This window comes from Phoca vitulina, unplaced genomic scaffold (genome assembly GCF_004348235.1).
Source record: "Phoca vitulina isolate PV1807 unplaced genomic scaffold, GSC_HSeal_1.0 scaffold81, whole genome shotgun sequence".
Lineage (NCBI taxonomy): Eukaryota > Metazoa > Chordata > Mammalia > Carnivora > Phocidae > Phoca > Phoca vitulina.
Window position 1 is genome coordinate 3,229,225 of NW_022589784.1, and position 69,065 is coordinate 3,298,289.

The 69,065-nt window shown below is 56.8% G+C and overlaps 2 protein-coding genes across 3 annotated transcripts; both read right to left on the reverse strand.

Moving 5' to 3' along the window:
* Positions 1-546: 546 nt before the first annotated feature.
* Positions 547-3,412, reverse strand: LRG1 (leucine rich alpha-2-glycoprotein 1). The gene is made up of 2 exons (XM_032394444.1): positions 3,310-3,412; positions 547-2,361 (listed from the first exon to the last, which is right to left on the reverse strand). Exons 1-2 carry the CDS (start codon positions 3,360-3,362, stop codon positions 1,350-1,352), a joined length of 1,065 nt encoding a protein of 354 aa, XP_032250335.1. The 5' UTR covers positions 3,363-3,412; the 3' UTR covers positions 547-1,349.
* Positions 3,413-6,408: 2,996 nt separating this feature from the next.
* On the reverse strand, positions 6,409-34,235 carry SEMA6B (semaphorin 6B). Of its 2 annotated transcripts, none has more exons than XM_032394434.1 (17): positions 34,157-34,235; positions 17,934-18,083; positions 17,679-17,802; positions 15,958-16,018; positions 15,763-15,825; positions 15,257-15,358; positions 14,772-14,862; positions 14,327-14,446; positions 13,776-13,864; positions 11,924-12,141; positions 10,954-11,085; positions 10,576-10,725; positions 10,032-10,214; positions 9,799-9,945; positions 8,997-9,074; positions 8,852-8,910; positions 6,409-8,430 (listed from the first exon to the last, which is right to left on the reverse strand). In XM_032394434.1, the coding sequence occupies exons 2-17, from the start codon at positions 18,052-18,054 to the stop codon at positions 7,466-7,468; spliced, it is 2,703 nt and encodes a 900-aa protein (XP_032250325.1). In that variant the 5' UTR covers positions 18,055-18,083; positions 34,157-34,235; the 3' UTR covers positions 6,409-7,465. The 2 variants fall into 2 exon arrangements, with proteins under 2 accessions (XP_032250325.1, XP_032250326.1); XM_032394435.1 differs by lacking the exon at positions 34,157-34,235 and adding an exon at positions 19,028-19,376.
* Positions 34,236-69,065: the final 34,830 nt, after the last annotated feature.

Consider the following 69,065-nt stretch of genomic DNA (forward strand, 5'->3'; position numbering starts at 1 on the left):
CTCAGATCGTGATCCTGGAGTCCCAGGATCGAGTCCCACATCGGGCTCCCTGCTCAGCCGAGCGTCTGCTTCTCCCTCTGACCCTCCCCCCTCTCATGCTCTCTTTCTCTATCTCATTCTCTCTCTCAAATAAATAAATAAAATCTTAAAAAATAAAATAAAATAAAATAATAAAAATTTAAAAATCTGCCATTAAACTGAGCCAGGATTCAGGCCGGCTCATTCCCTTGGATCCCCATTTTACAGATGAGCAAATTGAGGGATCCGATTCAAACTCTGCTCTGCCAGACTCCAGGCCCCTCCTTGGCTTTCGTCGTCATTCCTGGAATGACCACCAACGTGGGCATGACCATTCTTCCAGGGAGCCTTCCCCCAAACACCCAGGGGTCCCCCCAAATCTGACTCTGGCTCCCAGCATGCCCAGCACTGTGTCAGCAGGTGTCCCAAGGTTCTGAGTTGGAAGAACCCAGGCTCCTAAGCCTTCGGCTCCACCCAGCCTGCCCAGGCCTGCCCTGGGTGGCTATCCCCCTGGGTTGTCACGGGCCAGCATGACAAATTGTTTGGAGACCTGAAGCAATCCGGTTTAATTTAAACCTTCCCCAGGACACAAGCTCTGGCAGGTATCCACTGGTAAAATGACACTCCGGGCAATGGTCAGTGTTTTATTTCCAGTTAAGTCCTGGATGGGGGGAGAGGGAGGAGGAGCCGCGGGCCATCAGATCCCGACTGCCATCCCTTTGGAAGCTCATGTCCTGCACCCCAGGCCTTGGGTCAGGCCTCTTCTTTCCTTCTCCTTCCTCTGGGGAGGACTAGGAAGTCAACCTGGGAGATGCTCAGAACACAGTGAATTATTCTAGTATTCCAATTCCATTCCACAGTTATTTATTAACCCTTCGGGTCTGACCACAAACTGAACGATGCTGGCTACAAGGGAACCCAGCCCCAGGCCCTGCATTCGGAGAGCCCCCCGAAGTGGGGGAGGCAGAACCAGATAGAGACAGCCCTAGTGTAGCCAGGGCTGGGCCAGAGGGAGGCCGAGCAGGCTGAGGGAGCCTGGAGACCGAGAGATCTGGAAAACAGGGCAAGACATTCTCTTTTCTTTTTTCTTTTAAGTAGGCTCCATGCCTAATGTGGGGCTTGAGTCGTGTGCTCCACCAACTGAGCCAGCCAACTGCCCCCAGGGAAAGACATTCTTGGAAGAGGGTACAAGGAGGCTGGAGAGCCCAACGTGCATTTTGGGAAGCCTGGGCCAAGCGGATCCTGGCAGCTCTGGAAAGCCGAAGGTGAATTATTTGCTAAGTACCGAGCAGTGTACTGCCAGGCCTGTCTCCCCACCCTAGCCCCAGGCCTCAGTGGGACTCGGCTGCTTCCAGGAGCATCTGGCCCTTTGAGGCTTCGGGCCCAGCGCAGCGTGTGGCATTCTGGAAGAACATCTTGTCTTTATTGGCCACGAGCCACCCATAGAGGTCATCCAGGTTCCGATCACAGATCCAGGGGTTCCCAGAGATGTCAAAGCCATCCTTCATGTCCCGGGTGGGCTGCCCCAAGGATGTCCAGAGCCCCTTGGGCACGCTGGTGAGCAAGTTGTTGGAGAGATCGAGCATGTCCAGCTGCTGCAGGCCTCGGAAGGCGCCGGCTGCCACCGCGGCCAGCCTGTTGTCGTTCAGGAAAAGGTAGCGCAGGTCTGGCTGGGGTGCCAAGAGCCCCTCTCCAAGCACCCGCAATCTGTTGCCCTCCAGATGCAGCCTTTCCAACTGCAGGGGGCCCCTCAGAAGGTCAGAGGGCAAAGTCTTCAACTGGTTATTGCTGAGGTCAAGGATGCGCAGGGAGGTGAAGTTGGCCAACAGCCCAGGGGGCAGTGTCTGGAGGTGGTTCCCGGATAGGTCCAGATGCCCCAGGGCTTTGAGCCCCTGCAGCCACGAGGGCTCCAGGATTTCCAGCCGGTTCTCCTTCAGCACCAGGGTGTGGAGAGCGGCCGAGACCCGGAAGAGGCCTGGGGGCAGCTGGGTCAGGGCATTGCGGGTTAGGTCGAGCACCTTCAGCAGAGGCACCGGCCGCAGGAACTTGGGCGAGAGGCTCTCCAGCTGGTTGGTGGAGAGGTGCAGCTCCTGGAGGTTAGAGGTGCCCTGGAGGGTGTCGGCCCGCAGCTGGGTGAGGTTGAAGAACTCCACCACCAGGTAGACGGTGTCAGCTGGGAAGCGGTGAGGGAGTTTGGCAGGTGGGTGGCAGGAGACGGAGCTGCCGTTGCTCGACTGGAACACCAAGCAGGTGTCACGGTTTGGGGTGACATCCTGGGCTGAGGCCACAGACAGCAGCAGCAGGAACAGTGTTCTGGAAAGATGGGAGCTCAGGCCTCCTGGGCTGCAGACCATGACAGAAAATACACCTCGCTTGGTGAAAGTGTCCCCAGATTCTGCCAACTGTTTTTTGTCTCCATTTCCAGCACCCTGGACCATGCCAGCTCATGGCTCCCCCGGACTCCTGCAGTCATCCCCTGCTCCTCTCCTGGCTTCCACCCTCACTTTCCCACAGCTTCCCGAAGTAGCTGCTGTTACAGAAAGCTCTGAAAACTGAGTTTCTCAGTCTGATCCATAAATGCTACCCTTCTTCATGGCCAGCCCAACCCCAATGGACTGTTAATTATTTACAGTCAAATTTGCTAATTTCTTTCTAGTTTCTTCTGTTCTAGCTTGTTTTCTGGGTCATTTCTTATCTCCCTGGCTCCACATTTTGAAGGCAGGGCCAGTGAACTCCTACTTATCCTGCAAAGCCCCAGCCCCAATGCTCCCTTTCCCATGAAGCTCTCTCTGACTTCCCCAAGGTTTCCCCTCTGGCCTCCTCCTTTTTCCGTCCAAACAAGGTTACATTTCTTTCTCTGATGGAGCTGCAGCTCCATCTCGCTCCGAAGTGCTCGGGTGCAATCTAGGGCTCCAAAAGGAACTCTGAACGTGAAAACTGCATCCTGCTTTGTGCAGATCTGGGACAGGCATTTGGCCTTGGGATGGGGTGGTGTACGGTTGGCACCATACTCCTTGGAGGGCTGGGGCTTCTGCTCCTCCTGGTCCCTCCAGCAGGCCTCTGGTGGGGTGTTGGTCGGGAGGTGTTGGTGAGACTCCAACTCTCTGTCTGGCCCGGGGAGCACCTGGGACTTCTATAGTGAGTGTGTGTATGAGAGCATGTCTGTCTATAGTTACAGCCTGTCGGTCTATTCCAGCCTGCAGATCTACATCTAGCCCTTTGACTTCAGTGCATCAGACAGAAATGTCTAGCATCCAGTTCTGCCTACCAATGGGTGGGGTGGGGACTTACCTCTGGTTTCGCTCTGGGCTCCAAGAGGACATGATGGTCTCTCTCTTTTCCATCTGTGTTCCCTTAGCCTGGTGAGGTAGCCTTATACCTGCCTGGACTGGGAGCAGGGCCACCCACCCTAGGGAAGTCCTCACCCACATCCTGTTCCCGTTAATGGCTGGACCTGAGCCAGGCAGGGGAAAGGGAGTGGTCAGAATTGCAAAATTGCTTCCTGGCAGGGGAAGGGCAGGAGGGGGGGTTGCCTGCTCCCTTCTCTTCCTGCTTCTACCCAGTTTTTCATTCCCCTGATTCCTGCTTTTGGGGGGTGGGCACCCAAGAATCTCTGGGGCCGAATCCCTGCTTCCCCCAATCCGGGGATCAAGGGTCAGGTTTGCAAGGCACCATTCCTGGGGGATAGGGACAGCTCTTTAAGCAAGAGATACTCTTTGCAATAAATTTGAGCAACCAGGAAGCTCAATGAAGATAACAAAAAGCACTTGTCTTGAATTCATGATGTATTGTTGGCCTTTTTGAAAAATGAAATAATTTCTAGAAATTAGATTTCAAAAGTAAGTGATGCCAAAAGTCTCCATGGTCTTTGAACAATGGCCTGGGAGGGACAAAACCTGGCCCTGGCTCCCAGCTCTGCTAGGAATGGCTTTATTTTATGATCTTGGGCAAGTGGCTTAACTTTTCTTGGCCTCAGTTTCTATATCCATGAAGTTGAACTCAGTCTCCAAGGGCCCCTTCTGCTCTTTGTTTCTTCATCTGAAGCTAATGTGCTGTTTGTTTTGGATCTTTCTCATTCCCTAATAAATGCATTTGGAGGCTACAAATTTCCCTTTGAGAACTGCTTTGGCTGCATCTCACAGATTTGACTATTCAGTGCTTTCATTTTTGTTGCGTTCTAAAAATTCAGGTGTGATGTGTTATCTTTACCTGCACCCAGGACTTCCATCACGCCTGGCCATGGCCTCTTCTCCCTGGCCCAATCTCTGAAGAGTTTTGTCCCTATCAAGCTTTGAGAATGAATATGAGTTCTGTCTTGTGGACACATAGGTTCAGAGACACACATGCAGGCTGACCATGACAGGCATAAAGAAAGATAGATGGATATCCTCATGAATACACAGATAGATACAAAACAGAGACAGGTGAAAATACATAGAACCACACAGAGACACAGACAAAGCAGGACACGTCGACAGAATAACAGATCCATAGAGTGAGACACACAAAACAGATACCCACAAAATAGTCAAAGGACCTGAAGAGACAGTTTTCTGAAGAAGACATCTAGACGGCCAACAGGTACATGAAAGGTGCTCAACATCACTCATCATCAGGAAAATGCAAATCAAAACCCCAGTGAGATATTACCTCACACTTGTCAGAATAACTAGAATCGAAAAGATAAGAAATAACAAGTGTTGGTGAGGATGTGGAGAGAAAGGAACCCTTCTTCACTGTTGGTGTGAAAGTAAATTGGTGCAGCCGCTGTGGAAAACAGTATGGAGGTCCCTCAAGAAATTAAAAATAGGGATATATGATCTAGCAATCCCACTTCTGGGTATTTATCCAAAGAAAACAAAATAGTAACTAGAAAAAAAACATGTATTCCTTTGTTCCTTGCAGTATTATTCACAATAGCCAAGACATGGAAACATCCTAAGTGTTATTGACGGATGGATAAAGATGCGATAAAAAAAAAAAAAGAAAGAAAGAAAGAAGGGGCGCATGGGTGGCTCAGTCGGTTAAGTGTCTGCCTTCATCTGCCTTTGGCTCAGGTCATGATCCTGGAGTCCCAGGATCAAGCCCCGCATCAGGCTCCCTGCTCAGTAGGGAGTCTGCATCTCCCTCCGCCCCTCACCCTGCCCATGCTCTCTGTCTTGCTCGCTCACTCTCTCGCTCTCTTTCTCTCTCTCAGATAAATAAATAAAATCCTAGAAAGAAAGAATGCGATATACACACACACTGGAATATTATTCAAAGGTAAAAAAAGAAGAAAATGCTGCCATTTGCAACAATGTTATTGAATCTTGAAGGTATTACCCTAAGTGAAATTAAGTCAGGCAGAGAAAGATACTATATACTCTCACTTATTTTTTTTTTTAAAGATTTTATTTATTTACTAGACAAGGGGGAACCGGATCTGTTTTGTCCACTGCTCAGTCCCTAGAGCCCAGCACGCAGCAGGTGCCCCACGGACATGCGTGGGAAGGAGGGAGTGTGAACCGCAAAGGAGGCACAATGCTAAAGAGATCTCTTAAAGTGAAATCAGATCCCGCCCTCTGCTTAAAATCCTCGGAAGGGTCCCTGTCCCACTTAAAATAAAATCCATAAGGCTGGGAGGGGGGTAGGATGGGGAGTTAATGTTTAATGTGGACAGAGTTTTACTTTGGAAAGATGCAAAAGTTCTGGGGATGGATGGTGGGGGTGGGCGCCCGACAGCGGGAGCGTGCTTCATGCCGCTGACCTGTGCGCTTAAAAACGGTTCCAGTGGTGCGTTCGAATTTATGTGGATTTGTGTGGATTTGACCACAACAAAAAATTTTACACTCCGCACCTTTGAGGCTGTTCCTGCCTGAAGCCCCTGCCCTCCTCTCCCTCCTCATCTGCACCTGCTCCTGCCCGGCCCTCCCCATGCTGCTGGGGGCCGCTGCGGCCACCTTTCCCCTTCTCCAAGCCCGTCCCCACCGAGGGCCTTGCACTGGCTGTTCCTTCTGCCTGCGCACCTCCCCACAGCTGCTTTCTCACATGTCACCTCTCAGCTCAAGTGTCCCCTCCCCTATAGGCCCTCCTCGACCACCCCCTCCCCCACCCCACAGTCAGCCCTGACCTAGCACATTATCTGGCCTTTTCTTGACGTTGCATATCACTACTTCAAATCCCCTCCTAATTTGTGTGTATGGGGCCGGTCTCCCCCACTAGGCTGTGAACTCCATGAGGACGGGGACTCGTCCCTGACCACTGCCCGGCATGTAGCAGTTGCACAATAAATATCTGCTCAAGGATGAATCAGAAAACCGGCCCCATCCAGATGAAGATGCCCGCCATTTCCACACCTAGTTCCGCCAAATTCTGCTTGTCGCCATGAGTCTCACAGGGGGCGGGCGGGGGGTACTCCCGACTGCCCCAGGCAAGTGTGGTCCAGGTCCCACCCCTAGGAGACAGAGCAGACCCAGAGCCTTGGGGGCCGGTGGTTGTAAACAGTTTTATTGTTGGGGAGGGGGTTGGGGGAGGCAAACTCCAGAGAGGGTCCAGGACTCAGCTGGCCACTCAGCTGGCATGCACGGTCAGCTGGAGGTCAAGGGAGAGGTCACAAGGGGACGGGTGGCATGGGACCCTCTGACCACCCTGGGGCCGTATTTACAGTGGGGCCCGCCCGCCTTCCCCGCCCCCCAGACCACCAAGCCCTTTAGACAGCTGCTGCCAATATGACTTCTGGGCAGGCCCTCCCGGCCCCCCTGCCCGAAACCCCTTCTCGTCTCCCCCTCAAACTCCTAACCGGCACCTTGGAGGCCCCCGGGCCTTCTGGAAGCCCCGGCGCCGGCTCAGCCAACGCCCAGGCCGCTGGGGCCACCGCCTGGCACACAGACAGGTACACGGCACGCGTGGCCCGCCGCGACACACACGCCGGCAGCAGCCCTCGTGGGCACACACACACACCTCCCTCCCCTTCCTGGCCCCTTGCACACGAACACGGCATGCACACACACACACACACCCACACACGCCAGGAGCCTGGGTTGAGGAGGGGCCTGGAAAGGGGGGGGGCGGGAAGGTTGGGTCTGCGGCTGCGGCCCCTCCCCTGTCCCGCCGCCTCCAAGCCCCCCCCCCCCGGCTGACACCCCGAGAACGGAGTTGTGCAATTGGATAGAAATCTGCAAAAGAAACGCCAATTGGAAAACAAACCCAAATCCACGCGCAGAAGGTCAACCTCAAATCCATAGCACATTCCTCCCGCCCCCCCCACCCCCAAATCGCCTCAGTGTCCCGCGGCCCCGGGCGGGGCGGGGCGGGGCGGGGGGGGGCGCCGAGCTCGTTGTGCTTCCGTGTGGCCGAGGGCCCCCCAGCCCCGAGGGTGGGGTGGGGGTCTTGAGCACCCACTGGAGCTGGGCCGGCTCTCTCGCTCCTGGTTCCCGTGGCTGGCACCGCCGAGGCGTCGGGCCCCGGCCTAGGGCACGGGGGGCGCAGTCCTGTCCGTGCCCCCGTAGGAGAGGAGGTGGGCCAAGTCCGTGCCGGGCCGCGCGTGGCGGCCGCGGTGGCGGTCGCCGGGCCGGCCCTCGCCGCTGTTGAACGTGTGCGTGCGGCGCAGGGCTGCGGCCGGCGGGCCGTGCGGGCCGGGCCTCCGCAGGCTGCCGGTGGGCGGCGGGCTCCAGGGCCGCGGGAGGCCGTCGCCGGCGGGGGCTGGGTCCGAGGGGCCCGTGGGCGCCGACACGACGCGCCGGCGGTCGGGGCTGGCGTGCGGGGTGAGCGGGAAGTCGCCGTGCGAGGCGCGGCCGGGCCGGGCGTAGAGGCGCGCGTCGGGGGCCGGCTCGCCGGGCGCGGGGGGCGCGGGGGGCGCGGGGGGCGCGGGCGGCGGCTCGGGGGCGCGGGCGGGCGCCAGCAGCAGCAGGGACGAGGAGGCGGACGCCGAGAGCAGCGGGTGCCCGTGCTCCCAGGCGCGCGCGGCCAGCCCGTGGGGGTGCGGCGCGGGCAGACGCTTCTGCGGCAGCGGGGTCTGCTCGGGCGTGGGCAGCAGCCCCGAGTCCAGGTCGTGGGGGCCGCCCTGCAGCAGCGTGGCCTTGGCCCAGCCGTTCTGCATCAGGGGGGCCAGCAGGGCCTCGGGGGGGCCCCCGGCGCCGCCGCCGCCCCCCACGCCGCCCCCCACGCCGCCCCCGCCGCGGCCCCCGGGCCCTGCCGCCCGGCGCTCGCCCAGCCTGCTCACGCTCAGCACGGCCTCGCCGCCGCCGTGGGCCAGGATGGCCTCCTTGTCCTTGCGGCGCGCCAGCTCGCGCCGCTCGCGGAGGCCCACGTACCAGCCCACGCTGAAGCCGGACACCACGGCGCCCACCACGAAGGCCGCCACCGACGACGTCACCAGCAGGTTCACCGACACCAGCCCGGCGCGCTCGTCCGCCAGGCTGGCCCGCAGGAGTCCTGGCCGGGAGCGCGGGCCGCGTGAGAGGGGCGGCGGGGGACGGCCCGGTCCCCGCCTCCCGCCGCCTCGGCCCCTCTGGCTGCGGGCGGTCCTCTCCAAGGTCGGCCTGCCCGTCTGTCCGTCTGCTTCGTGGTGTCTCTGTGTCCCCTTCAGAGCCTCTGTCTGCCTGTCTCTCGGCGTCTCTCTGTCTGCTGGGGTCTGTGTGTCATCTCCCAGGTCTGTCTGTCGGCTTCGTGGCCTGTCTCTTGGTCTGTCTCTGTCCCTCCCCTGCCACCCCCCCCGGAAGTGGGACCCCTGCCCCTCCAATGCCCTGACCCGGGCCACCGCCCTCCCCCAGCCCGCTATCTGGGCCTGGGCAGCAAAGGGCACTAGGAGAACCCTGGTGGTCCCCAGTCCCCAGCCGTCCGGCACTGTCCTTACCTGTACAGTCCCCTAAGCCGGAGGTGCTGGCCCCGGACACGTCCTGCTCAAAGGTGCCTCTAACAGCGGTAAGAAAGGCAGTCAGCAGGAACCTCTCCCAGCCTGGTCATCAGGACACCCTCCCCTAGGCCCTCTCCCCCAGTACCTGGTGCCGGGGCTGAGGAAGATGCAGGAACCATCAGGGGCCCACCCGCAGTAGGGGTCCTGACTGCCGATGCAGTTCCTAGAGCAGACAGGTGACCCGGCGGGTCCATCAACCACAGTCCCCTACAAGGTACCTCTGACTGCCAGTTCCGGGACTCCTTGTGACAAATCTTTGCGCTAGGGGCTACTTATTCCCCACTTTCTAGATAAGGCGCAGGACAGTTCACTTTTGCCCAAGTGGGAGCCCAGGCGTCATTATTGCCATGATGGCGGGCTCAGGGAAGGATTTCTCCGTGTTGAGGGCTCACGCTGAGACTAGGGGCGCACCAGAACTTTACATCTGATCTTGCCACCCGTTTTAAAGGCAGGGAGACAGCTGTCTCCCTGGTCCCCAGCTTTTGCTCCTGCTGCTCTTAAAGATGTCAGTCAGATCTCATACAGCCCTCTGCCCACAGCCCTCCAGGGCTCCCACCTCTGAGAGCCCAAGTCTCCCCCATGGCCCAGAGGACCCCGCCCCTGCACAACTGCCCCACTCCCCTTGCTGTCCTCCCCTCTTCCCTCTCTCCCGCTCGCTCACTCTGCTCCAGCCAATCGGGCCTCCTTGCTGTTCTTCCAACATAAAAGGCCCGCTCCTGCCCCAGGGCCTTTGCACGAGCTGTGTCCTCTGCCTGGCTCATGGGCTCATCGTTCAATGAGTCAGGACGCTGTTGGGCCCTGGACTTGAACTCGGCTCTCCCGGCTTCCCATGCTCATTTCCCCTTGCCTCCCCCTCACCTCCGCAGCCTGCGCCAGGGGGCACTCACTTCATGCACCCTGAGTACTGCTGGCAGCGGGCCACGGGCACGCGGACCACACAGCGGGGGAAGGCTGCCAGCAGGCCACCTGAGGCTGTGTCCAGCTCCAGGCTCAAGAGCCGCCGCCCTGCCTCGCCGCCGCCCGACCGTCCACACCTGCGGGTGAGCAGATTGGCAGGACTCGAGGGCGAGCCCCATCTCCCCGCCCACCGGTCCCACCTCCCGACCTCTGCCCACTTCACCTGTCTGGCCGGTAGGTCTCAAACTCCTCCAGGAAGACACTGGGCCCGGTGGTGCCCGAGGTGCTGGCGTTGGGCCAGATGAGGAACTTGAGGACGGTGCCCACCTCGGAGCCCAGGAAGACAACGGTGTGGTTGCCCCAGGGGCCAGCGCCCACGTCCACAGCCACTCGCGTCAGCTGGTGCCTGGGGCCAGGGTGGGCAGGGGTTAGGCTGGTCCCATAGCCCCTGCGGTGCCCTGGGCATGTGTAGAGACACCACCCATGCCAGGCGGGGGCACATCACAGAGAGACAGACCCCCAAGCTGGACCCCAGCCTGGGCCTGTCCCCCCTTCACCTCTCTCCCCCCCACCACCCCGTCCCCACCACGCGGCCCTGGGTCGCTGCATACTCAGCTGTCTGGAGGGCCTGGCTGCAGCAGGACCGCTCTCCCCCTTGCCCTCATGCCCACAGGTGGCCCCCTTCTTCCTCCCCACCCACCACCCCGGCCTGGGCTCTCGTCACCACCCACTGGCCCACCGGACCCCAGCCATGCACGGGGACTGACCGCATTAGAGTCCGTACGATCCAGGGCGCGTGGCCCAGAGAGGGCACCGCTTCGTCCATCAGGGGGTGGGTTTTGACAAAGTTGAGGATCTCATCGGGGAAGGCGCTGGAGGCGTTGTACCGCATGCCAGGAGCTGCACAGCACCCGGGTCTAGGTGGGGAGGAAGCGGTGGTCAGGGCGGCCTCGCGCATCCCTACACAGGGGCTCTGATTTGCCGGGGGACCTGCTGCCCTGCAGAAAGGGCCTCAGTCTTCTGCATCTGTGTAATGGGTACAGCTGAACTCAGCCCCACAAAATCCACCTGGAAGTCCCAGCCCTTCATGCGAGGGTCAGGACACCCCACCTGGGTACCTGGTTCAGGATCAAGGGGGCTCTCACCGGGGCCGTGGCACCTGATCCTCTGGCACGGGTGTCCAGATGGACTCAGGGGACTTCTGCTCACGGAAGCGGCCTTCAAACACAGCGGCCACCTGAGTCATGTCAAAGGCGCAGACAGCCGAGCCGGGGATGCTGGGGGAGTTAGGGGAGAGGCAGTGGTGAGCCTGGTGCAGGGCACTGCCTTGGACAGGCGCACTGGAGAGCCTTTGTACTGGTGAAGCTGATAGATGTTCCGTACCCTGGGCCAGAGATGCCACCCATCCACTCCAGTCACTCTACTTCCTCAACAGGGCTCAGACTGGACCACAGGCTGGCTCCTCCATGGCCACCCGTGTCCCTCCATGGCCACCCACTGTCACTTGCCTGGACATCCAGTCTCCCAGATGTCACTCTTGCCCCCTTTCAACCCATGCCCCGGGGGCTTTCCAAAAATGCACATCTGACCTTGTCTCTCTTCTGCTCCTCACTCTCCCATGGCTCCCTAGAGCTCTCAGGATACAGTACAGGCTCCTCCCAGTGGCTTTTCACCTCTCTGCCCTCATATCCTCTACTCTCCCCCTTGCCTCCTCCTCTCCAGCCACGGGGGCCTCCTCCCTATTATTTAAACATACCAAACTCACTGCAGCCTCAGGGCCTTTGCACATGCTATTCCTTCAACTTGGAATGCTCTTCCCTCTCCTGCCATCTCACACCCATTGGTGGCTCGTTCCAATGTCCCCTCCTCCAGGAAGCCCTCTTTGACCCCCCTCTTCTAAAGGCAGAAGATGAGGACACCCCCCCATCTGGCCCCTTCTGACCAAAGGGCCATGGAGGGTCAGTAGCTGGCTTTGTCCCACCCCAGTCTGGGGCTGATGCCGCTCGGGAGTCCAATCTCGCCCAGCCCAGGACCCAGGGAATATATGATGAATGTGGGAGCTCTCTGCTTCTCTCCCCCCAGTGCCCCAGTTTGCTCCCCTCGGGGCCCTCTGACCTGTTGCTGGGGGTGGAGAAAACAGCCAGGACCACAGGCCGGCCCCCCAGGCTGACCACACCCGTGACGGCCTGCAGCACGTTGAAGTAGAAGTGGGAGTCCCCAGGCACAGAGCAGTTGAGCCGCGCCTTCAGGAAGGACGTCCACTGCTTCTCCAGCACCCGAGGGGAACCTCCCAGGTCATTCTTGCACACCCGGGCCACGCGGGACACCACCACCTGGTGCGACAGCAGATAAAATGGGGGCCTGAGCCCTGAGTCCGGGAAGGCTGCCCACAGGCCGCACTGGCCATCACCCAGGCCGGGATGGAGGAGTCTGTCACTGGCTCACCGTGCGACCCCAGTTAGTCACCACACTCCTCTGAGCACAGCATTCCCCAGCAGAAACACGGGGATGTCAGGGATGGTCATCACAACCATGGCTATCCCAATCGAAATCTCACGTGTTTACAGATTGCTCACTATGTACCAGGCACATAATCCTCATCATCTCCTACACTCCTCCCAAACTCTACAAAGGAGAGGACCAATATCCCCATTGTACAGATGGGGAAACTGAGGACCAGAGAAAGAGAAGTGACTGGCCCAACGTCACACTAGTAGTAAATGGGGAAGAATTCGCACTTAACTGTCCAGCTGCCTGGTGGAGTGAGGGACAGGATAGATGGGTAGATGGGTAGGTGGAGGGATGGCAGGATGAGTGGATAGATGGATGGATAGATGAACAAATGTGAAGGAGATAATGATGGATAGTTAGAAAAATAATGAAGGAGATGATGGATGGATGAATGGATGGATGGATAGATGGATGGGTAGAAGGATGTGTGTATGGATGAATGGATAGATGGGAGATAAATGGCTGGGTGGGTGGATGGATGGGTGGGTGCATGGATGGATGGATGGGTAAGTGGATAAATGGGTGGTTGCATGGAGGAGGAATAGATGGATGGGCAGATGAAGAAGAACATAAGGACAGATCAATGGATGAGTAGATCCATGAGTCGATGGATGAGTTGATGCATAAGTAGATGGATGAACGGATGCATGGGTAGATGGATGAGCGGATGCATGGGTAGATGGATGAGTGGATCCATGGGTAGATGGATGAGTGGATCCATGGGTAGATGGATGAGCAGATGTATGGATAGACAGAACATTGAATGGCATGGATGAATAAGTTATGGGGGGGTAGACAATTGGATATACCAAAGGGTGGACAGATATATGAAGAGATGAATGAGCTAATGAAGAGGATAGATAAGTGGATGGTTAAGTATATGAATGAATGCACAGGTAGCTGGATAAATGGGTGAATAAGGAAATGAGTGGGAGGTAAGGTAGATGAGCGGATGGATGGATGGATGGATGGATGATGGTTGAGTGGATGGGTGGGCAGATGGATAAATGGATAGATAGATACATGAGTTGATGGAATTATGGGTGGGCTGCAGAACACATAGATGGGTGAGTGAGAAGGTGGCTAAGTAGGAGGGTAAGTACGCAGATGGATGGACAGTGGATAAAGGATGGATAAATGGTTGAGAGATGGGTGGGTGGACAGGCGAATAGCAACAACACCAGGACTGGAACCCAGAGGTGTTACCTGCCTTCAAACCCATGAACCTCACCCAGGGCTGTGTGCACCAAGGCTGCTCCATAAATGTCTTCCAGCCTCAGAGGCCTGGTCCTGGCTGGAGTGGAGGGTCTTGAGGATCAGAGGTGGAGGGCAGAACCTCTTGCCCCAGGTGGAGATTCATGGATCCACCTCTACTCCCCACTTCCCATGACCAGAGCCTCTCAGCTCCATGCCCCACCACCAGTGCCTCTCAGGGGTGGGAGAGAGAGGACCTCACCTTCTCCAGGTAGTTAAACTCCATCGCGATCTCCCGGAAGAAGAAGTAGATGTGGCTGCCCCACTCCACCGCATGGACAAAGTAGGGCTCTGTAGGAGAGAAAGGGTCAGAACTCAGCCCCTAACATGAGAAATGGAGTTTCCAGGGCTGTGAACACATCAGCTCAGGTGAATGCTTTTACAGTGAAGGGGGGATATTGGCCAATTACCCAGGCAAAATAAAATAGACTCAAAGATTTTTTGGGGGGTGTTGGGTGTCCGAATCCTAAAATCACTGTGTCTACCCTCCACAAACAGCAACATCTACTATTTTTGTCACCTTCTTCCCTCATGTGCTGAAGAGCTAAGTTCCCGCTATATCCCTCTTGTTGTTCCATTTCAGGTTTCCAAACCACCCATTTCCAGCAAGTTCTACTTTAGATCCAACTGAAATCTTTCCTCTAGCTTTGTCTTCAAAGAGGTCAGTAGGTTCCAAAGATGAGATGGGAGTCCCTGTCTGTCTCCTCTGGGACTCTTATTCTGGTGGGGGTATTTGATGAATGCTTGCCCCACCTTTGAACCACTTGGAGTCATGTTTCACAGTTCGCAGAGTGGGCCGGTCCCCCAGGCTGCGGTAGATGACAGCATCGATGGCTAAGAAGTCAGTAACTGTGGCGGTGAAGAGCATTCCTTCTGGATGGGCGTGAGTTGAGGGGAAGCAGGTGAGAAGTTACATCACAGAGGCCAGGGGCAGGGTGGGCCAAAACCTGATCTTCCAAGACTGAGCCCAGAGCCCAAGGAAGCTCCTGTCCCTAGACCGAGCCCTGACCCCACCTAAGCCCGAGCCCAGGCTGATCTCCAGCTCCCCCAGCTGAGCCCTGACCTTGGCTGAGTGCTGACCGTGGCCGAGATTCTCTGTTTCACAGCCACCTTCATAATAACCCGCCTCCAAGAGTGGAAAATGCCACACGGGTCAGGGTTGGGGCCCCAGCAGATGGTCAGAGCTGGGGGCACTCACCAGAGAAGAGAGCAACGTTGGCATGTTTGGGGTCGTACGGGCAACGGGCCATGCCGCTAATGTTGTCCCCGAGGGGCTGCAGTGTGTCCATCTGCAGGGGGGATGGGGCCTGAGTGACAGCGCTCCTGGCCACACCTGGCAGCCCCCCCACCCCTGAGGAATCCCGCCTCCACCTTGGATGCTGTGTGATTTGGTCAGCCACTTAAACTCTCTAGAGCTTAGTGTACTGTTCTGCGAGCCGGTCTAAGAGTCAATTCTAGTTAATCCTATAACTGGCTTGTAGCTTAAGTGAGCTATGGCTTCCCGGATCTCCTTTGGAAGCCTCCTCTGGAGCTCCTGGTGAGGGGCCGAGGAGGGCATATCCAGGAAGGCTTCCCGTAGGAGGTGACGTGGTCTGGGGAAAGTGCCAGGCCAGCAGAGGGCAGGTGAGCCAAGACCAGGAGGTTGGACCTGGGGCATCAGGGCTTGGAAGGGCGGGGACTCACGCTGTAGTTGGCACACACGGGGTTGAAGGCATTGGAACCGCACACAAAGAGCGTGGATTCGTCCCGAAGAAGCAGCACCTTTACAAAATTTCGACACTCGCCCTGGGGTGGGGCGGGAAGACAGAAGCCATGGTGGGCGTGGTCACGGGTGTGGGCGTGCCTAGTATCGAGGGCTGGAGGGGCTGCGGGGCGGGGCCGGGGATGTGGGCGTGGCCAGGACTGGGACCACATCGGGGGTTGAAAGGGGACTGGATCTTCCAAGTGACTGAGGAACCCACCAAGGCGCAGAAATAATTTGCATCGGCGGCCACTGAAGGGATGGAGTTCCGGCAAGACCAAGGCTGGGGGCGTGGCCATGCCTGAGGACCACTTGGGGGCGTGGCCAGGCTCTCGGGGCGCAGCCATGGCAACAGGAGGGTGCAGGCCCCGGATGGAGACAGAGGCCCATATGCCCCGAGCTGGGCCGGGTTGGGGCGTGGCTGGAGGCGTGGCCAGGGTCCACTCACCTCCTGCTTGCCCTTCATCCGACACACGTTGATGTCACTGGGGTTGGAGGGCCAGGTCAGTTTCTGAGAGCAGAGGCAGCGGTGAGGGGAGAGGGATCCCTGCCGCCCAGTTCTTGCTCCCCAGCCCGTGTCAGGGCCCCCTGGCAGGAGCCGCAAGTGCTGCCCCCACCCCTCGCACCTGGGCCCCCTCCTCACCTGCTGGTACCGCAGCTCCGTGGCCGTGGGGGGCTCCAGCTCCACCCGGTACAGGTTGTCCCTAGGGGAGAGGTGCAGCTAGTGAGGATGGGAGCCTCAACCCCCCCACCCCCACTCTCCATTCTCCTGGCGGCAGAAGTGTGTCCCATACGTAACGTGCAGGGGTGCGCCAGGGCCTCAGCCACGAGCGACTGCAACACTGAACATGCCCCCGCGTGCTCGTGCGTGCCATCACACGCCTCCTCCGGTCCTGAAGTGACCCACAGGTTCTAGCACACCCCATACTCCTTGACATGCCACCTCACACTTACATGCCCCACGACCTTGGGGGCCTACTCCCAACATGATGAACTGTCCAGTGCCCTTCATCAGGTGCCATCGGGTGCCCCTCCCACCACCTCTCAGTCTCCCCCAGGCTCTTCCCCTCAGCCCCCACCGCAGAAACTGCCTTGGTCAAGGTGAAGTCCAGCAGTCACTTCCCTGTCCTCCTCCCCCTCATGCAGTGTCTCACCTCGTGCCCCCCTCCTTCTCCTGGGAACTCCTCAGGGACCCAGCTCCCCTCCCACCTCTCCAGGCCCTCAGTCTCTCACCGCTCCCCCGATGCCCAGGCTGGGTCCTCGGGCCTCTTCCCTCCCAGCCGCTCCCTTCCCGGGCAGCCTTGTGCACTCTCCCCACCCCTGTCTATGGCAGGATGACGCCCACAGTCCTGTCTCCAGACGGGCCCTCCCCTGAGCTCCAGACTTGGGGGTCCAGCTGATCCTGGAGGTCTCTTTGCGGGGGGGTCCCGGGCATCTCACACTCAGCTCGACCACGCTGCACCCGACTGTCCCCACACCTCCTGCCTTGTTGCTCATCTCGGCTGAGGCCACTCTGTCCTTCCAGGGGCAAAGGCCACAACTTGGGAGACACCCTCAACTTGTCACTTCTCTTCGCCTCCCACACATCAGCTAATAGTGCCAGCTCTGCCTTTAATGTCTACCAAGAATTTACCCACTTCTCATGCACTCCACGGCCACCAACCTAGTCCACCCTGAACCAGGGCAGTCACCTTCGCCTTGGTCCCCCTGGCTCCAGCCCTCGGTCCGTCCTTCCCGCAGCAATCAGAGGATACCCATGAGCACCTGAGTCAGGACCCCCTCCTCTGCCCACAGCCCTCCAGGGCTCCCCCCTCACTGGGGTAAAAGCCCATGTCTTCCCTGTGGTCCCCAAAACCCCACACGACCTGCCCAGTCCCCTCCCTGCCTTCCCTTCCTCCCCATCTCCCCAGCACCCACTCTGCTCCAGCCAATCGGGCCTCCTCAATGTTCTTCCAACACACCAGGCCGGATCCTGCCCCAGGGCCTTTGTATAGATTGTGCTCTCTGCCCAGATTTTCTCCCTCTCCCCCGAGATGTCCCCACGGCTGGCTCCTCATCACTCAGGTCTCAACTCAAATGTCACGTTCTCCGAGAAGCCCTGGAGCCCCACATCAGCAGCTTCTGTAGAAACCCAGGGAATCTGACCAAAGAACTGTCCCCACCTGTAGGTGGGGACACACCATAGCCGACTCCAGACTGTAACCACAAGTGGAGTTCAGTCAGCAGCCTTTATATAGTCCCACCCCAAAGATGCCAATTTGTACTCCAGCCAAACAATATGGTCCATCGTGCAAACCTCCCCAAAAGGCCACCACCTGCTCCCCACACCTCACCCTGCACTCTCTGCCGGACAATCCCTCATACCTGTCCCCGATGAACAGGGTCCTGTTGACCCGCAGGACTCGCTGGATGTTAAGGTCGTCAGCACCCTCTGCGGGGGTCAGGCGTCCTGGCCCGCTGCCCACGAACACGGGGTAGTGGTTCAGGTCTGGGGGAGGGGTGTGATCCAGGGCTGGGGTGAGCCTGGTCTGGTGAGCCCTGAGGGAAGTGGGCAGCCGACCCAGCTGGGAAGCAAGACCCTCCCTCCGGACTCCTGCTTCCCCCGGGACCCCCACTCACAGTCCCTGGGGGCCACGCTAAGTGGCGGCGGCTCCTCGGGGAAGAGGCAGTTGGCTCCCCCCAGTAGCAGCAGTAGGAGCAGTGGGGCCGGGCGAGGAGGGGGCGTTCGCGGGGTCCGCATGGCGAGGTCGGGGCGACGAGAAGTGAGACCTGCGGGCGAGAGGCTTGGCGGTGAGCTGCTCTGCCTGCAGTTCCGCCCTCCGCCGAGAGATGGCGCACGCGAGCCGCAGTGGCCTGGACCTTCAAGTACCCGAAAACCACTCCCCATGGGGTCATAATAAAACATAACACAAAGCTCGGCAATATTAGTAACGCCAGCACTTATTTAATTATCAGCAAGACTTTCTGACCACATCGTAGTGAGAGCTCCGGAAACGGTTTCGAACCAAAAACTAATAATGACAATATTTAAATGACTTTGAAATAAAATCATATTAAATAATTAAAAAAACAATCACGATAATGATAGACACAACACTTAACAGCATGTACTTAAATAATTCAATCTCAAAACATATATTCAAGAAATCTTACAATTAAAACAACAATCCTGGGGCGCCTGGGTGGTTCAGTCAGTTCAGCGACTGACTCTTGATTTCCGCTTAGGTCGTGATATCAGGGTCCTGAGATTGAGCCCCTCGTGGGCCTTCCTGCTCAGCGCGGAGCCTGCTTGTCCCTCTCCCTCTTCTCCTCCCCCCCCGCCCCACCGCTTGCTCGCTCTTTCTCTCAAATAAATTAATAAATATATAAAATCTTTAAAAAAATAAACCAACAATCTTAAAATGAAAGGCTTAAAAAAATTTTCAGTCTCTCAGAATTTTATAAACCACAATCTGAGAGTTGCCATACTTTAGAATTGTAGAATGTTCCAGCTAGCTGGGGACCTCAGAGGGGCCTCGGTGAGTCTGACTTCCTTCCCAAGTCCAGGCTTTCTGGCCTCTGCTGGAATACCTCTGTGACAGGCACCTCACTACCCCTCAAGGGAGCCTGCTTCCCGCTCCTGTTCAAGGTAATTTGGAGAACCTGCCCGGTTGTGCAGCGTGGAGACTCCCTCCGGGTGATGATCGGTTGGTGGAAGTGTGAGCAGAACTCACCCTCTGGAACCCAGCCCTCCACATCCCTACCAGCAGGGGTGCAGTCTGGAGGTCCCGAGTAAGAAGCCTGCAGCCTCGTCCTTCCGGGAAGCCACAGGCAAGCCCTGTGCCTCAGTTTCCCCGTCTGAGCAGCAGGGACATCGCCACGCCCTGTCCTGGCCTCAGAGCTCCAAGATTCTGAAGCCCTGGTGGTGAAGGTGGTCAAGACCTTTGGCCCTGGAGTGCCTGCCTCTGAGGACTCAGGGCCAAAAAACAGGAAGGCCTTGCGAGGACCAGCAGAGCTTCCTCTCCACGACCCTGGACTTCCAGTATTTGTGACTCAGCAGATGCCCGGATCCCATGTGTTCGGGGGACATGCTTCTGCTTCCTTAAGAGCTTCCTTCCCTGGCTCCTCCCTTGCTCTGCAGCCTCCCATGGCTCCCAGTAACCCCGATCTAGGTCCCAGCCACTGCATTGCAGTCAAGGCCCCCAGTGTGGCCTCCAGCCTGCTGCTGCCCACTCCACCCCCAGGCCGCTGCCCTCCCCCCCCCCTCCCCCCCCCCCCACCACCTCCCCCGGGCGTCCCCCCCTCTCCTGTGCGCTGTCTTTTTTTTTTTTTTTTTTTTTGATAAACATTTTTCTTTTTATATTGTGTTAAATATATATACCATAAATTTACCATCTTAACCATTTTTAAGTGCAACAGTTCAGCGGCATGAAGCACACTCACACTGTTGTGCAACAATCCCCACCCTCCGTCCCCAGAACTTCCCATCTCCCCACATGGAGACTCTGTCCCCATGAAGCATGGACTCCCCACCCCCTGCCCCAGCCCTGGCTCCCACCATCTCCTCTCTGTCTCTGTGGACGGGACTCCTCTGGGGACCTCCTGGGAGTGGGGTCTGTGGGATGTGTCCTTCTGGGTCTGGCTCCTCTCACTGAGCGCAGTGTACTCGGGCTCCCTCCATGTCGTGGCAGGTGTCAGGGTCCCTTCCTTTCTAAGGCTGGAGAGTGTTCCCTCATGGGGACTGACCGCACCGTGTTTATTCATTCACCTGCCGGACACTGAGGTTGTCTCCACCTCTTGGCTGTTGTGAATAAGGCTGCTATGAACTTGGGGTTGCAAACATCTCTTTGAGACCCTGCTTTCAATTCTTTTGTGTATAGACCTAGGATCACATGGTAATTCTATGTTTAACTTCTTAGGGGAACCGCCAGACCGTTTGCCATAGCGCGGCCCCCCACCTCACATTCCCACCAGCAGCCTGTGAGCGTTCCGATTTCTCCACATCCTTGCTAACATGTGTTACTTCCTGGGTTTGCCATCCCAGAATGGGTGTGAGGTGATGCCCTGTGCATTTTGGCCCACGTTTTATCAGAACAATATTTAACGTAAGAACCTTCCAAACAAAGCTTCCATTCACTGGCCACGCAGGGCTCCAGAGTCAGGCTGCAAGGGTTCAAATCCCAGCTCTGCCATTTACATGCTGTGTGGTCCTGGACAGGTTCTGCCTCTGGGCCTCGGTTTCCTCATCTGTAAAATGGGCTGGGAACAGTACTGATCTCAGAGGCCTGTGGCGGGTGTTAGCACAGCACCTGGCACAGCGCACGTGCTCAATAAGTGCTAATTATTATGATTCCTGTTGTTGCTGTTGCCATAGTAAGGACCAGAGGTTGGGGCTGGCTGGTTTCCAGGAATTACTTCACAGAGCCCCCCACTGGCTCTAGCGGGAGCGGTGTAACAGTCAGCCCATTCTGCAGATGTGAACACTGAGGGTCTGATTTGGGGGCTATGGTCCCACCAGAGAGGATGTGGCCGTTGGGTCGAACCCAGGGCTCTCTGGCTCCAGGATCTTGCTCCTAGGTGTTGAGCATCCTAATGACCATAACAAGATCAATAATCACCCAGCCCATTCCCTCAACCCTCAACCCAGACAGGCTAGCAGTAACTTAATACCCAAGTGCATGGACAGGCAGACTGAGGCCCCAGGTCAGGATGGGACCTCATGGCTAACGTTTTCTCCTGGTTTTCTTAACTTTGTGATGCAGCAACTGGAGGCTGGGAAGGGGTTCATTTGCCCCCTCTGTCCACCTGCCCCCAGCCCCACAGATCCATCCAAGGACCCCTGGGGACCCACACTGGGCTTTCCTTGCCCGAACCTGTTTCTCCTACCAGTTCTTCGACTTAAGAACAGCCCCGGCATCCCTTAGCCAAAGAATGGGGTGTTGACCTCTCTGTCCCCTCCCTGTCCCGAGTGCTCTGTAGCCCAGCCCCCACCTCCTCCTACCTGGTCTCCCGGCCTCCAATCCTGCCCCTTCAGTATCCTCCTCAAGGTAGCAAAGGAATCTTTCTAGAACTCAAATCTCACCTGTTTTTCCCCTGCTCTAAACCAGGGTCTCTTCCCCTTGGCACTGTTGACATTCAGGGCGACTCTTCTCTCTGGGGGGCTGTCCTGGGTACTGTGGGGGTGTTGAGCAGCATCCCTGGCGCCCCCACTTGATGCCAGGAGAAACCCCAGTGTGACAACCACAGATTTCCCCATTTATCCAGCACCCCCTGGGGGGCAAAACCAGCCCCAGCTGAGAACTTCTGCTCTGAACCCTTCTATGGCTCCCCAGTGTCCTCAAAATGAAGTCCCAGCTCCTCCCCTCCATTCCATCTCCACCTCTGGACATCTGCACATGCTGTTCCCTCTGCCTGGCACACATTCCTCCTGCTCCCAGTAACCTGGTAAACTTGTTCTTCTCAGACACCTCCTCCAGGAAGCCTTCCCAGATCAGCCCGGATGGGCTTTCTCCAGGCTCCCACATGCCTGTGTGTCCCCCATTAGCGCCCTGATCCCCCTACCTTCTAACTGGCTGTCTGTCTGTCTTCCCCACTGGACTGTAAGCCTCCTGGGAGGGCACGACAGGGTCTTGGCCACCACTGTGTCCCCAGGACCCAGCACAGGGCCCTGCATACAGTGGAAACTCAGTAAATAATAAAGGTAGCAAACACCAAGCACTTACTATGTGCCAAGCATTGTAAAAATCCACACAGCACACCCAAGAGGTGGGTGTTGTTAACATGCCCCTTATACAGATGGGGAAACTGAGGCACAGAGCGGCGACATCATGGACGAAATGGAGCTGAGGCTGAAACCCGCTCGGTCAACATTAGTTATTCTGATTATAATGCAGAACTGAACCCCACATGCTTTTTGGGGGGAGTCCAGTCCCACTCACTGCACCTGGCCTCAGTTTACCCCCTGCCCTGGGGTTACTGGAGGCCTCAGCACCTCCCCCCCCACAAGACCATCTGCTTCTCTCCATGAAACTCGCAGCGCCTCTGTCAGCAGCCACCCGGCACCCGCCCGCCCGGATGAAGCCCCACCCCCTGCCCGAGCACCTGGCCACCGGGAGCCCCCACCAGGGCCATATGGGGGGCGCTGCGTGGCCAGCCTGTGCACCCCGCGGCGTTGGGGGGGCATCCCTTCACCCACGTGTTTATCTGCCCGTGGAAGGGGCGTGCCTCCTGCCTGCAGCCCTGGGGACACACAGGAGAGACCGTCATAAGGCCACAGAGCGCCAGCCCCCATCCAGGAGGCCTCATGCTGTGGCAGGGATTCTCTGCTGGAACCCCGACCATCACTCCAACTCTTGGCACACGGTCCCACTGTACAGATGAGAAGACTGAGGCAGAGGTAGAAATCCCTCAAAGCCACCCTACTTTACTTCTCGGGTCCTCAGGTGGCCCCTGGACCGGACCGTCTTCCCGTCTTCCCTGCACCTCAGTTACTGTAACTTTGACATAGGCTCCAGTTTCCTTCTGGAAAACCTCCCACCTGGCCCTTCTTCAGGCCAAGGTGTCTGGGCTACCCTTGGCCATGGGACTTCAGTATAAATTTTAGGATCAGCTGGTAAGTTCCAAACGACAGATAAAACATAAAGCCTGTCGGGGTTTTCACCCGAGCGGTGCTGAACGGATGGATCAGGCTGACCTCCCGACTGGCAGCTGGTGCTCCCGGCTCCCAGCTGGAGCCTGCTCTGGCACTCCGACCTCAGCTGGCGGCTCAGGCCGCGCCTGGGAGTCCTCCCCCAGCTCCCCCCAACACCCGGCCCCCCAGCCTCATTCCCTCACCCTCACGCCCAATGCCAGCAAGTCCTGTGGGCTCTGCATTCAAGTTTATCCAGAATCCTCACTCCTTTCCTGTCCGTTCCTGGTCAGCCCCCATCGTCTCTCGCCCAGACCCGCGCAGTCCCCTCCACCCTGGTCCCAGGCTGCCGCCTTCATCCCCTCCACCGTCCATCCTCCCCGCAGCGGCCACCAGAGGGCGCCCGTGAGCAGTCGAGTCAGCTCGGCCCTTCTCTGCCCACAGCCCTCCAGGGCTCCCACCTCCCTGGGGGAAAGCCTCTTCCCTGCTGCCCCCAAGACCCGGCACAACTTGTCCCCAGCCCCCTCCCCGCCCTCACTTCCTCCCCATCTCCCCCTCGCCCACTCTGCTCCAGCCACACGGGCGCCCCCCAACAAGGCAGGTGCGGTAATGCCCCAGGGCCCCAGGGCAGGATAACCGCATCTGTCCTTACTTCAGGTCTCCGCTGCAATGCCACATCTTCAGAGACAGCCCTCCCAGCGCTACCCACCCCCATACTCCAGGAGCCTCTACCCTTTCCACACACCGCTATGCCCCTCCCTACCCGGTATCACACTCTCAAAGTGTCCAATTTAGACCCTTTCTCCTCCGAATGTGGTCCTCAGACCAGCAGCATCAGCCTCACTTGGAGCCCTTAGAAATGCAGAGCCCCCAAGGGGCACCTGCGTGGCTCAGGTGGTTGGGGGTCTGTCTGCCTTGGCTCAGGTCACGGTCTCCAGGTCCTGGGATCCAGCCCCAGGTCTAGCCCCACGTCGAGTCCCACGGCAGGCTCCCAGCTCAGCAGGGGGTCTGCTTCTCCCTCTCCCTCTGCCTCTCCCCCTGCTTGTGCTCTCTCAAATGAATAAATAAAATCTTAAAAAGAAAAAAAAGAAATGCAGAGGCCCAAGCCCCACCCCAGACCCACCAACCAGAGCCTGAACATAGTAAGAGCTCACAGGGATCAGCATGCACAACAATCTTTGTGCGTGGGTACCCCCAAATAAAATAATCATCCACATATCAGCCTGTTCAGAGCCTGTCTGCCCCCCTGGACAGGGAGCCCTGTGACGGCAGTCTGGGGTATGTCTTGGCCAATGACGTGTCCCCACAGCATCTGGCACAACACTGGTGCTCAATAATGTCTTGTTGTAAGTGAATGAACTAAGCGTCAGCATCAGGAGCGGACTCCAGATCTGCCCTCCTCCCTGGTTCCACTTGGCCCGTGTCCACAGGAATGTGGGTCCCCCCCGCATGTCCACAGGCCCCGATGTCCACAGCACGTAATAGCCTCTGTGTGTTCACACGTATCCATAGATGCAACCACAGCACATGCGTGTGCCCCAGCCATGGCGGGCCGTCTGCACGTGTGTGCACACGCCCACGTGTCAGACTTTATATACCCATCCCCCACATTAAGCTGCTGCCTGCCACCCCCTGGCCATCAAACAGTTTCCGAGGACCTCAATTCCCCTGTGGGCACCAGGCTGGCCAACCCCGGGTCTAACCTTGTCGGTGGATTGGGGAAACTGAGGCCCAGAATGCGGGCTGGACGGACAACACTGTTAGCTGAAGAGCTCCAGGTTAGCGGCTTGGTCTCCAGCATCGCGCGGCCCAGGTTCAAATCCCGGTTCTGCGATCCGACGGGTCCCCCCACCCCTTCCGTGTGGGCCTTGGTTACCCCACCTATATGCAGGTGACTACAAGTCCAAACCCACAGTGTTGCCGATGGGAGGACATCATGCAGACTAGCGCCATCCAACAGAAAACTGCGCCCACACGTGTCCTTTTCAATTTCCGGGCAGCCACATTCAAAAGGGGAAATTCATTTTAATAATGTGTTTTATTTAACCCAATAGATCCAAAATACTGTTATTTCCACCAGTAATCAATGTAAAAATGATCAACGAGACATTTCGACATGCCATTTTTCGCATTTAATCTTTGGAATCTTGTATGTGTTTTACTTTTAGAGCATATCTCGATTCGGGCCAGCCACATGTGATTCAACAGCCACATGTAGCCAGTGGCCGCTGCTGCCGACAGCTCAGCTCCAGAAATAAGCCCAGAGCTAGGAAGGATTCCCCCACCCCTCAGCCTTAGCAGGGAAGTTCTACCTTCGATCTGCCTTAAATCCCTCTTGCTTCCAGAGGCTCCCAGAAGCTAAAAGCCTGCGGGCTGGAGTTTTGGTCCCTCCTGGGGCCTGGGCATTTCCCGCTGGGGCTTTTGAGAATTTGGGCTTGAAGGGCAATGCCACTGTCCTCTCTGATCCCTCTCCCCCCAAGCAACTCTTGGCAAGCTCAGCCCACACCATGCTCAAAGGCCTGCAATGGCTCCCTACTACCCCATAGAAGAAAGAGCCGATTTCTGTGTGCTGACATTTAAGGATCCCTCCCACCCTGGGAATGACCTTAACCTTCACTTGCCTTCATCTCCTGCCAGGCATGCCCAGAATTCACCAGTCCCACATTCAGGTCTTTGCTCAAGCTGTCCCCTCTGCCAGGGGGACGTCTTCAGCCTTCTCAAGGCCCAGCTTCTCCCCAGGACCCCCTCAATCACCCAGACATAGTCACCTTGCTTTTGCCCCTTGAAACCCCCCAGCCAACTCCTGCTCACCATCTATATCAGCTACATGTGGATGTCCCCTTCTCCAGGAAGCCTTCCTTGATTGCCCTGGCTGAGCCTCAGTGTCCCTGGGCTTCCCCAGCCACTGTTCCTCTCTCACCTCCACCCAACCTCACCAACCTGGGAGCTTCTGTGTCCAGCTCTGGCTCCCTGTACCTTACACCGGGAGCTGTCCATTCACTCCTTAGATGAGCAATTATTGTGTGCCTACTGTGTGCTAGGCACAGTTCCAGGCACGGGGACACGGCAGTGACCAAGACAGTGGCAAAGCCCTGCCCTTGTGGGGCCCCCACTCCACAGGGGGGACGGGGGGTATGCATGTTACCAAATGACGGTAAGAATGGCAGGGGGTGGCAAAGGGGCTGCTCAGGTGTGGGGCTGGGGGGCCCCTGGGGGAGGGACATTCCAGCTGCAGCCTGGGGATTGAGGAGGGAACAGCAGTGAGGATGTGGGGAAGGGTGCTCCACAAGGGCAAAGGCCTGGGGGCTGGAACTGTTCCAGGAGCAGTGGGAAGGTCCCAGCGGGTGGAGGGAGGCTGCCCTATCTTGAGAGAGGACCCCTGGGATTCTCCCCCTTCTCCAGACCAGACACTGTGCCTCAATTTCCTCCTCTATAAATTAAGGCACCACACCAGGGCCCGGTACGCAGGTGTTTACTTGACGTGAAGTGGCCTCGCCGGGTGGCCTCGGGCCGGCAGCTCACCCTCTCTGGGTCCCTCTGGGCCACGGCAGGGGACTCAGTGACTCTGGGCCAGGCTCGGAGCCCCTGTTTCTCCATCTGCCATGGCCGGGATGGGGGCGGGATGCCCGTTTCCAGTTCCATAGAAGGAGCTGCTGTCAGCCTGACGGCCCCAGGATTCCAGCTCCGGGGCCCGGCGTCCCCGGGGGGACCGAGTAACCCAGCCCGGCGGCCGGGCCCCTGCGCCTTCCAGGTCTAGTTACCAGCTCTGCTTACAGCTGCCCCCTCCAGCTGCCTCAGTCGCCCCCCGTGGCAGCCCAGCCGGGCTTCGGGGCTGTCTAGGAACTTGGCAGAGCTGCCAGAGGGAGTCCCTGGGGCCCTGGCCATGGAGGGGCTGGGGAGAGAGAGGCCCCCTCGCCCTCCAAAGGCTGCTGGATGCCGGTTAACTCGTCCCTGGCCGGCCTGGGGGACAGCAGGGCCTCCTCCCGCTCCCTCCTCTGCAAATCGGGGCCCGCACGCCGGCTCCTTGGCACGCAGTAGGCGCTCCAGACCCCAGCCCGATGAGCGTCCTGCGAACAGTCCCTACTTGCAAAAGAGCCGCGAGGACGTGTTTATTCCGGACGTCCTGAGCTCCTACTGCAACAGCACGCCAGGAGGGTCAGCCGTGACCGGGGTCGTGCACGCCAAGGGCTTGGCGCACAGCTGGGCTGACGGCACACACTCAGTTCGTGCTGAGCGTCTCTTTTGAAGACGACGGGTGCTCAAGAGTTCCTGAGCCACCTTCCGCGTGCAGCCCACGGCGGCCCGGCGGAGCTGGGATCTAAGCTAAGATTTCACGAAGCCCCGTGCTGGGCCCAACCATTCACATGTATGAACTCATTTCCTGCCCACCCCAACCCAGTGAGGCAGAGACCAGCACCATCATCTCTGTTGCGTGGATGGAAAAACAGGCCCAGAGACGTGAAGCCACCTGGCCAAGGTCACACAGCACGGAAACGTGCGGCTGGAGTCCGAACCCAGGCCGCTGGGTTACGCTGCCTCTTGCCAAGTGCCCACGAGGCGCCATCTGTCTACGAGGCCGCACGGCCCAAAATGCACATTTGCGGATAAGCAAGCGGAGACCCAGAGAGAGGCTATCCTGTCCCCAGGCCACTCGGGGAGCCAGGGTGGGGAACAGGTGGGAGAGATAGGACCTCAAGCGGGGGGCCACGGACTGGCCCCCGGGGGCCCCAGGCCCAGATGGGGAGGGAGGGGGGCTCCTGGGTAATTAATTTTAATCACTGTTTGGAAATTGGGCCGCCAGGAGGCAAGTCAGAAGCAGCAACTTGTAATTAGGAACAGGGGAGGGGGGGCTGCTTTCTCCACGATGCAGCGACCATTCTGAGAAAATTAAAGTGTCATTTATACCCAGTGGGTAATTAGAGGGCCCTGGAGGGGGCCGCCCGAGGGGGCTGGGGGCTCCTGGGGAATCCAGAGTGGGGCTGGGGCTGGGGCTGGGGGGGCGAACACCCACAGATTCCCAAGGGGGGAATTCTGGGTAGGCCTGGGGGCAGACAGACCCTGTCCTCAGCCCCAAGTTGAAGGAAATGCAGGGGAGCTGGGCCCTGCTCTTGGGGCCAGTTCTGGGGGACAGAGGGGAGTAAGGCTTGGCTCTAGGGGCTCCACTTTAGGGAGGACAAAGAGATCTGGTTCTTGCCCTTGGGGTCCAAAAAGACAGCGAGCCCGGTCCTCCTTTCTTGGGATTCTGGGAGCCGTCCCTCCTCTCCCCCAGGTTGATCCCTCCAGATTCCTCCAGCCACTCTGCCCCTCCCCCAGAGGCCATGTGTGGGAGGCCACGGGGATCCCCAAGTGCGAGGGGACCAGAAGGGCAGGTCTGCAAGGGGACACCACTAAGAGATGCTGGGCGGGAAGCAGGCAGGGTTGTGCTAAGTGTTGCTGGGAACGGAAGACCTGGCAAACGAACTTAAAGAAGACAAAGGCGGGAGATAGGTCCTAGGGGACGGCCCTGGGGTCAGAGTGGACCACAAGTCCTGGTGAGTCAGGGCTCAGGAATGGCAGAGATGTTGGCAGAGTGACGTGGACTCTGGGGGATGGGGCATGAGAACTGTGCGACAGTGGAGAAAAAATAGTGAGGGCCAGAGGCCCCTGTTTTCTGGGTGACCTCAGGGAATTTGCCACCCCAATCTGTGCCTCATTTCTCCTCAGAGCCTGGGGCTCAGACCTTCAAAGGGGAATGGCAGCAAACACTCAGGGGCATCTATTGTTTTCCAAGCTCTGTGCTGTGGGCCTTACAGAAAGTATTAGTGGGGTAGGTGGGAAGCGTTCTTCTTATCATTTTATGGTTGAAGAAACAGGCCCAGAGTGGGTGAGTGACAGGCCCAAGTTTGCACAGCCAGGAAATGGCCAAGCTGGACTCAAACCCAGGCCATATGGTCTAGACACTACACTCTTAACCATAGTACTCCCTACGCCTTAGAGAAAGGGGCCTTGTTTCTCTCCACATCCTTCTGTAAGAAGTCCCAGATCTACCCCATCCACCAACTTCTTTCCCCCTCCCCTGCCTCAGCTAGGCTGGACCCCATCATTGCTCATCTGGACCAGCACGGAGGCCTCGGCCCTGGTCTCCCAGCTCTGGCCCTTGCTGCCCGCAGACTGTCCTCCCTACAGCAGCCAGAAGAGGGCTGTGAGCCCTGGGTCAGGTGCTGCCATCTTGGCCCACAGCCCTCTGGGGTTCAAGCCTCACTTGGGTAAAAGCCCAAGTCTTCCTCTGAGGCCCCCAAGGCCCTGCAAGACCTGCTCCTCCTTCCCTCTCTAACCCTCACTCACTCTGCTCCAGCCATGCAGGCCTCCAATGTATACAATGCACCTGGCAGGGTCCTGCCCCAGGGCCTTTGCACTGCCTCTACCCTCTTCCTGGAATGCTCTGCCTCCAGATCTCCACATGACTGGCTCCATCCCATTTTCCAGGTCTCAGCTCAGTTGCCACCTCCTCAGAGACACGCTCTTTGACACCATCAGCTAAAACAGCCCCGCCCTCCTCAGCTACACGATCCAGTATTACTGTCTTCAGGAAAACTTATTATACTTGATTTACTCTATTTCCCTAGTTGGTATCCACGTCCCCACCTGGATGTGAGGTCAACAAAGGCAGGGCCAGTCTGCCTTGGTCATTGCCGGGTACCCAGAACCTAGCACCTAGTAGATAGACACCTATTAAATATCTGTCACCTCATGAAGTGAGAGCAAAGACCACACAGCTCCAAATGAGATCAGAGCCAGAGGCCACAAAGTTTCTGCTTCTCAAAGTTGTTCTTTTTTCTGGAGTAAGAAAAACAACAGGACTATGCCTAGCATATTGCCTGTGTCCTCTTCTTTAAATGTTCAACCCTAAGGGAGAGAAAATAGCGTCTATGGGTAAATTGAGTCTCAAAGAGGGGGCATGAGTGCATGAGTGAATGAGCAAAGACACGGACTCAAACCCACGTAAGTCTGATCCAAGTGGGCAATCTCTAAGGGCAATAATTCAGTGAGGCTGTCTCAACTGCCCAGGGGCTCTGACCCCTTGGCCTCTGGGAAAAGTTCTAAAACTATCAAAATACGTAGCCAACCCCACTGTGAACTCCTACACATCCATCATTTCCCCAGCTTCAGTGCCCCGCCTTTGTTCATCTTCTCTGATCCACTGGGCAGAGACCAACTTTCCCCAGCCCCATTTGCTCCTTACACCTGGACTCTGACTCCATGTAGCAGAGAGGGCCAGGGTCCGCCTGTTTCCCCTTCTCCAGCCTGGAAGCCCCTTGAGGGCCAACTAAACACCTGAGCTAAAGCCTTTTTCTCTGGGATCCCAGTGTCACCCAGCGTGAGGCACGGCACACAGGGGCCAACAGGAGCTTTTGTTGAGTGACTGATCTCCCCAGCTGCCCTGGACCAGATCTCCCCCAGGGCCCCTCTTAGAACCCATGATCCTCTTCTGGGTTCCTGCAGTTAGGAAGTTCTCCCCTAGGTCTGCCCTTGGAAAGCAGGCTCAGCCAGGGCCAACGTGCATCCTGGGAAATGTAGTCCTCACTAGCCTGGGCCTCCTCCCAGCAGGCCCTGGGGCGGACACCAGTGAAGGGTCATGGAGAGGGGCTGGTGGGGCGCCGTATCCCTGCCCAGAGGAATGGAAGAGGGGTCTCCAGCCTCTTAAGTCACCTCTGTGGCACATTCTAATGCCTGTCACTTTACGTGGACATCCCCAAAGGCCAGGTGACAGACAACAGTGATAATGAGAGAGTACATGGCTCAGGTCCAGACCGATCAGGACACACACTGAACCCTGGCTCTGGTGGGCCAAACCTGCGCTGTGTCTAGGGTGGGGGGGTCGGTCTGCAGCCGCTCCTGGGTAATTCATCCACAGGATGGGGGGCAGATGGCTGGGGCCTGAGTCCGGGGCTGCTTGGAGCCTCAATTTCCCTACTTCTGCTCAATGGGGCCACACTCACAGTCAGCCCTCATCACTGCTGGGTCTTCCAGGAATCAGACTGAGTATCCCCAGCCCCTTAAATGGCTTAGAGTTTCAGAATCACAGTATCTTAAATATTATAGTTCAAAAAACCCCACAGTACCTGGAAATTTAGAAGAAATTTGGAGGATCGCCTGGGCCCTGACCAATATCAGAATTATTTTTCCAGGATTCTGGAAAGATGGCTATCAACCTCACTCGCCTGCCTCCCGGGACAGGCAACTCACTACCACTCCAAGCAGCTCACTGCGTTTCCAGGAGCCCGTCTCCCGGTAGCTACCCTTCCTTTCGGCTGCTCAAGGTCCAAAACGTTGCCCATTCCCTCCCCTGCTCTAAAACCTTCCGTGGCTCCTAACTGCCCTTGGGATAAAGCCCAAGCTCAACTTGGCATTCTTGGACCCTACCCAACTCTCAGGCCTAATTGCTCTTTATCTCCCACCCCTAAAATAGTCCAGCCACTCAGGGCTCCCCCAACACACCCTGCCGTGGCTATTCTTGCCGCTCACTCCCTCTACTTCGAATCCCTGTCCTCCTCTTCTCCTGGGATCATCCTTCCCATCCCTCCAGTCCCAATGCCAGCACCCCCTCCTCCAGGCAGTCCTCCCTGATTCCATCTGTCCTGACCCTGGCTGAGGCCTCTCTGGACACCCCAGCATCTTCTGACAAAGGGCCAGGCATGCAGGACGGGCCCCACCCCGGGGTCAGCCAGAGATACCACCTTCCCAGGAGACGGGAGCGACCGGCATGTCCTTCAGCCTCCAGGGACCCAGCTCACCTGTCCTGCGGGCTGACGTCAGGGTCACCTTTCCAAGGACAGTTTGATTTCTATCTTCCAGGTCCAGTGCCATGTAACCCCAGCAACTCCTGTCTCAAGCCCTGGGCAGCCACTGCAGATGACAAACCCTCCTTCGGCCTGTCTCCAGCACCTTCCTTGCCCAGTGGACAAAGGCGGACACAAAACCTAGAGGAGGAGGGGCCCCTGCCGGGTAAGCAATACCTCCGCACAGTGACACTGTCTCACCCCAAAGCAGAGGAGGCGACAGGACCCGGAGGAGCGGTGGGTGCCCAACCCCAGCAGAAGGTAGGCAGGAACTGGAGGGAGAGTGGAGAGGTACAAATCCAGGGCATTCTTATGTGACCTCTCTTTGCCTCATCTCCCTCCACTCAGGCCCTAAACCCAAAGATCGCCTCCTGGGGAGATGGCAACCCAGAGAGGACTAGACACCTGTCTGAGGTCACACAGCTGTGGCCCTCTTAGCCCCAGCTCTTTCCTCTACACCGAATTTTTTTCTTTTGAAGAGGGCTGGGGCACTGGAAGCTCCAGGCCCAAATTTCCACAAAGCCCAGAGTGGACAGGGTGGTGGTGGGTCCAGGGTAACCTCTGGGAGGGCTCCTGGGCTTCAGCTGATGTGGCAGCTCCTTTCCCCCTTAACCCTGTCTAGCAACCTCAGGAGAGGAGAGGACTGGCTTCCCTCTTTGCCCACTCTGCCAATTTCTTGGGCCTCAGTTTCCCCATCTACTCTTGGGAACAGGCCAGTTCACATGCCATTTGAATGAAGCTTTTGCCAGGCCACCACCTACCCAGTATTCAAGGGATCTCCTATGGGCCACAGTGACCTCCCAGCCAACTTCCCAGAGAGCTTAGGACCCCCTCCCAGGTGGGCCCTGGACCCACTGGTGAGCCCCAGCCATCTCCCCACATGCTGTACTCATTCTAAATAGAGTTTAGAGCAATTGCCCAGATACATCCCCAAATTCACCCCTGAATAGCGTCTACTAGGATTTGGGAAAGAGGCTGGGTGGGGGGAGCCCATGGAGGAGGGGATGCTCCAGCCAGTGGACTCCTTGAGAAGCTGAGGGAACCCAGAGAAACATGAAGAAATGCAGTTTTGTAAATGGGGTGGGGGGTCTCTTCTGTTGGCCCAGCCATTAGCCACCCTCCCGCTTTCCTCCTTAAGCCCAAACCCAGATCCCCAAAGCTTGAAGGTCCCTTCTTCTAACTCCAAGCCTCAGTTCCCCTCCAGTATGCGGGTCAAAGATGACAACCTCCGGGGTGGGGGGTGTGGGGGGAAGGGGCAGGGAGGGTAGGATGCCAAAGACCTCAGCCAGAGAGGGCCAAATAGGGGCTGAGGGTCTGTGAATCGCCTCCAGCCCCAGGACTCTTGCAAATACTCCCAGCTCCAGCATCTACCGGGGCAGGGGTGGGGGGTGGTTCCTACAGCAGCGCCCCCTCTGGGAGGTGCCCTAAACTCGGAGGGCGCCCGCAGGCGGAGAGCAGGGCGGAGAGGGGGGGCACGTGACCCCCGCCCGGGGGACCAATCAGCGTCCGCAGGAGGGGGGCCACACTCGGCGCCCCCCACCTCTCCCGGCGCGCTCGGAGAGAGACGCTTTCTTTGTCCCTTTGTCAGCTCTTGGGGGGCCCCGAACCCCCAGGCCCCCACTGCAACGGGGGGATCCGGACAGGCTGGCTCTCTCCCCCCACCGCGGCCCCTCCCCCGCGGCCCGGGCCCTGGACTCTTTCTGGGCCGGGCGTGCGGCAGGAGAGGGCTCAGCTGCGCCCAAGGTGCGGCGGCTGGACCGCCGAGGGGGGTGGAGGGGCCTCACCGGGCCAGGACCACCGCACCGGTCCCGGGTCCGCCTCGACTTAGCTCTCAGGGCTCCGCCCCCCAGCACCACCCCCCCACCCCCGGCCAGCAGGCCCCTGCCGGCCCCGAACCCCCCACCTGGGCCCGAATCCAGCTCCCCAGCGGCGCAGCCGCGAGCCCCGTTATTGTGCCTCCCACGGCCCCCCCGGACAAAGTCTCCACCCGCTGCGGTGCCGACAGAACCCCCATTATAGCCCCACATACAGGCCCCCAGGCAACAATCCAGGCCCCCCCAGCCGCGGTGCCATTAGACTCCCCCATTATGGTGCTTCATTCAGCGCCCCAGGCCCAAATCCAGCCCCTTCCAAGCGATGCTACTGGACCCCCACTACACCGTTCCATACAGTGGCCCCCCCTAAAATCCAGCCCCCTCCCCAGTTGCGTCGCTGACAGATCCTCCCGCGATAGCGCTCCACAAACCCCCTCGCCGGCCAAATCCATCCCCCTCCCGGCGGCGGGGCCCTCCGGCCCCCATCCTAGCGCCTGACCCGGCCGCCCCAGCCGACGATTCAGCCCCCCAGCTGCGTGCCGACAGACACCCCGGGACTGCGCCGCCCCCAGCCCCCTCTCGCAGACGCCCCGGGGCGCTTACCTCGGAGCCGCCGCGCCGCGAGTGCGCGGGAGGGAGCGCGAGGGCGGGAGGGCGCGGGCGGGGGGGGGTCCGTGCGCGCACCTGTCCCGGCCCGGCCGGCTCAGCCGGGCATCCCGCGCGGGGAGGGGGCTGGGGGCGCGCGCTCTCCCCGCCCCCGGCCCGCGGCGCCTCGCTGGGGGAGGGGGCTCAGCCCCGGCCCCCCGCGCGCTGGCGTCGGCTCCGGGGGGGGGCGCTGCGCGGCGGCCGGACCCGGGGCGCGCCGCGGCCGCATCTCCTCCGCCCGCCGCGGCCGCCGCTGCGACTCGCGGCTCCGCCACCTCCGCCCCCCCTCGGGCACCCCCCCTCCCTTAAAGCCGGGCCAGAGCCACGCAAAACCCGGCCCGGAGCTACGGCGGCGCGGAACGGGGGGAGGAGCCGGGTGGGCGGCAGGAGGCGCTGGAGGCGGAGGTGGGGGTGGGGGAGGGACCCAAGAGGAGGCACCCTGCTTTTGTCTAGGCGGGGGGCCTAATCGGGCCCCGCCCCGACTTCCTGGGCTCATCCACGCTGGCCAGACTCGCATCCCCAGGATCCATCCCCAAGCAGACCCAAGGGGATGATGGAGATGATGCGGCGTCATGAACCCCTTGGTCTACATGGCCCCTTTCATATATGAGGTCATTTATTCGATCCACGAGCATTATGTTTAACAACACTCGATGGACACGTGAGGAAATTGAGGCACAGGAAGGCGTCTTGTCCAAGGTCACTCAGAAATTGTCGGATTTGAAGCTAGGCAAGCGGGCTGCAGGGATCACCCCGACGCCCGTGCTGTCCTCTCCAGCGCCCATAGGGCCTGGTCCAGAGGGGGGCTCCCAGAGGGCTGCAGGCCTCTCTGAGCCAGTGGGGAGCCCTCCTGGCCCCTTCCTTTGGGACTCCAAGACAAACCGGTCTTCAGGTTTGGGAGAACTCCCTGTAACCCCCCTGACCCTCTGCGACCTTAGGAGAGCAAGAGAACCTCTCAGAGCCTCAGCGGTGTTCTGGGTCCAAAGCACCTCCCGACGTGAGTGTGACGTGTATGCAGACGTCTTCCCCACTGGGCTGTGGGCTGTCCTGGTCCCTCCGACATCTCCAGTACACAGTAGGTGCTCAACAAATGTTTTACTATTATGTATTTATCTAGTGACGCTTCTTGCACACACTGCATGCTGGGTGTCTTCTCAATAAATCATCTCATTCATTCCTCATGGAAGCCCCCCCGAGGCTGCCCTCGACGGGACGCTGAGGCGCGGAGAGGTCCAGGAGCTTGCCTGAGGTCACCGATGGATGGGAAGAAAGCATGAGCCCTCTTACCGCTGACTACTGAGCACCTTTTAGGTAGGCCTTACCCACTTTGTCCCATCCGTGGCTCCCAGCAGTCTGGCGGGCTCGGACAGGGCATGTGGCTTCCCATTGGCCATGAGCACAGCATGAAGTGGGGATCAGACTTTGAACCTTACTCCTCAGGATACACTGGATCCTGGGCAACCTTCAGCCTCCCTGGCTTCTGTGGAGATAATCCAGTTCTTCCAGGCCCCAGGCATCAGCCAGGGGCCGGCCGAGACCACAAACCTCCGAAGGCAGCTAGGCCTTCCTGCTAGTGGTTTTGCCCTGACGGGCTTCCCGGCTGAGCCACCGTCCCAGGCAAATCAGCTGGCACCTGCTCTCCCCCAGCCCCTACCCCTGGGTCCTGCCCACCTGGGAAGATGGAGGCCTGCCTGACCAGGGCGGGGCTAAGTCCAGCCCCTCAGCTTGGTGCCCAGGCTCTGAGCCCTCTTCTCCCCTCCACACCAGTACTCATGCTGTGCCCACCCCCCATCCCCCGGCATGCCCTCCCTTGCCCGTGGCCTTGGCCAGACTGGACTCCTTTGCAATCTATTCCTTCAACAAACATTTATTGGACGCCCACTGGATGCCAGGTCCTGGTCTGAGCAGTCAAAAAGACCAACGGACTCGCTACCTTCACACTAGCAGGGTCATAGAAGAACCAGGGCTGCAGAATGGAAGGTCCAGGTAGAGGCTGAAATTGCTGGGGGCACGGGGACTGAGGACCACGGGGAAGTGATTTGGGGGCCATAGAAGGACCATAGATAGATCTGGCAAAGCACATGGGGTGCGGGGCGGTGGGGTGGGAAGGTTATACTAGGCAGAGGGGCCTGCTTGGGACAAAGGCCCTGAGGGAGGCCCCACCCCCGCAGGCCGGCTCAGCTGCCACCCAGGCTTGGGAGGACATGAATGGGTCTTTCATGCCCTGGACCAGGGCAAGGTCAGGCCGGGCTGCTCCCTTCCCCCCAGCCCTGGGCTCCTGACTGTCTGAGCCCTGACCTGGAGGGGGTGGCAGGAAGTTCACAGTTTGCCCTCGGGGAGAGCTAGGGAGGCCCAGGGAGGGGAAGAGCCTCGCCCGAGGTCACCAGCGCCAGCAAAACCCTCCTAATTGTATTAGTCTGAGCAAAGCCTGCCCCTCTAGGCCTCAGTTTCCCCTCCAGAGCAGCCGGGTTGAGCGCGCTGCGCTCCCGTCCTGCTCCGACCCTGGCGGAATCCAGTGCGGGTTTTGCCGGCGCCCGCGTCCGCCGACACCTTCTTCCCAGCGCGGCCGGGCTGCGGCCCCGGGTCCGAGGGGGCCTGGGGAGATCCGGAGGGGCCCTGGCGGCCTTGGGGGCCGCGGGATGAGCTGAGGCTGAGCCTGGCCTGGTGCCTGGCGCCTGCGGGGAAGGGAAACCCCGCCCGGCTGCCTGCGCGCCCCCTCTGAGCGCTCCCCGCCTCGGCGCCCTGCTGTGTGACTCCCGCGGGTCTCTGCCCCTCTCTGGGCCGCGCTGGAGCCGGGCCGGAGGGCGGCGTCTCAGAGAGGTCGCCTGGGTCCCGTTCCCTCCCTGGCGGGCCCCAGCCTGGTTTTCCCTAACCAGGTGCGGGCCCTCTTTCAAGCCCAGGTTAGGGGGTCGTCGCTGCCGGGTCGCGCCCCTAGTAGCGGCTCGGGCCTGGGAATCCCCTGGGGGCTCGGAAAGGGCAGCTCCGATTGGCTGAGGCTGCGTGTGACGTCAGGGCCTCCCCGACGCCCCCTCCCCCAGAGGCACGTGGGGGTGGCCGCGGCAGGGGAGGGGCCCGGGGTCCGGGCGGATTCGGGGTGTCCCCCCAGCCTGAGGCGGCAGCTGGGCAGCGCAGACGCGATTCTCCTCGGACAGATTTTTCCCTAGTCCCATATCCCCCTCCAGCCCCCCCAGAACGGCAGCTGCTCAGGCGGCAGATGCGCCGGCTAAATCCGCCCAGCTGGTCCCTCCGCAGAGCTAACCGCCTAGAACCCATTGTGGGTGGGTAGGGTGTGTGTGTCTGTGTGTGTGTGTGTGTCTGTGTGTGCGTCTGCGCGCGCGTGTGTGTGCACGGGCGCGCGCCTGGGGGGGGGCATGGCCCTGCCCCTGCCTTGCCCCTTGCCCTTTGACCCCTGCCTCCTCGCAGGGCGGGGTGGGGTGGGGCTCTTCTTGTGGACCCTTCCCCAAGTTCAAATACCCTCCTGGAGCTCTTGAAGGATTTGGGAGACCTGGTGCCCAGAGAGGGTGTGGCCCTTTCCAAAGACTACACAACACCCCTGGGCCTGCGGTCCAGGAAATGCCCCATGCCGGGCATGCATTAATAATTATAACCGTTTATCCAGGAACTACTGCATGCCAGCTCCAGGATTCGAAAGCACAGATACTATTATCCCGTTTTCAGGTGTGGAAACAGGCCCGGAGAGAAATGTCTTGCTGGCTCACATAGCCAGGGAATGGAGCTGGAATTTGAACCCCATGCTTTTAATAATTTCCAGGGGCTCAGGGACCCCTTAGCTTGGTAGGCTCTTAAGGCAAGTGACTTGGGGTCATTCACTTGAGTGGATGGGGTGTTGATGGCCGCCCCCTGCCCTGTGTTCTGGGCCTCTCTGAGCCTGGCACAGACCCTTCCTCCTTCGCTTCTTCAGCCCCATTGGGTGCCACTCTCATCTGGAAGTACTGAGGATCCAGGGAGTCTTCCTGGAGGAAGAGGAGGTGGCTCCACTCTGAAATGTTGGGGGTGTAGCTGTCAAGGGCTTGAGGGTGCTTCGAATATGTAGTTTTATACCCAGCCTGTCCTGCCTCCGGGCCTTTGCACTTGCAGTTCTCTCCATCTGGAATGTTGTCCCCACTGATTTCCAGCATGACCTACCCTCCACCCTTCAGGTCTCATGCAAATGTCACCTCCACAGTGACAGCTGCGCCATCCCTGTCTGTCCTCTTACCCTGCTTTGGTTTTCTTCATTTTATTTGTCACAACCAAGTATTGTACACTGTTCCCCCCACAGCACTGTTTTGTTTCCTGCTGAATCCCCATTGCCTAGAACACTGCCTAGCACCCAGTAGGTACTCCATAAATGCTTGTTATCCGGAGATCTCAGAGATATGGGCACGAATAGAGGGCTGGAAGGCAGAGGGCAGCCATGGGGAAGGCGCATATGGTAGTTCAGTCTTGGTGTGTATATAGGAGCCTGGGCCATGACCCTGGTCTGTGCTCCCTGCATCCAAAAGTGCCCTCCCAGACCCCACCTCCTTCTGCCCTTCCCCCACACCAACCTCCTCCCTCCTCCCTATTCCTCCAAAAGTCCTTCCTGCCTCAGGACCTTTGCACAGGCTGTGCCTACTGCCTGGTGGAGGGAGATACTCTTCCCCTAGATCTATGAATGGATTTGTCCCTCACCTCGTCCCTCACCTACTCAGGTCTCAACTTAAATGTTCACCCCAACATGTCCCCATCTAAATAGTCACCACTCTTGGGGGACCTGGCTGGCTCAGCGGGTAGAGCATATGACTCTTGATCTGGGGGTTGTGAGTTCGAGCCCCATGTTAGGTGTAGACATTACTTAAAAATAAATCAATAAAATAAAATGGAAATCCCACTGAAGGGGGAACCATAAAAAATAATAATTAAAAAACCACCACCCTTTTCTCTGTTGTGATTGCTTTGCTGTACTTTTTACTGATGGCATTTCTTTTTATCATTTATTTTATTCTCTTCCAACCCCACCCCCATTCCCTGCCAGTTAACTGTGCCAAGGAAGGGCAGGAGTCTGCCTTGGTCTCCACTGGGTCCCTGGGGGCTAGAACAGGGCCTGCCACACAGTAGGCACTCAACAAGCGTGTTGAACAGATGAATGAATGAATGGGGGCACCGATGAGCTCTCTGGAGTCTGTCCTTGTCACATGGAGGGGGGAACCAAGGTTCAGTAGGGAACCCAGGGTCATGTGGTTCCCTCAGTAGCAAAATAGGGCAATAGGAGGTCACCCCTTCAGGCTGGGGAGGGGTGCCCAGTGAAATAATAACTCAAGGAGCATTTACTAAGCATTTACGGTGTACACTGTAGGCTCTTTGCACGTTTTCAGCCAGGATGGGGATTTGAACCCAGGGCACCTGGTCTCAGAGTTTGTCCAAATCCTCCTCCCCCACAGAGGTTGTGTGCAAGGCCCCCGCGCACAGTAGGCCTTCAGCCAGGCAGTCAGTGGGGAGTGGCTGAGGGCTGCCCAGCCTGACATCCCCTCTCCAGCCCCTTGCACCAGGGGCTGGGCTGACAGTGTCTAGCAGGAGCTAAAAGCGCCCTACACGGGCCCAGGAAACATTAGATAGAAGCAGCAGGATTCACTGCCTGATGTGCGAGGAAATTGGAGCAATTATAAGCACTTCCTCAGCTCAGAACCACTGAAATCCTCCCCCCAAAGGCCCAGGTTGTCCCAGAACCCCCTCCCCGAAGGCCTCATGTGCAAATGAGGCAAGGGACACCTTGGTTCCCAGAAGTGGGAAGTGCGGAGGGAGGGATCCAGGAAGCTTTGAGCTCCCTGGGGCCTGTCCTTGGATATGGATAGGAAACAGGCACAAAGAAGGCTGAAGTACATGGTTCCTTGGGTGGAGGTGGGGGAGTGTCACATTCTCCCTGTTCAAAATCTGCCCTCCCCTGGCCTTTACATCCCAGCCTAGTGAACACACAGAGCTCCTTCCTCAGGGCCTTTGCACTTGCTGCTTCCCCTGCTTGGGAAGATGCTTGTGTGCCTGGCCAGTGTTTCTTTCTCCCAGAGACCTCTGACCATTTGGGGGGGACAGGGCAACTCTTCTAATCCTGTTTTTTTTCCTCTAAAATCATCTCGTTAATCCATTTTTGAATCAGTAATAGAGTGGTGAGCTGCCCTTCATCCGAAGCAAGCAAGCCAGTGGTGGAACGGGTGTGCTCTCTGTAGGAAATTCTGACCCACGTTACATCATGGATGAACCTGGAGGATGTTATGCTGAATGAAATAAGCCGGACACAGCTGGACACATCCCGCAGGACCCCACTCCCAGGAGGTCCCCAGAGGAGTCCTGTCCACAGAGACAGAGAGGAGAGGGTGGGAGCCAGGGCTGGGGCGGCGGCAGGTGGGGGGAGTCCGTGCTTCATGGGGACAGAGTCTCAGTTTGGAGACATGGAAAGTTCTGGGAATAGACGGATGGTGGGGGTGCTGCACGACAATATCAATGTGCTTAGTGCTTAATGCCATGGAATGGAACCCTTACAAATGGTTAAAACAATAAATATTACATCATGTACAGTTTACCACAATAAAAATAAAAGGAAAATCAAAACTGTTATGGAGAAAAAAAACCAGACGGCTACACTGGAGGATGCGTGTGAATGACCTCAGCTGGTGGCAATTCGGTCATTGCCACCAGGGCTCTCGACTCAGGTGACACTGACATCAGAGTGTGGAGGTGTCGTGGGTGGGCGCTGAGCTCACACTCCTTGCCCGTATTTCTCGTACTTCTCATACCCTTGCGCCCCACCCGGGGCCACCTCTGCTCTGGCCACAGGACCCCCACAGTCTTCGAGAAGCAGAGCTGAGCCCATGGGGCTTGCCCCGCATGGATCTATTTCTTCATCTAACTTTACTGAGCAGCTACTCTGTACTGGGCTCTCCTGGGCAGTGCGGGGGATACAGTGAGGACCGAGACAGAGCCGAGCCCTGTCCTGGCAGAGCACGGGGCTCAGGGCAGGACAAGATTCATTTATTTAACAAGTATTTATTGAGCACCTACTGGATGCCCACTTGTTCTAGTCATTGGGAGCGCAGCAAGGAGCAGAACAGACGAGTCTGTGGCCTTGTGCAGCTGACGTTCCAATGGGGTTGACAGATGTGAGGCTGTATAAACAAGTGAAATCTATTCTGGGCCAGATGATGCTAAAGAGAAAAATTAAGCAAGGAAAGAAGATGTGGAGTGCTCATGGGGTGGGGTGGGAGGGATTTTAAACAGGTGGTCAGGGAAAGCCTCACAGAGGAGGTGACATCTGAGTGGAGACTCGAAGGAGGTGAGGGGAAAACTTATGTAGGTATATAGAGGAAGAGCGTTCCATGTGGGGGGGGGATAGTCAGTGCAAAGGCCCTGGGGCAGGACCATGACTGACCTGTTGGAGGAGGCGTGTGGCTGGAGCAGCAGGAGCTCAAGCCAGTGAGGGGGGAAAGAGGGAGCAGGGAAGGGCGGGGAGGGAGTGGGGGCAGGTTGTTCAGGGCACTCTGTCCCTCAGGGACCACTTTTCCCCTGCCTCAGGGCCTTTGCCCATGCAGTTCCCTCCTCCTGCCTGCTGACTCCCTTCCTCCCAGACTCATCCCGCTAACTTCTCCTTCTTTCCCAACATAAATGTCTCAGCTTGAATCCTACCCACCCCAGACTGGGAGTCCCAGGGCATCTGGCTGTCCTTGTCAAGGCCCTTGGGCTTGGTCTCAGCCCCGCCCAGCACAGAACCCGGCGCAAAGCAGGCACTCAGTGAAGACAATGAGGTACTGGGCAAGGTCCAGGCAAGTGTCAGGGAAGCCTCTTTGCCTCCAGGGTCCCACAGAGCAAAGGCCCAGTTCTCATCCCAGCCCCGCCCTGGAATTGCCCTGAGGCCAGTGGCTCCCCTTGTCTGGCCTCAGTTTTCCCTTCCAGAAGATTCCAATAGGCCGCGATGGAGGTGGAGGTAAGAAGGTGTCTCCTGTGATGCAAGCATGCGGTGGGGGTCAGGAGACCCCCACCACGCCCTCCCACATCACTGGCGCTGCCCACTCCCCAGCTTCCAGTTCCCCTAGGCCAGTGGGGATTTTGGGGGAGGGGCAGGAAGTAAATACCCATGTCATTTACATAAAACCTGCACAATTAGCATAATGATTGCTGGAGTCTAGAGAACCGGGCAAGGGAAATACTAACTTTATTTATTTTTTTATTTTTTTAAAGATTTTATTTATTTATTTATTTATTTGAGAGAGAGGGAGAGAGAGATGGTGAGAGAGAGCAGGAGCAGAGGGAGGGGTAGAGGGAGAAGCAGACTCCCCGCTGAGCAGGGAGCCGGATGTGGGACTCGATCCCGGGGCCCTGGGATCATGACCTGAGCCAGCAGATGCTTAACTGACTGAGCCACCCAGGCGTCCCAGAAATACTAACTTTAATGACAAACAAGGTAGGCAGCTTCCCCATGGGAACAGCTTGTCCTAACTCCACCCCCATTTTACAAATGGAGAAATTGAGGCCCATGGAGGTGAGGTCTAGCCAGGGTCTCTGCCTTCTCGGGGCATCCATGGACACAAAATAAGAAAACAATGAATTTCAGATTATTGTAAGGGCCAGGGGAAAAAAAAAAAAGAATGAGGAGCAGTAGCTGTCTGGGGGCATCAGGAAGGCTTCTTGGAGGTAAGATTTGAGCTGAGATGGAAAGGAGAAGTAAAAGCCAATTTGGGGGGGAAACAGGGAAAGGGCAGATGAACAGCATGTGCAAAGGCCCTGGGGTAGGACTGTGCCTGGAGGAACAGTGAGGAGATCCACGTATCTGGAGCAGGTGAGCGAGGGGGAGAGAGGGAGGAAGGGAGGGTGGGGAGAAAATGGGGTGGATGCACATGGGGAAAAGTTTGGATTTTATTTCAAGGGCACTAGAGAACCGTGAGAGAATTTATAGTGAGCAAGTGAGATGATCTGATTTAACTTTTTTTAAAATATTTTATTTATTTATTTGACAGAGAAAGACAATTCGAGAGAAGGAACGCAGGGGGAGTGGGAGAGGGAGAAGCAGGCTTTCCGCTGAGCAGGGAGCCCAATGTGGGGCTCCATCCCAGGACCCTGGGATCTTGACCTGAGCCGAAGGCAGACGCTTAACGACTGAGCCACCCAGGTGCCCCTGATTTAACTTTTAAAAAGGTCCCTCTGGCTGCCTTCTGGAGATGTACTCAGGGTAGGCATGGCCCCCAGGGGTCCAGGGAGGAGATGACCACACTAGTCTAGGGGAGCAACCCAGGGGCCTGGACCAGGGGCAAGGGGCCATGGAAATGGAGAGAAATGGGTGGATCTGAGAGGTATTTTGGATGCAAAGACCAAAAGAAGAAAGAATCCAGGAGACCCCCAACCCCTTCCCCGGAGTCCCTTCCCCAACCTGGCTCCTCACCCCCCCATCTCTCATATCCTCCTTTGGGCTCAGCTCATATCACCTCCACCAGAAAGCCCTCCGGACTGCCCTGGCCAAACCTGAACTGCCTGCCTTGGCCCTGCCAACTTCCCAGGGCTCCACACAGCATAGAAGTCCCACATGTGCCCTAAGAGAAAGAAGGAAGGTTCCAGGGTTCTAGGATCTGAAGATTCTGACAACCTCATCGTCCTCACTTCTGGGCTGAGAATCTCACCTGCACCTTCCAGGGATGGGCCCAGTGTTGCTCCTCTTTTCTCAGTTGCCTGGCGGGGGAGGGAGGTTGAGCCAATTAGGAAAAACCAAAGCACCATTAGCTGCTTCTCTCCACTGCTTTCCAGTAGGGGTCCCTGGGGCTGGGGGCTTTGGCCCAGCTACTGGAGTGGGAGCCCGGCCAGGAAAGATCCGGGAGTGGGAGACAGGCAAACTCGGGAGGGGCTAGAAAAGTGTCTATTTTTCCTCCTGCAGCTGTATTTATAGATTCCCTTTGATGTCCCAGCGGTTGGCTGACCTGGTTCCCCACTGCTGCGGAAGGAAGACAGGTTCTTGGAGCTGCTTCTTGGAGCTGGGCGGGGGAGTGCCTGGGTGTGGAAAGCCTGCGTGTGCAGTGACTGGGCCCCTGGGCTTGGGAGGAGGAAGGCAGGGAGCCAGCCTCGGTTTCCCTATTTGCAAAATGAGGCTGTCGGTGTACCGTTCTCAGAAAGTTGAAAACGTGACTCATGCCAACATCCTGGGGGGAACCAGTTAAATGGTCAAGCTGGTTCTAAGAGCATTTAAAGAACTGCATATTTATCAGGATTTTTCCTTTTATTTTTATTTTTTTTTTAATTTTATTTATTTGTTAGAGAGAGAGATAGCGAGAGCACAAGCAGGGGGAATGGGAGAGGGAGAAGCAGGCCTCCCCATGGAGCCCGATGCGGGGCTCGATCCCAGGACCCTGGGATCATGACCTGAGCAGAAGGCAGACACTTAACGACTGAGCCACCCAGGCGCCCCAGGATTTTTCCTTTTAAAGATCATTAGGATAAGATTAGCTTAAATACAAGCTAGCGAGCGTCCTACATGCCACTAAATCCTAACTGGGGTTCTCTTTTCTGCATTCTGCAAGTTCACTGTAACTTCCCAGGGCCTGGGCTCTAATCAGATAATAAAAAGCAAAGTCAAGCAGAGGTGCATTTGCATCGAGCAAAGCTGCCCCACAGAACTTTCCGTGATGAGGGATGAGTTCGAAATCCACGCTTTCCCATGGGGCAGCCACCAGCCACGGGGCCTCTCCAGCACTTACCCCGTGGCTAGTGTGAGCGAGATCCTGGATTTGTAATTTCATTGTAGTTGACTTAAATTTAAATTGTCATAGTCATCTGTGGCTAGTGATATCGTGGTGGACGGTGCAGCGAAAATAAAATAATCTGTGATGGCCATTTTAGACAACCCCCCCGCAGGACATGGAAAGCACCTGCTCTTCTCGCTCTTCCTTCATCTCCGTATCTTAACAGGTAGCATGATGGCAGCGGTGATCACGGCCCTATTCATGGGGTGGCCCTAGGGTGTGAAGTGTCACTCCCCAGGCCCAGGAGAAGTGGGTCCCAGCTTTACAGCTTGGTGACTTCGGGCAAATGGCTTAGCATCTCTTGACCCGGTCTTCACATCTGCCACAAGGGACTTCTGTTAAGGGTTCCCATGACCTCATTTGATTTGGGGGAGAATTAAATGAGCTAATCCATCTCAAGAAGGCTCACGGCGAGCTCGAAATATGTGCTATTGTTGGTACTCCTAGATGGATGATTTCACCTCGCGCTGTTTTCACATCTGTGAAATGGGGTCAACAGTACTTGAGAACTCGGAATCTTGCCATAAGACAGAGCTCATTCATAGAAAGGCTGTAAACAGGGCTCCGGGCACACGGTAAGCAAGGAGGAGGTGGTTATTACTGTTGATGGTGGCAGGGACCAGAGAGGTGGACTAACTTCCCAAGGCCGCATAACCAGGCAATGCCAGAGCTGGGAGTTGAAATGGGGTCTTTCCAGCTGAGGTCGGAAGCAGCGCCAGGGCTCCCCACAGGGTCAAGAGGGACAGCGTCGGGCCTCTGAGGACCCGGCGCCCAGGCTCCAGGGTTAAGCCCATGCAGCAGCTGAACTTCCGTGCATCTACTCCTCTGAAATCCCTGGGAAGCGAGGCATCAGATGTCCCGGAACAGGCCCCTGCTCTTGACAGGCCACACACACATGGAGGGACAGCTGGTGAGGACTGGTGGGCCAGGGAGGAGGGGCCCAGGGGAAGGGGGCACCTTGGCCAGAAAGAGAGGTCACAAGCTGCCCAGCAAAGCCACTCCCAGACAAGGGCCATGAGCCTTCTCTCCACAATCCTCCAGACCTCAGTTCTCTCGTAAACATTTGCCAAATATTTATGGAGTGGGGGCTGCGTACCACGTGCCCTGCTGAGCCCTCTCCTTAAGCACTGTGAAACCGAGGCTCAGAAAGCCACGGTCGCCTGTCCAGGTCACACAGCAAAAAGAATGGCAAAGCTAGGACTGCAAGCCCAGGAGCTCTTGCTCCTGCCTCAGGGCCTTTGCACCTGCTGTCCTCATTGCCTCCCTTGACCCCTCCCAATTAGCCTTTAGCCCTGTTTGGATGACACCTCCTGTGAGAAACCTTCCCCAATCCACCAGCTCCTGAACCCCTCCATCTCAGCCTTTTGACCCCCACCAACACACCAACCATCTCCTCCACTAGACTGTGAGCCCCCTCAGATTGGGGCTGTATCCCTTGCCCCCAGCACAGGCTTGCGCACAATAGGTACTTGTTGAATAATAAAATGAATAGATGAATGAATGAAGTCAGAATTTCTACCCATCCCCCATTTCAAAATCAGTCCCTTGATGGGAAATGAGGTTCCAGAGGTCTACACTGCGATTTGAAGGGGCCATGCATGGATGAAGTCCTTCCAGTGTCTGATATAGCCCTGGACTGGGCGCTCCAGATAGGGGGTCTCTGTAGGTGTTTGCTGGATAATGGGGGGCACGGGGTGTCCCCTAAGGGGGGCACCTCAAAAGCTCTGGCTGTTTCAGTCACAAAGTATGTAGGTGCTGCTGCCGATGAGGAAGGGCCAGGGAGGTCCCACCTGCGAAGGGGTCCCATTTCTATCTGGACTGTCCAGGAAGGGCTGTCCCAGGCCACCCTCTCTGAAGGAGCTGAAAGGTAGGAGGGGCCTCAGAAGGGAGATGGGGCTCTGAAGGGGGAGAGGGCTCAAGGAGGGGAGGGTCTCAGGGAGGGGAGGGGGCTCAGAAAGGGGTATCTCAGAAGAGGGAGCGGGGTTCGGGGAAGGGAGGGGACTCAGAATGGGAGGGGGCTCAGGGAGGGGAGGGGGCTCAGAAGGGGGAGGGGGCTCAGAAGGGGGTGTCTCTTAAGAGAGACGGGGTTCAGGGATGGGAGGGGCTCAGGGGGGGCTCAGGGAGGGGAGGGGGCTCAGTGGGAGAGGGTTCAGGGAGGGGAGGCACTCTGGGAGCGGTGGGGGCTCAGGGAGGGGAGGGGCTCTGCAGGGGGAGAGGGCTCAGGGAGGGGAGGGGCCCTAGAAGGGGGTCTCAGAAGAGGGAGGAAGTTCAGGGTGGGGAGGGGTCTCAGGGAGGGGAGAGGCTCAGAAGAGGGAGGAGGCTCAGAGTGGGAGGGGGCTCAGGGAGGGGAGGGGCTCAGAAGGGGGAGGGGGCTCTGGGAGCAGGGAGGGCTTAGCGAGGGGCGGGGCTCAGGAAGGTTGAGGACGGGAGCGCCTGCCTCGATTCTGTCTTACCCTGGGGCCCCTGGACTCCGGGGTTAAGAGTGTATCGTGTCGCCGGGTTTCGCGTCCATCCAGAAACCTGACCTCGTCCCCAGGGCTCAGGGTCGTCCCCAGTCCCGCACCCTACCCCCCTCTCTTCTCGGGTCCTCCAGGTTCCCTCCGATCTCCCTCCCCCACCTCCCCAGTCAGCTGTGTCCGTATTTATAGCGGTGAGGGCCCATGTCGCTTTACTTCCGAAAGGGATTGTGTCCCTTACTCCTGCCTTCAGAACCCCCCACACCTGTTCCCGGCACGAGCCTCGCGGCCAGGGGGAGGGGGCGACCTCGCTTTCTGGAGCCATCGTGGGACAGGGGGCTAGGCCGCCTCCCCGCTCTCTCCGAGGCCCCGCCCCTCTCGGGGCCCCCTTCTCCAAGTCTCCCCCGCCCCGAGCCCCCGTCTGATCTCAAGACCCCCTCCCTGCACACCAACCCCGAGCCGCCCCGTTCCCAGGCCCCCAAAGCCCCCCGGCCCCGCCCGCCCCGGTTCTCCTCTGCGCTGCCCATTGTCCTGGCTCCGGGTGCGGGCGCTGGGCGGGCAGGGGTCTGCGTGCAGGGGGCTGGAGCCCGCCCGCTGCCCACCGGTCTCTGGGCAACGCTGGCAAATCCCGAGCGATGCTGGCCCTTCGAGGGGGGACACAGAGGCGGCGCTGTTCCCCGGGAGGGGCCACAGCTGGGGAGGGGTCTAGGCAACAGGCAGATCTCGCTGCCCCGGGCTGGAGAGAGATTAGTGGGCAGGAGCCACGAGAAACCTCCCTGCGCTGTCCCCCCAATCCCTTTACTATCCCTCTTTCCCCTTCAGACCCCACAATGGGTGCTGGGCACACCAGGTTCCATGCGTCCCCCCACAACCTCACGGTTGGATTCTGCAGCGAAGCTCACACCATCCCTGGGGAAACCGGCCGGGAGCATTTGGAGATCAGGTTCTGGGGCAGGGCCTAGGGTTGGAGCCCCAGCTCTGCATTTCTCCACGGCGCGGCCCCACAACTCTCCTGAGCCTCTTTGCTCATCTGTCCAATGGGCAGGTAGCAGGACCCACCGGCTGGATTGTGCTGTGGATCCCACGGCTCCCGCGCAGCACAGGCTGGTTCAAACTCAGGCTGCGGCTTCCCAGCCCCGCAACTGGGCCGGGCCACATCCCTGGGCCTTGGTTTCCTCATCCATAAAATGGGGATTATAACAGGATGTACTTCCTGAGACGTTGAAGGGGGTAGGACACATACGGGTGGTAGCTGTGACTTTTATTCTTTGTTATTTTTACTTTTTTTTTTTTAGATTTTATTTATTTATTTGACAGAGAGAGAGAGCGCACAAGTAGGCAGAGAGGCAGGCAGAGGGAGAGGGAGAAACAGACTCTCCACTGAGCAGGGAGCCCGACGTGGGGCTCGATTCCAGGACCCTGGGATCATGACCTGAGCCAAAGGTAGCCGCTTAACCGACTGAGCCACCCAGGCGCCCCTGTTATTTTTACTTTTATTTCCCTCTTAGTTTAGGTCTTTATGAGGCTCAGAGGGGCTGTGTGTATGGGGGTGTCATATCCCCAGGGCTTCCCAAGGTCCCCCCCCCCACCGGCTTGATGTCAGGGGTTGGGGTAGGTGTGTCTGGGACTGGTCTTGCTGCCTCCTGAGGCACCCCCCCCCACCTGGACCATGTAGATCACCCAGAGCCCCTGAAGTGGGAAGACCCCCCAACTCTGAATTTGTCTGAATAATCCCTAGAGAGTGGGGAGCAAAGCCCCTATTCCCCCCACCCTGGGCTACGACTCACCTGGGTGCTGGGGGGCTGTGGGCTCCAGGCCAGTGAGGTGACGGCAGCTTCTCCATGCCGAGAAGGGACCCCGCTGCCCCCTCCACCTGCCCTGGCGGCCACCAAGGTGGGTGCTCCTGCCAGGGGCCACCTTCCCAGAGTGCATCTTCCTGGTGTGGAGGTCATGAGAGCCCCATTGGAGCAGATTTGGGGGGTGGGGGCTGGGGAACAGAGAAGGGAAAGTGGGAACAGTGAGTTGAGGCAGACAACTCTCAGAATTTTGCGATAAAGAGCAGAAAAACGGAGTGGTCACTGGAGAGGAATGTGGGATCAACGAAAGGGTTTTAAAAAGATGCAAAGGGTCTTGAACAGTGTAAACGCTCACCAAACGGATGGTGCTAAATATACTTTTATTAGATAATAATTAAAATCATTATCCTAATGATGGTTATTACCAGTTCCCGATGCTTTGGGCAAATCCCAAACGGCTCCAAAGTCTGTCATTCCCTTCAGCCCACAAAGGAAGGGCTAAAAGTGACAGCAGGTGCCAGGGGCTCGGAGGCCAGGGTCTAGACCCAAGGGTGTCCACATGGAGGCATCATTTCTATTTTCATGCATTGGTGGCAAAGCCCAGGAGGCTGTAGATTCTTGCCTCTCAGGCGGAGTGGAGCGGTAATGAGGCTCTCCAGGGAGGATGAAAGCTGGAACCAGCTTCTAGAAGCTGGTCAAGCGGGGACGGCCCCAGATCAAATCAAGGCGGGGAGTTGGGAGCCCCCCCAGCCTGGCTCTCCCGCAGTGGCCAGTTTGCAGGTTATGTCTGGGAGGGGCTACATCCCAGAGCTGGGTCTGAATGCTGGTACTTTCTGCCAGTGCACATTTATTGACTGATACTATATGCCAGGCCTGTCTGGGGCCCTGGGAACTCTCTGGAGACTGCGCCAGATATTAATGAAAGAATCTCCCAAATACACTTGCAATTGTGACCAAGAGAGTTTTAAGGAATCAGAGACTCACAAGGGAATGAGGGAGCTAGCCTGAGCTCAGAACAGAAGGAGGGGAGAGGGAAGGGTGACTGGCAAAGGTCCTGGGGCTACAAGCCCTGAACAAGCCCATTATTTTCTTGTCTCAGAGCCTCGTTTACCCCGTCTGGGAGATGGAAATAATCAGACCCTCAGAGAGCCTACCTCTCTAGGTCACGTGTGCATCAGCGGTCCCAGCACGCTCCAACATTGACTTCTTTATTAGGCTTTACTCTGCCCTCTCCCCGCCCCAATCCAGGGGTCAGCTTGGCTAGGACAGACCTTTGTGCACATCGTGTTCACTGCTGTAACCGCTGGGCCTGGCATGCAGTGGGCGCTCAATCAGGATTTGCCAAACGCATAAACAGTAAGCGTTATAGAACACTGACTACGTGCCAGGCTCTGTGTTAAGCATTTTGTAAATATATATATTTTTAAGATTTTATTTTTCAGTCATCTCTACACCCAGTGTGGGGCTCCAACTCATCACCCTGAGATCGAGAGTCGTGTGCTCTTCCGATGGAGCCAGCCAGGCGCCCCGTGTTTTGTAAATATTAACTTACTTACTTCTAAGCCTCCGTGGGGGGACCGAGGCACCTCCCTCCCATGCTACACTACCTCTCTGTCTGGGTCTTGTGGGTTGTGGGTCTGTCTGCGTGTGTTCACGTGTCCATGTGCATCTCTGCGTGCTCTTGGTATAAGCAAGCTTATGAAGATCAAACATACCGGCAGTTCACACAGGCTGGGGATGAAGGCCCTGAGTCTGCAGGTCACTGGGTGCCCCAGGGCTGGGGGCTGGAGAGGGAAGAGCAGGTAGGCACAAGGTCCAGCCCTCAGGCCTTTTTTTCTCTCCTAGAGCAGGGGGCCCCCTCCCACCTGCCGTGGCCTGGCCCCCCGCCCAGCTGCCGACCTCGAGAACTCGAGTCCCCCGGGGATGCAGGCAATCAATTAGAACTGGCAGCGCTGCCTAAGTAAAAGCCTTCCTTTAATGAGGAGGCTGGAATAGCTGCTGCAGGCTGCAGCCCCTGGGCTGAGCCAGGCTGGGCTGGGGCTGCAGGGTCTGGGCTGGGGCAAGGGAACAGCAGGGGCAACACACGCCGCCATGCCCTCCCGGGGGTCTCGGGATCCAGTGGGAGTGACAGACATGACTCCACGTAACCCACACAGGGTTGTAATGGGAACGCACGGGCAGCAGCGGGGACCAAGAGGGGGCATCAGACATCAGGGCAGGCTTCCCGAAGGAGGTGATCCATAAGCTGAGATCTGAGGGATGCATAGAAGTGAGTCCTGAAGGGGGAAGGGAGAAAGAATATTGTGGCATGCTTAGGAATTATTCCACGTGTCCTGGTTGTCTAAAGTTGCATAGCAAACCGCGGACGACAAGATAATGCTCCCCAGAGATGTCCATGTCCCAATCCCGGGGACCTGTGAATATCTTACCTGCCATGGCAGAAGGAGCCTAGGCTGCAGATGGAATTAAGGCTGCAAATCAGTAGAGGTCAAAATGAAGAGATTATCTTGGATTATCCGTGTGAGCCCAGTGTAATCGCAGGGGTTCTTATGAAAGGGAAGCAAAGGAATAGGACTGGAAGGAATGCGAGAAAGGCCCCATTGGCCATCGCTGGCTGTGAAGGCAGAGGAAGGGGGAGGAAGGGCACCAGCCCAGGAACACTGGCCTTCAGAATCTGGAAAAGGCTCATACGGGGTACCTCCCTGGAGCCTCCAAGGAGATCAGTCCTGCCCATACCTGGGTTTTCGCCTGGAGAGAACTTTGCCAGACTTCCGGCCACAGAACTTGAAAACACTGTGCGTCGTTTGAAGCCATAACTTTGAGGTGAAACTTGGGGGTCCTTGGCTTGTTGCTGTGCCACCCCATTGTCTGCCCCTGTCGTCCCGAGGCTGAACCTCCATGTGTCTGAATCTTCCTTCTCTCGGGCGAAGACACCACTCCTGGGACGTGGGACCCGCCCTAAGTCCAGGATGACTCCGTGTCTCGAGATCTTCCCCGACGGATTACACTGAATTCCATCTGCAAGGAGCCTACTTCCAGATAAGGTCTCGTGTAGAGGTTTCGGGTAGAGGGGCAACGAACGTGTGTTTGATTTTTGTCTGTGTCCTCCTGTGAAATGTCAGCCCCAGGAGGGCAGGAACTCTGCCCATCTTGGATCTCGCAGGGTCCCCTATGCTGGAATACTGCTTGGCACACAGTATGTACTCAGTAAGTGTCCATTCATTTGGCAAGCAATTATGGAGCGCCCACTGTGTACAGGGCCTTGGTCTTTCCACATCTTCTCTGGAAAAGGAGAAAATGTCCGATTCTTCACTGTTGCAAGGGCCCAAGGCAAAAGATCGAGGCGTGGGGAGAGTTTGATCTCTGGTTCTTCTCTGTATAACCCTGGGTAAAAGCAGCCCCAATGGGGGATCTGGAGGCATAGGGAGGGGGGATGCTGGTGAACATGGTGCTTCTGTAGGAGGAACGAGCCCCTCTGGGGATCAGGGTCCTATCCCCCAACTCAGCCAGAGCCAGATCCCAGAGACCAGGACAGCATAGCTCCTGATATGGGAGATGTCTGTCCCACCCAGGCCTGAACTGAGAGGGGGAGGCCACATTTATGATAATACCCTTACGGTTTGCAACCACCTGGACATTTTCCCTGCTTCTCTCCAATACCTCACCTGGAGCCTGTGAGGGAGGGTTTCATCCCATTTTACAGTGGAGGGGGGATCCAAGGTCTAAAGATAAGGAGGGATTGTCGAGGGGTACAGGTTCATTCTCCCAGAAAACAGGAACTGAGTACCTACTATGTGCCAGGCCCTGTGCTGGGGATTCTGGGTTCACTGCAGTGGCCAAGACTGCCTGGGGGCCCTGTCTCCATGGGGCTCCCAGTCCCGTAGGAGTGATGGACTCAACACACCAGGGATTCACAACTTAGGATGATGAGGGTCATGATGGGGGACCCCCAGGTATTTGGGGGATGCAGGCAAGACACCTGGTCCAGTCTGGAAGGCTACCCAGAGCAGGGGCCACTGAAGTTGGGACCTGAAAGCTGAGTTAGAGTAGGGAGCAGAGAGAACATGGTCCAGCCAGGGGTACAGCATGTACAAAGGGCCTGGGGTGAAAACCAGAGAAAAGAGTCTTTATAAGAACTGAAGAAGGGAATATGGCAGACATGTTGGTAAGGGTCCAGGCAGAGGTGATTCTGATTTATTATTCTGAGGTCTTTTGGGGAGGTTTATATTTGACCGGTAAATCTTTTTCTATCCTTTGACTTTTAAGCTTATCTGCATCATTCTTTTTATTGTTTTTTTAACATTTTATTATGGAAAATTTCAAACATATATAAAAGTAGAGAAAATACTATAAGAATCCCCAGCTACCCATAATCAATGTCAACTTTTATCAATTCATGACTGATGCTGTTTTACCTCTTTTGGTATTATTTTGATGAAAATTCTAGATATCAGGGGTGCCTGGGTGGCTCAGTCATTAAGCGTCTGCCTTCAGCTCGGGTCGTGATCCCAGGGTCCTGGGATCGAGCCCTGCACCGGGCTCTCTGCTCAGCGGGAAGCCTGCTTCTCCTTCTCTCACTCCCCCTGCTTGTGTTCCCTCTCTCGCTGTGTCTCTCTCTGTCAAATAAATAAACAAAATCTTAAAAAAAAGAGAAAATTCTAGATACCATATAATTTCTCCATACACAGATCAGTTTGTATCTTTAAAAGATAAGGACACTTGGCTAACAATTGAACAATACTTCCGTAAAATCATCAAATATCCCATCAGTTTTTAAATTTCCAATTATGTAAGAAATGTGACAGTTTTTTCCCCTACAGTTTAAAGCAGGATCCAAATAAGATCCACACACACAATTGGTTGATTTGTCTTTAAGTCCCTATTATTCTATAGATTCCCATCCATCTTTTTCTTTTTTCTCTACAGTTTTCTTGTCAATGATGTAGCATTCTGTTTTAGGTGCGTGTCTTCAAAAAAACGTAAGAGATGGATTTTGTTTGTTTTGTTGTTGTTTCTATGTGTCCAATCTGAGAGTCTGTGTCTTTCAAGTGGTGAGTTTAGTCCACTTACGTTTATTGCATTCACGGACATATTTGGATATATTTTCATCACCTTCTTCTCCTGTGTTTTCTGTTCAATGTGATTTTTTCTGTTGCTTCCTTTTTATCTCCTCTCCAAACTTCTGTTGAATTCGCTGGATTTTCTTTATTTCCTTTTGTATTCCCTCCAGCATTTTGGAAATTATTCATGCTCTTCCTGTCCTCTGGACAGTCACCCTTATACCTTTCAACCTGCATACTTAGCTTATCATAACAGAAAGTTGATCAATATCTCTTTGTATCTACCAACAAGACAAGGTCTTAAGATTTGTGCACACCACACACACACACAAACACACACCTGCCTCGATTCTGCATGGCACTCTTGAGTTCAACCAGGGCACCCCCAGGGATGGAGAGGAGAGTGGGGTACCTACGTGGGTCATCACTACCTGCAGGAATGGTAGAATAAGTGGAGACGGATTCCAGAGGCCCTAACTCTCTGTGTGAATTCAGGTAGGTCTTGCTTTGGGTCTCAGTTTCTCCATCTGTGGGAAAGCATTACGAGTCCCTCCTGTGCTGACATCTGGACTTTGAGCCTCCCACCACCTTATTTGTTCCCACCACCCAGGCAAGAGACTGTGATGGCAACTAGCGTGTAGGACTGAAATGAGGGGCTTCAGGAGCTGAAGGAGAATGCTAATGTCATTATTTACTTCACTGAGCTAAATAATCTCGGGAATTGCTCATCGGGGCCTGATAATTCGATTGGATTTCATGCACAATTAGGCCTTCAGAGCTGAGGCATTCATACTCGAGTTCAGGGAAGAAGCCAGTCTCCCCGCCAGAGAGGCTCAAGGTGAGGGCGTAGCAGTGGGGTCCCCCAGGCCCAGGAAAGTGTTGGGTGCACAGGCCAGCAGGAGGCCTGGATGTCCCAAAGTCAGTGGGTCCAGCCAGTGCTGGAGTTGGAGACCAATCAGGTTCAATGTGTCATTGCTCACTTATTACTTGATTTATATTTGGAGAATTTTTTTTAACCAAGTCCAGAGAATAATAACACATAAAGACCACCTCAGTTAATGAATATAGTTGATGTTTTGCCATTTTTGCCTGAAATGTGTGTTTCTCTTCTCATGTGAAAGAATTCAGATGATCGATTTAAAATCTAAGTCAGATCCACTCCTCCTCTGACCATAGCCCTCCAGAGCTCCCACTTTCCTGGGGGTAAAAGCCCAAGTCCCCCCCTCCCCTGTGACCCCTAGGGCCCTGCAGGACCTGCCCTTGTCCCCTCCCTGTCCTCCCCTCCTCCTTCTCTCCCCCTCACTCACTCTCCTCCAGCCACATGGGCCTCCTTGCTGTTCCTCCAACATGCCAGGCCTGGTGCTGCCCCAGGACCTTTGCACTGGCCGTTCCCTCTGTCTGGAATGCCCTTCTCCCAATCTTTTCTTCCTAGTGATTAGTCACCTATCCATCCTTTAGTGCCTCTGCTCCGAGTCCCTCTTCTGGTGCAGCTTTAACCCTCCCACCCAAACCAGAGCCTCCTCACCCATTTCCCTCTACACCACCCTCCCCAAGCAGCTCCAGCTTCCTTCCGCCCCAGCCTGGCCTCCAGGGTCAGAGAGTGGTTTATGGGGGAACCTCCTGGGCTCAAACACCTGCCCAGGCACCCCCCAAAAAAACTGCTGAAAGAACACAGAACAGCAAATCAAACATATATAATGTGCATGTCACTGAGTCTCTAAGGCAGACCAGGGCTCTCCCGGATCTCTGCAAGTCTCTCTCCAGCACCCCTTATCTGTGCATATCTCTGAACCTGTGTGTGTCTCTCTGTGTCTGCATCTCTCTCCCCTCTGTCTCTGTCCCTCCCATGGGACAGCACCTGCTTCATTCACTGCCTCCCCACCACCCTCCCTCCTCTTCTTCCTCCTTGTCCCACTCCCTGACCCCTCCTTCCCCCCTGTGCCCTCCCCCACACCACTGTGGGCCCCCATACCCTTCTATCACTGGTCGTGGGGTGGGGATTGTCTGCCCTTCCTCCATCAGCACCCCCCTTCTCTCTCTTTGCCTCTCCTCTCTCCTCTCTCCCCTGGCATTCTATTTTGGTCTTTGTTAACAGGGATCTCAGATGTGCTGGGCGCCCTCCCCCAGCACTGCCCATCTCTGAGCTCCACATTCCCCTTCTCTACTGAGGTGGGATCCCCCTTCTCTTTCCAGGGCCCTCCATCTGCTCCCCACCTCCCCAGGTACTCAACTTAGAGCTGGGAGGCGGAATTGAAATGTATCCTGTGGCCTCACCTTCTCCTTTTCTGGGGGCGTGGGGGTGGAGGGACCAGAGAGGGAAGGGAGCCTCCCCAAGGTCACACAGCAACTAGCCTGAAACTCCCTGCAGCCTCAGGTGCTAGTCCCAGTGCCCCTGCTTGCCGTGTGCCCCCCGCCAGTTCAGCTTTCTCATGGGTATGAGGACAGCTTTCTCATGGGTATGAGGTGGCACAATTAAACAAGCCAGCGCAGGGAAAGTGGCTGGAACATGTGAAAGATGGAATCGTGGGGACCACCGTAGATGGGAATATTCCCAGGGAGTGCGGTTGGGGTTGCCTGGGCTGGGTGCAGGCAGGTGGGACGAGCTGGTCTGTTCTACCCCAGAAGGGAGTGTGGACTGTGGGGGCTGGGGAAGTCAAGAGCATTGGGTTGCCTAGCAACGAGGATGTAGCTGATAGACGGGGTCAAGACCACTGATGTCCCAGGATCTGGGGTGGGGTGGGGTTGGGCATTCAGGATTCTGCTGGGAGAGGCTGACATTAATCAAAGAGTGTGTGTGTGTGTGTGAATTCATTTGTTCCATCATCATTATTGAGCCCCTACTGTGTGCTAGGTGATGAAAACACCAGAGTGAACAAAACAGACAAAAGCCTCTGCCCTCACGGAATTGATATTCCAGTGGGGGAGAGGGAAGGTTAACAAGGTCAAGTGGATGGGGTGCCTGGGTGGCTCAGTCGTTAAGCGTCTGCCTTTGGCTCAGGTCATGATCCTGAGGTCCTGGGATCAAGCCCCGCATCGGGCTCCCTGCTCCACAGGAAGCCTGCTTCTCCCTCTCCCACTCCCCCTGCTTGTGTTCCCTCTCTCACTGTGTCTCTCTGTCAAATAAATAAATAATTTTTTTTTTTTTTTTTTTTTTTAAAAAGAAGGAATGAATGCTGCCAACATACACCGGGCAGACTTGAAGCCGAGCCTGCCCTGGTCACGCCTTCCGATGAGACCTCAACCCAGTTGCTCCTGGAACATGGTCTTGTGAGACCCTGAAGCAGGACACTCAGCTAAGCCACGCCTGGGTTGTGGACCCACAGAAACCATGAGTAGTAAGGTGTGTTGCTTAAAGCCTCTCAGTGTGGGGTCATTTCTTCCGCAGCCAGAGATGACTAAGACAACAGGCAGGATTTCTTCCTTGGGGTCTGTTTCTAGAAGGGGTGGGAGAGAGGCGAAGGGAAAGGCAGAGGTTTACAGGTGGGACAGGCTGGGAAGCGGTTGTCTGGGGCTCAGAGAGGGGGAGTCTGGGCTTGGGTCACAGGGTGGTGGGAGCCACAGGTGGTCTGGGGCAGTGTGGGATGGGATGAGTCTGGGTTTTGGATTGGCCACTCTGGTCAGGGCTGTGTGGGGACTGAGCTGTCAGGGCGAGAGCAGGACTGGAGCAGGTGGGAGCCCGGGTCTGGGACCCCAGAAGTCCCCTGTCCCAGCAGCCCTGACTCTGTGATTGCATTCCAAATTTAACATCTGCCTCACCCTCCAACTACCCCCAGATCGCTCAGCCCCGCTCCCTCTACTGCCCGAGAAAGAGAATGGAATTGTATTTTTATAACTTCTTGTTTTTCCCGAACTGAGTTCCATGTGCACTGGGCTAAATTTAAAATTGGATGGATGTAGAGTGATCATGTTCACTCTCGCTCCCCTTGGAACAAAGTAAATGCCTCCATTCAGGTGCTGCATCTCTCAGGATGCTGGGCGAGGGGTGCTTTCTGGCTGAGGAGCGCCAGGGCTGAGTCTGGAAAATTCACACCTGGATCCATCCTCCCTGAAGCCTGACCCTGACCCCCTCCTTCTGAGCCAGGGGCCATCTCTGGGGTCCCCAGTCACAGCCCTGGTCACCCTGCTCTGGAACCGCCTGTTTGTATGTTTGTCACCTCTGTGGGAGTTTGCTTTCGCTGTCCCCTCTGCCCGGCACAACCTCCCCACGCATTGCTAGGGCTGGCTCACCCTTTGGTCTCAGCTCCAGCGTCACCTTCTCTGGGAAGCCCTCCCTGACCACCTCAGCTCACAAAGCTGCCCACTCACTTTCTATGCCATCATCATACATTTTCTTTATACATTTGCCATCTCCTGGAATTCTCTTAGGCGCATGACCTCAAGTCATTAAGTACAATTACGGGAACTGGACTTTGCCTGTCCATCCCTTTCAACTTCTCGGTCGCCCTCCCCAAATAATTCATTTACCACTCAGCAAACATGTTTTAAGTGGCTACTGCACTAGACCGTGTATCAGATGATTCCCAACCCTGTATGCATATTAGAATCAGCTGGGGAGCTTTCAACTCCGACCACCACCTTCCACCCTGCCCACCCCCTACAACGTGGGAGATTCTGAATTACTGCATCTGGAGGGGGGCTGGGTACATGATCGAATGTGCCACCACAGGATAGAAGGTTCCAGGCTTCTTCATGCCCCACAGGGCTGTGCTCACTGCTGCCACCAAGGTCTTCGCCGAAGCCGGGCCTCTGCCTGAAACACCCTCCCACTTCTGCCCCACCTATTTAAATCCTCCAAGACTTCCTCTCTTCATTATAATCATTTATTTTTAATTTTTGAAAAAAGTAAAAAAGGTGCAAAGATGAATTAGCAAACACCTGTGTATCTTCTAGCCAGGACTGACAATGAAGGGTTAACACCTGTCCTATTTGCTGCAGGTCCTTTTCATCTTGTAAGAAGCTAATGAAACATTAGAACTAAGAAGGAGGTCTCCTTTGAGCCCCACTTCCCTTCACACAGTCCCATATGCTCATGTGTGCCCATTCTCACACGTACAGCCGTGAACAGTGAATAGGCTTATTTTGTGCATTAAAACTACGCATTAATGTACTTATATGGTGTATAAAATTCTGCAACTTCATTTTTTTCTCCTCAAAAAAATTTTTTTAAAGAATTTATTTATTTATTTAGAGAGAGCGCATGAGCAGGGGGAGGGGCAGAGGATCTCAAAGTGGACTCCACGCTGAGCATGGAGCCCACTGCAGGGCTTGATCTCTTGACCCTGAGATCAGGACCTGAGCCAAAAATCAAGAGTCAGACGCTTAACCGACTGCGCCACCCAGGCTCAGCATTTTATTTTTGACTGGCTGGGTTCCAACTGAAACTCTGCCACATGCAGCTTTGTGACCTTGGGAAAGTGACTTAACCTCTCTGTGCCTCATTTCCCTCGTCTAATATAGGGGTTATCTATTGTTGAATAACAAAATACTCCAAAACTCAACAATTTAAAAAGACAAACCTGGGGGCGCCTGGTTGGCTTTGCTGGGAAAGCGTGGTGACTCTTGATCTCTAGGTTGTGAGTTCGAGCCCCACGTTGGGTGTCAAGATGACTTAAAAATAAAATCTTAAAAAAAAAGAATAGAACAGCAAATCCCTTGCAGCCTCGGGGGGGAGCTGCTTCCAGAGTGGTCCGCCCACATGGCTGTGGGTGGGAGGGGTCTTTTCCCGACCTGGTGGCTGGCTTCCCCTCCCCCCCGTTGAAGGGTCCAGGAGCAAGAGAGCCCAGTGCCTTCATGCCCTAGCCTTCGTAGGCACACACTGTCAATTCTGCCTTATTCTGTGAATTAAAGCGAGCCACCGAGCCCAGCCTGCCCTCAAGGAGAGGGGAATTAGGTTCTGTCTCTCGAAGAAACTGTGAAGAATTCAGGGACCTGTTTTCAAGCTGTCGCATGCAGAAAACAAAGACATTAATACTCCCTACGTTTTCGAGGGGCTTTCTAAGAGATGTTCTATGTTATGACATCGAAAATGCTTAGCATGGCCCCTGGCACATGGTAGGTGCTCAATGAATGTCAGAAGCTATTATTTGTATAGATCTAAATTAATTCATTGTTGACTACTCTACCCTGTTCCATCATATGAATGCGCCTTTTTATTTATCCGTTCTCCTCTTGACGGACTTCTAGGTTAACTCCTGGTTTTAATATTCCAAACAGTGCTACTGAGAACAGCTTTTACATATCCCTCTATGTGCTTGGCAAAATATTTCTCTAAGAATGATGACTAAGGGTGGATTCTCTGGGACATTGCCTGTGTGCACTCAGTAAGCCCCTATCCCCACCCCACCCTCCACCATCTCCATCCGTCCCGCAAACAACTGCTGACCAGAGTTAGCGCCTCAGGGCCTTTGCACTTCCTGTTGCTCTTCCTGCAGATATTCACGTGGCTCCCTATTCACCCCCTTCAGGCCCCTGCTTGAATGTCGCCTGCTCAGAGATGCCTTCCATTAACACTCCGTCCCTCTGGTAACCTGTTTCCTGTTTGGTCAGGGAACTTATCACCTGCCATTGTATTATGCACTTTATTAGACTGTTTATTGTGTGTCTTCTCCCACTGGAATGTCGGCTCCATGAGGGCAGGCAATTTTGTCTGTTTTCCGCCCTGCTGCATCCCTGACGCCCAGAACAGTGCTGGTACATAGTGGGCATCAGCCTTGGATGTGGCTCTCTGCAGTCCTGAGATGTCTCTTTCCCGCGGGTTCCATCCTGCGCTCCCCTAAGCTAACATCAAGGCATCGGCAGGATGGCATTCCTTCTGGAGGCTCCAGACGAGAACCCCGTTCCTTGATCTTTACAGCTTCTAGAAGCTTCCTGCACTCCTTGGCCCATGGCCTTCTTCTCCATCTTCAAAGCCAGCAAGGGCTGGTCAAGTCTTTCTCAAACTGCGTCAGTGGGGTCCTTTGCTTCTGTTGTCACTTCTCAGACCCTGGCGCTCCCACCTCCCTCTTGTTCCAACCCTGGTGATGGCAGCGAGCTCCCCCGGCTAACCCAGGATCACCTCCCCATCTCAGGATTCTTAATTCAATCCCATCTGCAGAGTCCTTTTTGCCATCACAAGGTGACATATGCACAGGTTCTGGGGATTAGGATTGGGACATCAGTTGGGGCTGGGTGGGGGGATCATTATTCTCCCAACTACAAGAAGACGCGGATGTGGATACATTCATTCATGCTGCAAACACGTATTGAGCACCTCCTGTATGCCAAGCTGTTTGGGGTGCCAGAGACACAGGAGGGAACAAGGCAGACCATCATTCTGGCCTTCGCGGAGCCCAAATTCTAGTGACAGAGACAGACAGCAAACACAAGCAGTGAGGCAGAGTATCTGGTGTTGGCTGGCAGGGAGGGTCACCCTGAGAGGGTGACGTCTCGGCTCCTGGCCCTAGACTCTTGCGTCCAGCCTTGCCCAAAGTGCTGCATGCCCCTCGCCACACATAGAATGACTTCGGGGGGTGCTCGGCAGGGTATGAAATAACCTCAAAGTCCATCAGCAAAGACTCCACTTAAATGTCATTTCCATCTTTCTCAAGTCTCATTTGTGTCTGGGGGGTTCTTCCACCCGCTAGCCCCGCCGTGTGCCCCGGGACCGGTGTTTCTGCAGCCCGCCATAACCAGTGAGATTTGGAATAAATTGTATTTTCAGTCACCTCCCATCTATGACGCGGAGGCTGATTTTTTTTTCACCTCTGTGATTCAGAAAAAAAGAAAAGACTTTTAGAAACCAATGCATGTATTGATATTCCAAATGTGAGTGGATTTCAGGGAAAATATTAATTAAACCATCATGGATATAGGGAAATGTGAGATGGAAGAAACCATTGGCACAGGTTTGGGAAATGGGACCTATCCATTTTACAGATGGGAAAACAGACTCCCAGGAAAGGGAAGGACTTCCCATGACCACCCCCCACTGGTGGACTGAAGCTCTTTCTCCAGGAGGGGAGGAGAGGTGGGGGGCAGAAAATATTCCATCCTGTCCACCCCCTTCCTAATCTGTGAACAGGAGTCTCCCCCAGCCTCCTCACCCTCAGCTAATGAGAAGATGATGCTCTATGATGATTTCCAGGAAACAGCATTCCAGGCAGAGGGCACAGCTCATGCAAAGGCCCTGGGGCAGAACCTGCCGGCCATGATGGAGGAACAGTGAGGAGACCCGTGTGGCTGGAGCAGAGTGAGCGAGAGGGAGAGAGGGAAGAGGGGAGGACAAGGAGGGGATGCAGCACGTCGTGCAGGGCCTTGGGAACTATGGGGAAGGACTTAGGCTTTTACCCCTAGGGAGGTGGGAGCTCTGGAGGGCCTTGGGCAGAGGAGGGCGGGACCTGACTTGGGTGCTCTTGGCATCCTCTGGTGGCCGCTGGGAGAATGCACTGCAGGGGAGGGCAACGATTGAAGGGAGACAGTCCAGCTCTCTCTCACTAGCTGTGCGTCCCCAGGCAAGGGAATTCCCTCTCTGTGGGCTCAGTTTTCTTATCTGATAAAGAAGGACCTTAACAACACCTTTCTCCAGGGGCCATGGCCGGGACTCAGATAATGTGCAGAAGGTGCTTGTTGCCCCAGATTCTGGCTGGGCGTGGGGCTGCTGAGTTATTATTTTATGGTGTCAGGGTTCTGCTCACACACCTCCCCAAGGTGGGAGGACGAGGTCAGCTGCACCCCCAGCTCAGGCCCCGATGAAGTCACTTAGTCAGAGGGGTGGGTGTGACGACGGCGATAAAAATAGATTTCCCACCTGTGCCCTGCGCCTCCAGGAGAGGTGAGGATGAGCAAACAATGGGAACATCACACATCCCAGGCTGTCAGGCGCGAATCCGAGCACACCTCGCTGCCCAGGAGCTCCCTCCTGCAGGAAGCCCTCCCAGATTGCCTTGACCCTTTGGGGTTTTGCAGACAGCTGTTGGGGGGAGGATCTCAGCGAAATAGTGAGGATCCCAGAGAGGCTGGCCAGACTAAGCTATGAGAGGGAAAGATAGTCAGAGAGGACAGCCGGAGTGCCCCAAGGGTGAAGGAAAGTGCTAAGCTGGAGAGGAAGTCAGGCAGGCGTGGGTCTGAATTCTGGCTCAGACTCTCGCTTGCTTTGTGACTCTGGAGAAGTCTTCTCTGGGCTCCATTTTCTCGGCCACAAAGTGGAGAAACAAGTCTCCTTAAGGTGCTTAACAAGTATTTAGTAAGCACCAGGGACACAGCAGTGAGCAAGGTAGAACCAATCCCGGGGCCTCCCAGGCCCGTGGGGGAGATGGACGTGTCATGGTGTTGCTAGAATACAGGCTGATCGTGGATTTGGTGAAGGGCGCCCGGGGCTCTGAGAACCCCAGAGGAGGCCCTGATTCAGCTTGGGGAGGGGGTGGTGGATCAGGGAGCAACTGCCTTCTCAGATGACCCCTGGGGAGTGAATGGTTCTCCAGGAAGGGAAGGGAAGGGAAGGCAAAGAGGTAAGGAAGAGGGGCTGGCGGCAGGCTCAGCCCGGACAAAGGTCTGGAGGGGAGCGGGAAGATGTGAGAGGAGCTCTGGGTGACGGGGTTCTGGAACGCACCACTCCCTGGAGGAGAGCGCCCGATGCGATTGTCCGGGGTCATTGGGCAGATTACACAAGAAAGCCCTCCCGAAGAGCCTGGCTCACAGCAGCAGTCCCACTTTCTAGGCTGTGAGCGGGCCAAGGACAGGGACTGTCCTCAGCTGCACCCCCCGCCAGCACAGCGCCTAGCACACGGTGGGTGCTCATTTTCCAGATGACAAAGTTGCGGCTCAGAGAGTGCAAGTCATTTGTCTAGAGGAACGCAACAGGCAACTGGCAGAGCAGGGATTTGAACCCATCTAGCAAAGTCTTATTGACTGAATAAGTGATTATGGATTCATAGTAGGGCTCTACATCCCCTGGAACTCCTTTGTGGCTGCCTTTTGGGTTGGGACTGGGACTCGGGTCTGATTGTCATAGTCCCTGTGGATCCTCTGACTCAAATTCCATCCCTCCCCTGCCCAGCAGCTCCAACCAACCCAGTCGTTATGAGCTAATTGCTGTTTTCATACCTCTGAGCCTTTGCCTGTGGTATTCCCTGTTTCTGAAACACTCTCCTTCTTGTTGCCAAACTACTTTCTCCTGGCAAACTCCTATTCAACCATCAAAACCCCATGTCCCTCCTCCATGTAGCTTACTGGGACCCTCACAGGTAAACTCCTTCTCCCTTCTGCTCCCTGAGCTCTGGGACCTCCCTTTGCTGGGAGCATCTGTGTAGAGCTCTGTTTCCCCAAGACTTGAGGCCCGGCTCTGGAGGATGAGGCTGTACTGGGTCCCTGATCTCCCAGCACAAAGCTGGGCACTCAAAGGGATGGGGAGCGGTTTTTAGGTTTTTATTCTGGAGGTCTGTGAAGCTATGAACTTCCTTCCTGACTCATAGCCCCTGCCCTCCTCACACATAACCCCTGCATACCTGCTGTGAAGGGCTACGGAGGAGATGTCCTTGCTGGATCCACAGGTACCAGAAGCTGGAAAGTCTGGGGACTTCGGGCACAGCCTGATCAAAGAGCCTCGGAACTCACTCTCCATCTATGACCCAGCTCTGCTGCTGTCCCCTCATTACTTCTGGGTCGAGAGGACCCGCCTGTCAAACTGGCCCTTGGCAGATCCGAGCTGGTGTTTCCCATCTCCGGACTCCTCTCCTGTAATTCCAAATCAAGTCGCAGGGCTGGCTCCCCTTGGCTCACACTGAGTCACGTACGGTAGCAGGTATTCTCGGGGGCCCCTATCTCGTAGCTCTCGCAAACACTTACACTGCTCTGCATGGGCGCGTTCTCTCTGCCCGGAGCCCACGTTCCTGGGAGCAGCCCTCAGCCAATCTGCTCGAGAGTTGGAGGAACACCCCAGCTCCCTTGCTCTTGGGCTGGAACAATGCAGGGGCGTAGTCTACACTGTCTCCCCGAGGTCCTCAGCAAGCCTGAGCCTCAGGTGCCTTAGGCGGCAGCTGCCCTGCCCGCGACACACCACATCCTGGCCGCCTTCCCTTCCTGGCTAGCTCTCCGCCCTCCTCCCGGTGCGAAGCAGACCTCCAGGCAAGGCTTTGGCTGCAAATAGTTCATCTGGGAGGTTGCGGTGGTTTTAAAATATGCCCACAAATCCTGCGACACTCCTCCTTTCAAAAAGTGAAGTCTAATTCCCCTCCTCTGGCATGTGGGCTGGACGGAGTGACTCACTTTTAGCAAACAGGATATGGCAGAAGTGACAGCGTGTGACTTCTGAGATGGAAACGTACAGGCCCATGGCTTCCTCCTTGCTCTCTCGCGCTCTCTCCCAAGCTCAACGCCCATTCTGGGGAAGGCCAGCCACCATGTTGGAAGGACACTCAAGCAGCCCCTGGGGATGCCCACGTGGCAGAGGGCTGAGCCCCCACCCTCACCCCCAACAGCCATGCGTGGGAGCCAGCTTGGAAGCACAGCGCAGACATGGATGGGTACATGCCACCAGCCACCCGATCAGCTCACGCGGACACCGGCCCCTCCAGCCTCGTACACGCACCGTAGCAGAGATGTTCAGGAGCACCTGGCATTGATTGGGAAGATTAGGTAAAGGGAAACTGCCAGGGACAGCAGTAGGGATAGAATAGCATCCTTTCCCTGAGCATCAAGAGGAGTTTTCTATCCCACTCTGGTGCCTCCCACCCCCACCTCTCTGGCCCCCTTCACCCAGGCCACTGTCTCTCGGCCCCAGAGGAATGCCAGGCGTGAGGAGGCTGCAGACCCCCCACCTGCCATGCCAAGGGCTCTGGCCACATCATCTTTCCTTCCACTGGATCCTTGCACACACCATGGTCTGCCTCACCACAGGACCTTTGCACATTCCCCCCGCCCCCAGAACTCTCCTCCTGCTTCACCTCCCCTCGCCAAAGCTCACACATCTGATGAATCTCAGCTTTAATGTTACCTTCCCTCAACACCTATCTCCTCATCTCCACCCACGTCGGCTCTCCCTGCCAAAAGCCCTCGCAATTCCTCGTTCTTCATCTTTTTTCTCTCTCTTTTGACATAATTTTAGATTTACAGAAAAGTCGCAAAGACAGCACAAAGAGCTCTCTGCTCTTCACCCAGCTTCCCCTAATGTTAGAACCTTACACAACCACAGTAGGTCTGTCCAAATTAAGAAACCAATCCCAGGCACAATCTTGAACTAAAACTCCAAACCTCATCGAGATTTCTCCCGTTTGTCCACTAATGCCCCTTTTTCCATTTCAGGGTCCAGCACGGGACCCTGCACGGCCCGAGCCGTCACTGCATCATTATAATTTGTAAATGATTGCATCGGTCCTCTTTCGTGCCCCCCTGGAGAGTCAGCTCCATGAAAGTGGCGAATTTTGTCCGTTTTGCTCCCTGGTGGGACCAAGCATGTGCTGTCTACCCCATGCTGGCTCCTAGAGGAATTCCCAATACCCTAATCTCTCTCGGGCTCTAATACCCTCCATGGCTCCCCACTGCCCTCAGGATGAAGTCCAGAATTTTATACCTAGACTTTGATGGTCCTGAGAGTCCCTGTGGTCTGATCAGGACACACAGTTTCCTGTCAGCCTCCAGAGCTTCCCAACCTCGGTACCCTTGCTCAGGAGACCTCCCTTTCTGGAGTGCCTTCCCTCCATCCACACATCCGTCCTTTCCACAACGTCCTTATGCCTCCTTCTTACAGCCTGGGAGCTCTGGGCCTGAGCTAAACACCTCCCCCAAACAATAATAGCTGTCCTCATGCTGGGCACTCACAACGGGTTAAGCACTTTCCCGCATCCTCTCTGCCAATCTCTGCAACTGCCCCAAAAGATGGATATCATGGATATGACTCACAGACGAGGAAACAGAGGCTCAGAGAGGACCTATGATTTGCCCACTGTCGGCAAGCCAAGAATAAAAAGGGCCCTCCTTCCCGCCTCTTCCCATGACGAACTCCTGCTCTTTCTCAGCTCAGTTGTCACCTCCCCCCGGAAGCCTCCCCGGATCCCCAGCGGGGTCAGGTGACCAGCGTGGGCTCCCCATCACAGCCGTGTTGTGTCGCTGCTGCCTGGCCTCTGGCGGAGGCGGTCAGGATACGCACGTGTGCCGGGGCTCTGCTGAGCAGCCACGCCGTGTCCTCCGAGTTTTACAAAACTCTGAATCTGATGCTGCCACCGCACCCATCTTCCAGATGAAGCCCCCGAGGCTCCGAGAGCTGAAGTTTCCTCCCGCCAGGAATGACCGGGGCGCACGACCCGCAGAGGCAGCAGGGGCTCAGGCCACCCCGCTCGGGACCGCGCGCACCTGCCTGCGCCCGCGTTGGTCTCCGCACCCGCGCGCCTCCCACCCGCGGCGGCTGCGCGGCTGCCACTTGTAAATCGGGCCTCGGCTGCGGCCCAGGCGCTCCTCCGCTCCGCGGCTGCCGCGGGGGCGGCGCGGGCCGCGGGGGCGACGCGGGCAGCGGACTGAAATTGCCGTAGCACCTTCCCGCCCCACCTTCCTTCTGCCGCCGGGTTAGCGGGCCCCGTGACTCTGACCCTAGGCTGAGCCCGTGACCCGGGATGAAGGCTGCCCCCCACGCTCAGTGCCGTCGGGAAGGGTCCCTGAGACCTCCAGGCCAGGGCCGCGGTGCGGGCACCCGCAAGGTTCGCCCCCCCCCGTGCCCTCCTGGGCCTGCGCACCCCCGTGGGAGGGGTCGGGCCGGGCGAGGCGCTAGGCCTACGGGCTGGGGGCGCGGATGGATCGCGGCACGTGGGAGTTAGCCTGGGCTTGGGGCGTGGCGGGGGGGGGGTTCTGGCCCCCGGTGTCTGGTTTCCCAAGGCGCCCGGAGTCGGTGGGGAAGCCGCCAGGGGGGCGAGGAGGGCCTCCCCGAGGCTCTAGGAGCACAGGCTTCCCTCACTCATCCCCCGAGCCCCACCACCGTGGTCCCATTGCGCAGACGCAAGACAGAGACGCAGAGAAGTGGGTCGCTTGTTCTGGGTCACACAGCCCAGCGGGGTGTGAGGCCTGATCTCGGGGTGCAGGTGATGCTGGATGCGTCTAGGGTGACTTGGACCTGGGGACCCTGCCTTGCACGCAGATGTCTCGCGCCCCGGCCACCCATTCCCGGGAAAGAAAAGGCTCGGCGGCCCGGGCTGCGCGCAGAACACGCCCCCTGCCGGGCACGGCCGGAATCCGCGCCACCAAGACCCCGCTCGGGACGGAGTCCTCGTCCCCGCTGAGCCCCCACTCCCGCTGGAGCCCCGAGCTCCAGGCCGAGCTCCGACACCCGCTGAGCGCCCCCGGTCCCGGCTGAGCCCCCAGCCCTGGATGTAGCCCTTTATCCCGGGCTGAGCCCCAATTCCGAGTTGAGTCCCTGACCCCAGATAGAGACCCTGTTCTATTCTTTACTGTTCAGCACCCTGCCCGGCTGGGGAGACCTCAGGGATGTTGGGGTCACCCAGAGGAGCTGTACACATTACAGACAATTCAGACTGCCCTAGGTTCTGATCCCACTTCTGCCACGACCTGGGACAGGTCACTTGCTTCCTCTGAGCCTCAATTTCATCATCTGTGAAATGGGACTCTTGCATAGAAGGGTTGCTTTGAGGTTTTGGTGAGTTAATCTATGTAAAGTGCCAATGGCGACTGGCACATAAGAAGTCCTCAATGGGGGCATCTGGGTGGCTCAATTAGTTAAGCGTCTGACTTCCGTTCAGGTCATGATCTTGGGGTCCTGGGATGGAGTCCCAAGTGGGGCTCCCTGCTGAATGGGGAGTCAGTCCGCTTCCCCTCTCCCTCTG

Bases quoted from the DNA above. Each gene is read 5' to 3' on its own strand.
- SEMA6B (XM_032394434.1), bottom strand. From the start codon at position 18,054: ATGCGGACCCCGCGAACGCCCCCTCCTCGCCCGGCCCCACTGCTCCTA. The intron at 11,086-11,923 runs GTCAGAGGGCCC...TAACTCCCCCAG, and splicing joins TTCTCCACCCCCAGCAACAG to CATCCCCGGCTCGGCTGTCT. The intron at 10,726-10,953 runs GTGAGAGCCCCC...CTCCCCACCTAG, and splicing joins GATCAGGTGCCACGGCCCCG to ACCCGGGTGCTGTGCAGCTC.
- LRG1 (XM_032394444.1), bottom strand. From the start codon at position 3,362: ATGGAAAAGAGAGAGACCATCATGTCCTCTTGGAGCCCAGAGCGAAAC. The intron at 2,362-3,309 runs GTAAGTCCCCAC...CATGGTCTGCAG, and splicing joins AGCCCAGAGCGAAACCAGAG to CCCAGGAGGCCTGAGCTCCC.